General features: G+C 39.2%; 3 protein-coding genes across 5 annotated transcripts; all 3 read left to right on the forward strand.

The window, feature by feature from the left end:
• Positions 1-13,091: 13,091 nt before the first annotated feature.
• LOC115761345 (calcyphosin-like protein) lies at positions 13,092-15,878 on the forward strand. Its single transcript, XM_030703086.1, has 6 exons — positions 13,092-13,216; positions 14,821-14,969; positions 15,037-15,156; positions 15,217-15,274; positions 15,355-15,567; positions 15,626-15,878. Exons 1-6 carry the CDS (start codon positions 13,211-13,213, stop codon positions 15,725-15,727), a joined length of 648 nt encoding a protein of 215 aa, XP_030558946.1. The 5' UTR covers positions 13,092-13,210; the 3' UTR covers positions 15,728-15,878.
• A 9,984-nt stretch (positions 15,879-25,862) lies between these two features.
• On the forward strand, positions 25,863-31,626 carry LOC115761484. The gene is made up of 6 exons (XM_030703250.1): positions 25,863-25,898; positions 29,602-29,755; positions 29,815-30,023; positions 30,101-30,234; positions 30,329-30,581; positions 31,178-31,626. Exons 2-6 carry the CDS (start codon positions 29,604-29,606, stop codon positions 31,282-31,284), a joined length of 855 nt encoding a protein of 284 aa, XP_030559110.1. The 5' UTR covers positions 25,863-25,898; positions 29,602-29,603; the 3' UTR covers positions 31,285-31,626.
• A 28,993-nt stretch (positions 31,627-60,619) lies between these two features.
• Positions 60,620-68,009, forward strand: LOC115761689 (calcyphosin-like protein). 3 transcript variants are annotated; one of them, XM_030703547.1, is made up of 6 exons: positions 60,620-60,738; positions 64,754-64,890; positions 65,094-65,242; positions 67,095-67,214; positions 67,259-67,328; positions 67,422-68,009. In XM_030703547.1, exons 2-6 carry the CDS (start codon positions 64,819-64,821, stop codon positions 67,734-67,736), a joined length of 726 nt encoding a protein of 241 aa, XP_030559407.1. In that variant the 5' UTR covers positions 60,620-60,738; positions 64,754-64,818; the 3' UTR covers positions 67,737-68,009. The 3 variants fall into 3 exon arrangements, with proteins under 3 accessions (XP_030559407.1, XP_030559408.1, XP_030559409.1); XM_030703548.1 differs by having other exon boundaries at positions 60,625-60,738; positions 67,271-67,328; positions 67,422-68,006; XM_030703549.1 differs by lacking the exons at positions 60,620-60,738; positions 64,754-64,890 and adding an exon at positions 64,906-65,033 and having other exon boundaries at positions 67,422-68,007.
• Positions 68,010-72,089: the final 4,080 nt, after the last annotated feature.

Genomic DNA, 72,089 nt, shown 5'->3' on the forward strand with positions numbered 1-72,089 from the left:
TCCATAGTTTGCCAACATTTGCTAATTGTTCAAATACGTAAATATTTATTTATATATATAGAAGCTGCATAGAAATTGCCTTTAAGGAAATTACATTCAAAAATGTCTACAGTGTAGGCGAAAAAGCCAAGGCGATTCCTGGCCGTTACCAGTGTATTTGCCACGCCCCCTAAGCCCTGCACACGCCAGCCCGCTTTTATGGGCAAGCATAAGCCGCGCATTTTATTCGCTCGCAATGTTTATTAATGAAACAGTTTGTGATTTGCATATTAATTTATGCAAAACACACACAAACATACATACATATAAAATTATATATATATATATATATATATATATATATTTATATATATATATATATATATATTACATTTTATACAAGTACAAGCTGTGGAGCTGCAGCCGCCCACATCCGTACACAGGACTAGCCCGCCAATAGCACCCGCTGCGCACAGCTTCAATTGAAATTCAAAAGCAGCAAACAATTTTTTAATGTTCTCAACGCTGGCATTTTATGAGGATGACAACGATGCCAACGGCAGACAAACTGAATTGATAATTAACAAGGCAAATGCGCGTGTAATTAGCATTCATTGGAGCAACGATTCGAAGAAGACTCTAAAGGACTGCACACGAGATTCCTTTAGCGATTCTTTTTGCTGCAGCTTCAAAAGGGACTCTGCTCTGACAGCGATAAATCCATGACTGAGGATACCGGATTCAGGCTGTGATCCGGCTCACAATATGTATTTATTTGCATTTATGTCCTGACTTGCATTCAAGCAGCTGCTTTGGCCGCTTTGGTCGCTTTGGACGCTTCTCTTGTCCCATTGTCTAGCTGTAAGCTAGCAACAATGTCTGGCTGTCAGTCAGGCAGCCAGCCAGTCAGTCAGTTTTAAATTCATTCACCCACTGGATGCGTCTGAGCGTAAATTTCATGCGCTCGAATGCATTGCACATTGGCTAAACAGACCTTCACTGCCCTATGCCCTATCCACTCGCCTTCCACATCAGCTGTGACCCCAACTTTTCTAACGAATCTCGCATCAAGAGCCAATCCCACAACAACAATAATAACAACAACAGCTGCTTCAACCCTGACTCCAACTTCATTTGTAATTGCAATTGCAGCTGGCATTCAATGTCGAGCTTATTGCAAACGCATCCACTCTATTGTGATTCTTAATAATTTGAGCTTTTGTTGAAAAAAACAAACAACTGAGTCCAGCCTGTTGGTAGTTAGTGACTGCGAAATACTCTGTTCCCAATGCGAGAACAGGTTCAGACTGCAGTATACACTATGTTGAATCAACAATAGCTCCAGACTAAAAAGTGGCGTTTTTTTTTCAAGATTCAGTACTGCACGAACATGAACATATAGTTGAAAAAAACGCTTTCTTTTCATTATTTATATAGATGGTTCGAAATGGGAGTGATTTGCATTTATGAACTGCGATTTTCAGATACGGATATTTAACGTAACTCTTTCTCTGGCTTTATCATGCGTTTTCGCACTTTTTCAAGCCTTTCTTTTGTTGTTCTTTTGGGGACTGGCCCGGAGGAAAACACTTTTCGAGGCCCAAGCCCGTCGTAAGTGACTGCGTCCATCTCTACCAATGTATTTTGTCTCAGCATTTTAATATATTTCACCATGTCACAAACCTATATAAATTCTGGAAAAATAGAAAAAGAAAACATTGGTTAGCTTACCATCTGATTGACTTATAAAGAAACATGAAATGGGCGTCTAACATGGTGTTCTTTTCAAACCTTTCCATATAATCTTTACCATAGCAATAAAAATATATATTTTTGCCATTTCTTAATTGAAGTCCGTGTGATATATAGTGGCAACATTATTGTGGCAATATTTATAAATTTATACACAAAGACAAAAATAAATATACGTTACACATTTGGTTGCAAAAAAGTATAAAACAAGTCCAATATACCCTGTTTTCTTTTGGCAAACAGCTCATACAATTTTGTGCTGCTGTAAAGCTGGCTCTTTAAGCTGACAATCCCTTTGATTTGTATTTTTTTCCACTTAGATGATTGACAGTTGCCAATCAAATCCCACGCAGCATGCTGCCAGCTTTGCCAGCTGCTGCTTCTGCTTTTGCTGCTGCTCGCTGCGATCGTCTAAAAGTTAATTAAATCGACTCGTGTGCGCCAGGCAAACACGCATCGAGCCTTTTGTACTTACCCATGATCTAATAGTCAAACATCAACACACGCCCACACACACATGCAGAGAGTGCACTAAGCTCTGTGTTCGCGCCACGTACGCCAATGTAAACTGGGGGCAACTTGTATGGCTGCTTGAAGGGAGGGGTCGCAGGGCGAGCTGCTGCAAATGCAAATGGGCGAATGGCTGCTGTTTGACTGCAAAACCCATTAACTATTCAATTTGAAGCAAATGCATAAGTACTCACACTTAAATATCTTGTGTGTGTGTGTGTGTGTGTGTGTGTGTGTGTGTGTGTGAGTGCAAGTGCGTGTGTGCGTGAATGCATTCCATGCATGGCTCTCAGTAAGTAAGTACAATCAAGACATGGCCTTCAACTATATATCAAACATGGTTACAAGATGGCGGTTCCTAATACCCTGTAGGCACAGAAATATTTAATTCGTGTAAGTACAGCTAGCTGCGGGTGTCGCAACATCTTTGGGGTGTTATGGGAGATTGGCAGTTAATTTTATACTTCGGTTCATCGTTAAATTAACTGCCCAGGTTTTTGGATGAAATTAAAATGGGTAAAAAGGGTTTTGTGCACATTATGTAAGAGGCCAGAAGGATCTCCGCAACCCTTACAAATTTGCAAAATGGAAAATTATTTTAGATACTTTTCTATAGATATTCTTGTTTGCCAAATTTAAGCTCTGAATTTTAAAACGATCGGAATCTAAACACCGAAGCTATTTAAAAACAAATATTGAGGAGCTAAGATAAGAATAGGGCACTCTTACTTGCTTGTATTGTTCTACTCATTACAAAGTGAAGTAGTGTGCAGTCGGCTAGACCCGACTGCAACATTCTTACTTGCTATGTAATTTATCTTGTCAATATCAAAGTAAATGGAAACTGTGTATCAAAGATATTTTGTTGCAGAGAAATGCCTGCCGTGCCTAGCTTAAAAGCCTACCAAGTCCATTTATTGTCTTTGACACAACAGAAATACGATGCATTTCAAATGAACAAAAATCAGGATAAAAATGTTAAGCAAATGCACAGAATTTGAGGCCTTTTGGTCAACCAACAAATTGTCAAGAGGGCCAAAAATGCACTGGACATAAGCCAACGCCCACTCGATAATAACTGGATCCTGGCATACTCTACAGTAAGGACCCGAAGCGACCGCAAGAATTTGCACAGTTAAATGTGGGCAGTGCCTATATAAAAGTACATTTTTGGGCATATGTTGACTGATTTGGAAGTGCATCTGAGGCCGGGCACAAAATGTGGACACAGCCTGCAGCTGCAGCCAGATGACAATAGAAATTGGCTTGGGGCATCAACTGTGAGTGAGCCATTGCCAATAGCCAAAGTGCTTGCGTTCTGTGTCCTGTGCTGATGCCCCTTCTCCAGTGGCCCAGGCTTGACAGTGTGCTCAACATGATGCTAGACTAACTGTAAAATACACACACACACACGCAGGCCACTCACGTACGTTCACATATAGGGATCACTGTATGATGCACGCGGGAATTGCTGCTGTGCGAAAAGTTGCAAAAATAACGTTAACAACTTTTCTGTGGTGCGCCTTTCGCTAACAACCACTAGGCGTGGCCGCGTGTGGGTGTGTGTGGGTGTGCGAATGTGTTGGCTGCGGTTATTTATGGCAATTAAAGGACTAATGATGTCCCAGCGCTTCTGTCCGGTACATGACGCCAACGACTATGCTGCGCACCAATATAACCATGGCAACCAATTTATGTGGTCGTCAGAGTGCAACCATTTGATCACCCTACCCATAGGACAACTCATACTTATCTGTTATCGCTTGAAACGGCAAATAAAATATGCCAAAGAAGGGAATATTATATATATAAAAATACATACAGAAATCTTTCATTAAATATTTTTATTTAATTTATAATAATTAATAACATATAACTAACATTTTCCTTATTTATTATTTTATTCAATTATAATATACCATTAAGCCCTTGGTGCAATTGTTATTTTTTAAAGTTTGCATATGACAGCTTTTTATATAGAGTATTCAACATTTTCTAAGCCCTTGGCAAATTAAATTTTGAGTTTCATTTAGTTTTATTTTTCGTAATGTTGCCAGAGATGAGGCAACAAAATGTCATTTTATCTGTCGGTTTTGTCTGTAAATTTTCGTGCTTTGTGCCCTAGCTAAGGGTATTTCAATCTTAGTGACAGCTATGCAACATACATATGTCAATAGAGTCAGGTCTCTTTTGTCGAATGCCAGCACTTGTATACATTTTTAAAACAAATATAAAAATTATTGTTTTTTTTTTTTTAAGTTTTGCAAACTAAGTACATATTTATTATTAAATCTGCTAAGATCCGATTGAAGCAGTAGCTAGGGTATCTGACTTTTGTGATTGAGCAGTTGGGTTGTATTTCATGTTATTATAAGAATTCAGCAACTATTTGTGTTGCCCAGGCTGAAGTTGCTTAAAATTCAATTAATTTGTATGTTGCAACTCAAAAATGCTTCAACTTTAGAGCGTGCAGGGGGTGCAGCCTAGAACAGGATGTTGGCAGCGATAACATCAACGACAATGTGCAGAATATAACTTGTGAGCGTGTTGGGGCAGAGACATATGATGGAGGGAGGGGAGAGAGTGGGGAGGGTTGTTATCCGAACACAGAGGCACTTCAATGGCCAACAAAAAGTTTGTCAGCTACCTCAGCAGGCGGCAGCTTTTCAGCTAATTTTGACAGTTTTGTGGCAGCGACAGTTGCAGTTGCATTTGTAGATACCCAGGGCAACCAAAGAAAAGTTGCCACTGCAAGTGTGAGAAATAGTGTTGGGGGTGCGAGATATAGAGAGAAACAGCACAGTTGACAGCAAGAGACAGAGGAGCGGACGGAGTGCGGAATGTGCGACATTTCATTGTGTGGCCAGTAATTAGATTCACATTTCAGTCAGGCACACCACATTGATAGCAGAAGCTACTCTGGGGAGTTGAAGTTCCAACTGCAGTCAAATTAGTGGGCAAGATCAATTAAGCAAGTCGAAATTAGATATTGCCAAGGGCTGGCGCTTGAGAGCGGTCCAAAGCCGATTAAATTAGCAGTGTTCATAAAGCCAACTGGCCAACTGTTAAATCATGAAGCAAGCCACAACCATCCATAACAACAATAACGATAAGTTTCACAACATGCCGACGGTGGATGGTAAGAGGATTGGGAGTTGCAACTGCTGCACGAGGAGCCGCATTCGAGCTGTGCATCTCATGACTGCACGCTCGGCTGCTCATTTTAAATTGACTTCAAACGTTGCTGCGTGACGGTCTGCCTGGACATGGACATGGAGTCGGCAGTCAGCCAGTCAGCCAGCCAGCCAGCCATCCAGGCTGCGACCACCAGTCAGCAGTTGGGACACTGCAGGCACGCACGCATTTTGATGCCATGACGAACGTGGACAGGCTGCTGGCAGCTGGCTGCCACCATTGCCATTGGCCACACCAGCATCCGCACCCGCATCAGCCAACAATATGGTTAACACTTGGCAGCTCCACACGGACGTGTTGCCAATGGCTTTAATTGTGCCACATCAGTTATGAATAAGTGCGAGTGTGTGAGTCTGCCTGTGAATTCAAAAGTCCTCTGACTTTGGCTACCAACTGGTTGTTCTATGAGTTGCTTCGATCTCACTTCGATAAGCAGCTGGCTATCAGCTGAGGCCGCAATTAAGTCCCTAACTCTTCATATGATTTGAACGGGAGCGTGTGCCGTGTTCCACAATTCGTAAACGCGTTAAAATCTCCAAGCCTTTAATTAGGTGGTTTAAGAAAAACCATCCATAATGAATGTAATAAGCTAATTTAAAATATGTTATATTTAGTGAAATACTCATAAATTAAGCTAAGCAGCTGGAGGTGAACTTTAGCTATTGCACCCTTCTACACATGTAGATCGGACCCCTATATTGTGCTGTCACACGAATGAACGGTACAATTTTAAGTTAATGAGTGTAAAAGTATTGTGAATGATTTTCTTACGTTTCATATAAATCTGGAAACTAACTTAGCATTTCGTGCTCTTATTTATTGGTTTTTGTATAGACAAGTAGTCTATCTTTAAAGATCTGAACAACTTCAAGCTTCACAAACCTTATATCAGCAATACCGCAAACTAAATGTCCGCAAGCGTATTAAATCTTTTGGTTGAAGATAGTCAAACTTTTCTGATTTTCGTTATAATGATAGCGAGCAAGTACCCCATTTCGAGCCCTTAACTTGTTGACAATGGCAAGCGTTAAGCTATGAAAAAAGTAGCAAAACCATCATCAGCATTCTGTGCGTTTTTTTATTTTATTTACATATGTGTTTTTCTCTACAGACAGTTTTTATGTAAAAGGTGTTTTAAAATAAAATTAATGTGGGCTGCCCAATTAGCTGGCGAATTGCCAGCGATATTCGCTTGTGGAACACAGTAATCGTCTTCAAGGCCAATGTGCAGCTTCTTGCGCGAGCATCAAATAAAAAAGTTCAAGTAACACTCACCTACAAAAAAAAAAAGAATAAGGAAACTGGCAAGGCAGCGACAGCAACATGCAGGATGACTGAGTGGCAAAGAGGCAGGAAGGCGAATAGGCGGGGCAACATACAGCAGCAAAGTGTTCAAGAAATGGCAAACTTTTTGATGCGCCCGAAAAACTCATTAAAAAGGATTTGACACGTGGAGTGCGAAAAACTTTTTATTTTTATATTATTTCCCTTTTACATTTTTATGGCAACGTGTGTTGAACTGTGTGAGTGTGTGCGATAGAGTGCGTTTGATGTGTGTGTTGATTGGCATTGCCAAAAAGCACAACTCACATCAAAATCAAAATCAAACTCGAACTCAGATTCCGGGCTACACGACTCGAACTCGAACTCATGAGTGTCGCATCGTGCGCATTTCTGGATTGACTTTCAATGGCGACTGATGTGTCTGCGTATGTGTGTGTAGTGCTGTAAAGGTGTACAGGTGTATCAACACAAATGTGGCCGACAAAACGACGGCTGCGACTAAAGCTTCGTTGGCTTTTTGACTCGTTTTATGATAATGCTCAAACCTGGCGTTAATGAGCTCTTAAGCTTAAATAGGAAACGTGATTTAGTTACTAAGTAAACTGCGAAATAGAGCAAGTGAGCCAAGAAACGGCATAGCAGCAGGGCAGGGGGATTGGCAGCAGTTGCCAGGTGAGGGGCCTGTAAGTTTTTCGCTAAAATCTGCGCTTAATTTGAAAAGTTCGACTACGCTCGAAGTGGCAAACCTTTTGCCAATGCCCAGCAGGTGTAATAACGCGCACACATACACCACATACACATAGAAGTATATAAATATATATATTTATATATTTACAAATACAACTGACAGCAACTTTTTGCATACAACTTTGGCCACTTAATTGCCAAATCAGTCGAACGGCGAACTAATGAAAAAACTTTCAGATTTATTTGCCCAACATATTCCTTGGCTTACAATTGTTGTGTTTGTTGCTGTTGTTGTTGTTTTTGTGGGTGTGCGTGTGGTAAGTTGCCCGCACCCGTAGCCATCATTCAGGCAGATGTCAGTTTTGATAATTTTTTTTAGTTGCCGCCAACGTTATCAAAAGGCCAAACTAATCAGAATCACAATCAGCGACAGAGACAGCAGCTGTCAGTGAGAGAGAGGGAGAGAGAAGATGTCCAAAAAACGGAAAACCCTTTTCATGAATAACTCTCGCCACTAGATAGACACATACACACACACACACACACAAACAAATACAATTTATGCAAATCTGCTCGAAATTGAAATATGCAGATATTTCGTTTGAAAATGTATTTCACATTTTATGAAATTTGCAACATAATAAATTCTTTTTTAAGGGTTGCGCAGGGTTGGGTGGGCGTAACTTAAATTAAGTAATAACTTTTATGCGTCTTGACCTGCGGGCGACACACACACACACATTAACATACACTTAGACTTTGTATTAGCTCGTTGACATTTTCTTGGCGGAATGTTGCCTTTGTGCTTAAAAGGTTATGTGCGTGTGTGCGAGTGTGTGTGACGCACAAGCAGATTTTCTTGTTTAACTTATATAACAACAGCACTAATGTTGCCAAGAGGCTGGGTCAAGGGTTGTGGCATTTTAGGGTTAATATTCGCAGCTCATTCGCTGTGAGTCCAAAGGTTAATGTGATTAATGTTTACTCTAATGAAATGAAGTTCTCAAGTTGATTTTATCAATTTATGCCTCAGACAAAAGAACCACTCTCCCATTTTCTCTCCCTCTCTAATGCTCTTGGGCGTGACGAAGGTGCCATCTGGGTGCGAATTGACTAGCCAAAATAACTCCAAATGCAAATAGCCAAGTGGTTTTGGGCCTGAATTGATTTGGTTATATGTTGTTGCCTTGATGGGCATATTAGTTAAACGAGTTAGACAAGAGGTCTCCGTTCGAGTGTGGCCCAAGTAAATATTTGTAGTATTTTAAAGCGTGAATGCTAACCAAGACGAGCTGCTTTTGGCCACTTGTTTTTGCTGCTGTGGTTTCTGCAATCAGACGCCCGGGCAAAGGAATTTAATAAAAAGCAGTTCAATTAAACGTTCTTCAGTTGGCTCTTCTTTCGTCCTTTCGTTAATCAATGCGTTTAACGTTTTCAATCAGCCAACTGCCAAAAGGCTGCAGACAGCGGCGGGCGCTGCTTGGGCAAATTGCGGGCCAGGGGAGGCGGTTGGGATTTGGGTGCTCTGGTTGCGAGGCAGCTTGAAATTCAGTTAAGCATTTCACTTATTTGCATATAAATTGATTAAAAAGAAAATACATGCAAGGCATTCACATACAAACAAGCACATACATACTACACACGCACACACACAGGCACACATATTCGAGCATTCGCATGTGTCAACGCAGCAGCAAAGGACGAAAGGGTCCTCTTGGCAGTTTCACTGTCTTTGCCTCTGCATCTCTCTCTCTCTCTCTCTCGCCCTCGCTCCGTCTCTCTCTTCTTTAGCCACGCTGCGTCTTTGTCTGTCTTTCTGTTGTCGTTGCCTCGTTTTCGGCAATTTCTGACACTTCAAATGCGTATGATTATTTCCTTTTGATCAGCGAATTGTGAATTGATTCACTGATTGAGTTCAGGTTCAGTTGATGCGACGACAATGTCAACACGCTCAAAAGGACACGTCACATTTGCCTGCCGGACTAAAAGCTTTTCACATGGACTAAGGGCTTACACTTACACAGAGACACACCTATGCAGCTTACCGAGAGCTGGGATTGAATGCTTTACAGATTCTCAGTAATCCTGCTGCCCTCAGAGTTCCAAATGATCCGCTTTTTGTTTTAAGTTTTGGGTATTTAAATTTGGCGTTTTGGAAAACTTGAAACTACCTTTAAATATGCATGTGCAGGCAACCTATTAGCAAAATATGAAAATAAAAGAAATTGGACAAACTGGACTCTTTGTACATATTCTGGATATTTTAAGTGGCTAGACAAAGTCACTTCTTCCACTATGTGTTAACTATAAATACTTGTTGGAAGCATTATATCATTTATTATTGTTCCTGATACTGGTATAGAAAATAGTTAGACAATTTTAAAGACACACAAGACTGGGATTCAAAGCTGTTTTGCGATTCTTTACCTGCCAGAAGTCTAAGTCCCTTAAAATTGCCCATTTTTACTTGTTTTAAATAAGTTTATTCTTGAGGTTATAAGAGTGTCTGAATCTGACTGAATATTTTTTATACGAATTGTCTTTTGTTATACGTATTAATAAACGTTTGCTATCATATTCATATCATCTATAGAGTCTTATATTTGATCAACAATCAGAAGAAAACAAATAGGCTAAAGCCCGATTTCTAAATTTAAAAAAATATATACTTCTATTTATAAGAGTGCATAACTATAGGGAATTTAAGAACTGATTACTGAAATTCTTTTACTAAAACTATCTTAAAATCTTTATTAATATTTATATCTTAACTAAAAGAACAAATATTTGTGATTTATAATTGTATTTAACGCTAACATGCGAGATGTTTCATAATAATAAGACAATGGAAGGAAAATTTGCTAAAAGGGTATCCCTTAGCCAAGAGACTACTAGACTAGACCATTCTTGCAATACAAACATTTAGAAGAGATTTTCTGTATTTAATTTTATTGATTGTCGTAATTAAATAGTTGTGACAATATTTCGAGTCGGTCATTGGCCGCATTTTGTGTTGTGGCCTGTTGCCTGGTTGCTTCAACCTGCTCCAAATATGAGCCAAGGGCCAATTGCCAAGGTTTTGGGCTCAGTTTGCTTTCAAATTGCGGTCAGTCATGTTCTTTGAGGCCGTGCGCAAGTCGAGCTGGCGACGCAGACACAAGGTGAAACTAATTGGCCAGCTAAATAATTTATTAACAGTGTGCTATTATAATACACACACTCGCGTGTCTCATAGTCCAACGGATAATCATTATGGACGTTTTATTTTAGCAGATTGTTATCAGCGAAACCTACTTTTCAGTTCAGTCTCTAAACATTAATTAGAGCAACTACATGACATTGCACTAGACTCACCTGCAGCACTGCACCATTGCACCTCTGCTCCATTGTCAGCTTAATGGTCAAAGGACATGCCAGTGCACTCCAATCCGCCATTCAATTAACCAGTTGCACGCACACACCCCGCACACACACACAGACACATACACACACAAAGCACCCTAGAGGACCTGCAATGGCATGTAATTTGGCAAATGACTTTGCGCTCTGATATTTGATTAGACGCACAAAATATAATAACACCGTCAGTCCAATAAAAACGACGGTCAAATGCAATAACAATTACATGTTTTTATATTGCTAAAATACATTAAAAAACATCATTGGTTTTATTTTCTAAAAAAAATTGGAAGCTGCAAAAAGATTTCAGTGAAGTGAATTCCAAGAAAAGCACTTCGATGAGATCCAAAAGTAATATTAAACAAGTAAGAGGTTTTAGTCGGGAGCTCCCGACTAAGCGATATCCTGAACCCTGGCCTGCCAACATCAAATGCATATATATATTCTATTTTAGAAGCTATATGTCAAGTTTGGTGACTTTAGCTCTTATTATTTACCAAAATTGCTCAAAAACAGGATATCGATATGGATATTTATCGATTGCTTGGAAATTGAGTAAGTTATCGATAATCGGAAAAAAACTCGATCTGTGCAGGCACTAGGAGCACTTACATCTAGCTCTTATAGGTTCTTGCGTTCATACATACGAACGGACGGACGGACAGACGGACAGACGGACATGGCTAGATCGACTCGGCTATTGATGCTGATCGAGAATATATATACTTTATGGGGTCGGGGTCGGAGATGCTTCCTTCTGCCTGTTACATACATTTGGATTTTGCACAAATACAATATACCCTTATACCCATTTTTAATGGGTTCAGGGTATAAAAAGTTCTGTGCTATCATTTCGCTTAATTCCGCGAAATTTGTTATACCAGTTTCTTATCCAAGTCAAACATAATTGTGGACCAGCATTTGATATTCCTATCTTATCATGTCGCGATATGCGATTGTGACTAGATAAAATCAATCTGGGAAACAGCAAACAGCTGCGTGCAGCCGAACAGTGAATGCCCTATAGACAAAGTTTCCATATAACATTTACTTAAACGCAATTTTATAAGAACTGTGGGCTTAAAGTTAAATTAAACAAACCTGTTTGGCTACATATGTTATATAGAACTTGCTAAATATAAATAAAGCACTTAACAAATAACCCATATATAATGGGATAACTTAGCTTTATTCTCTATTTTGACCTATCGATTTTTTTGCATTAAATATTACATAAAATTGCCGAATTTCTGAATAAAATTACTTTTAAATGGCATAAAATATCAAGTATTTGATGAGATTGGTTAAAATTTATTTAAAGCTTAAAAACTTGAAGATACTTTGAACAACTTTTTCAAATAGCTTACAAAAGTTTTAAAATAGTTTACAAAATAATTCTATTAAATATTATTATTTGTCTTATGATATTTTTAGCAGGCTTTTGCTTTTTTTATAAATTTGCCTGCTTGTGAAAAAGGTTTTATTAAAACTTCCCATTTTTATTGAATGCAAAGAGTTAGACATAGTAATAGATCAGTTTGAGTAGCAGTATTATATATATAAACCTAAACTTTTAGTTCTTTATAAAATCCCAAACATTGCCTGCCCGACTAATGATAGCCTATGCGAGTGCTTAAAAACTTATTGCAGCCTTTTTGAAATCGCGTTTTGGCTGCATATGTGATTGCATACACTTAGGTGTTGTTCTTTATACCCTGTTATTTTTTCACTGTTTGCTTGTTTCGGTTATCTACAACAATTTATCAGCTGAGGGAGGTGTTGTATTCATTTGTGTTTCTCTTGTTCAGCCTCGTCACATGTTTGTCCCGGGCAAACATTTGCCAGAGCAGGGCACAATATTAACTACCTGACGAGGCGAAGCCCGCAACTTTAATTGAAATAAAATGTTTTCCAGAACAGGTATCCACAGCAAGAGCGAGTGAGAGGGAGCGAGTGTGTTAGGGGGCCAGGCGTGTGAGCGAGAGAGTGCATGCAATTGGCCAAATGTATGAATCAGTCAGACTGGGCCACTGTCTATTGCGGCCCACTGTCTGCTCTACATGACTATAAATGTTTGTAAGCAAGTAACTAGTTCTGAGCCCCACAGTCCACATTTCATTCATTCCACTCGCTCGCCCGCTCGCTCTTCTCACTTTCAGAGTCTCTCTCTCACCTTTTGTCTCTCTCTGCTCGCTACGGGCGCTTAGCTGCTTATTCATTGCCGCCGCTTTAGTTTTTTATTTATTTTTTTGTTTCGCATTCAGTTTGCATTTCAAAGCCGCTAAAGTAACAAGTATCTTGGAGCTATCCATTCGCTTGAAGAAAAACTTGCTGGGAAAAGGCAAATTTTTGTAAACACTCGCTGAAAATAAGTGAAAACAGCTATAGAAAACTTGCGGCTGCAATGGATGTAAGTTGCTTTTCATTTTATTTGTGAATTTTTCCATCTTCCCTTTATTTTTATTTTTTCCTATTTTGTGTGTGGGCTGCATTTGTGTGGCTAAGCTCAGCCGCACGACCTTCACCTTGGGCTTCAATTAAACAAATTGCACTGCAAGTGCTTTCACAGAAATGAAAACAATTTTGTTGAAAGCAGCAGCAAGAGTTAAATCCGACGAACAGCACCAGATCAGCTGAGGCTGTTCGATGATTCATGCGAGAGTGCGTCACGTTTTTCGCCCTTATTCCAGACCACACTTCCCACTTCTAAGTCCCTACTCCCCACTCCTGATAAACCGCACTTTACTCCTGTTGATCTTTGTTAAAAAATTGTATTTATACATTCACTTTAATTATGAAAACGCGTTGGATTTCCGATTAGTCATTTACTTATTGGGCTGAAAACGCTGAAATATTATACGGGCTTCACGAGTGAGATTTATTTATGATTTGGCGCAAAAAATATAAACAGTAAACTCTTGATGGGGCTGTTAATTACCCAAACTTAGCAACACCTAACCAAGGTAACTTTTAAGCCATTAAGTGTTACACAAAAAAAACTATATAAAAGCTGCTACGAGACATTAAAAGCTGGTAAACTGTAAGATATCTTTCTAAAATATATTAACAATATTTTTTTCTAATTGTTTTTATTTATGTAAATTATATGTGTAACGCACACAAAGAGAAATCTTTGTTCCCGTCTTTCTGTGTCTATATAGACTAGTCTTTCATTTGTGTTTTCTCTGCAGTAAGTACACATGTAAGAAGTGACCCGATCGGATCACTATTTCATATAACTGTCATATGCCCGTCGTAAGGAAATTCAGTTTCTTCAAGAAAAACTTATTTATTTTACAATATCCTACTATAGATCCCATCATCGATCTTTCCTACAGCAGTCATATGATATTGTGTTCCGCTGTTGATAAGATTCTGCATACATGAAGAGGGTAATAGTAAGTATGTTAGTATGGTATAGTAAGACTTAAACCTGCCGAGTTTGGGTAAGATGTATTGATAAACATAGAAAACTCTACTTATGGACCGATCGTTCTTATGGCAGCTATAAGATATAATGGTCACATCCAGTCGGTTCCGACATATGCACTTCCGAAAACATAAAGTCTGACTTATACAAGGTTTTAAGAGATAGCGTATAGAAAAAGACAGATGAACAAATGGACAGATGGATGGATTCATTATAGTATAAGCTTGTATAGTTAAAGCTTGTCAAATACGAGTTTTATCATGTTTCTTACATGAGAGTAGAGTCGATCCAAATCTTTTCTTTCTTTAACAATATCATAACCAAAAACAATTATTATTAGTTTTACATTTCTCCTCTTCAAGGCTATTTTCGGTGTGTCGAATAATGCGAAATTTGTTGAATTTATTACATTTACATTATTGTAAATTATCAACCCTTATTATCATAATTAATAATCGAACTCGGTCGCCTGTTTTAAATTTTTAATTCAAGCACAATAAATCAAAGGCGACTCAATTTTGTTGCACAGTGCTATTGCAAATATGTGAATGGTTAAAATATTGATTGGTCTACTTTGCTTACAGCCCTCAAATGGAGACCTGTACACGCTGGAAGCCAATTTAGCTAACAAATCGCTAAGGGAACTGACAGATGGCGCCGACAAGGATCCCATTACCAAGTTGCGTTTGCTATGCTTCAGCCGCGGCGCAACAGGCATTTTGGGCCTGGGCAGGTGAGTTTTTATTGAGGAGCTTGGAGAATTATACAACCACCTGCTTAATGTTCAATTATTTAATTAGGGCATTTCGCGCCATGGACGATGATGGCAGCAAGGCGCTGAACGAGGAGGAGTTCATCACGGGCATTCGGGACATTGGCCTGGATGTGACAGATGATGAGATCAGGCAGATGTTTAATACGTAAGTTCCAGCCAATCAGCTGAAATGGGCTGCCAAACTTATGTCTTCATTTAAAATTAGCTTCGACGAAGATGGCAGCGGTTCCATAAACATGACGGAGTTTTTGCTTAAGTTGCGAGTAAGTTTTCACCTATCAAATCAAAAGAAATAAATAAATCGTTGAAGTTGAAAAGTTAAAAGCAAACACTTTGTTGACAGCCGCCGATGTCGCAGTGTCGCATATCCATAATCGATCAGGCATTCGATAAAATGGACAAGGACGATGATGGTGTTATAACCATAGCCGATCTGAAGAATGTCTATTCGGTAAAAGAGCATCCCAAGTACCAAAGCGGCGAGATGAGCGAGGATGAGATTTTAACCCAGTTCTTGCACAACTTTGAGGGTGGACGTGGCAATCTGGATGGCAAGGTGGGTGTTCGAATATCTATTCAAACTCTTTCAGTCTTTAACTATATAACACTTACAGATTACACGCGAGGAGTTTATCAACTATTATGCCACAATCAGCGCCTCGATTGACAACGATATGTACTTCGATCTGATGATGAGACGCGCCTATGCCATGTAAAGGAGTCCTCCGAGTACGGGTTCAATATATAATTCTCAACCTCGAGTATCTAACTATTAAAACAAACTAGTCTTTAGTCCTATTCATGTCTAATTTATACACACACCACGCATGTTTCATTCCAATAAAAAAAAGTGTTTTTCCTTGCAGCCCACAACTGATACCCGGCAGAGTCAAAACTCTTTGTTAGATATGTAAAGTAACAAGTGAAAAGTTTTGTCTAAACATTTGTTGCTAGTTCTACAAGCATTTAAGCACGGGCTGTGTCTGGGGTTGGATCTAGGCTGGGTCTCAGTCTGGGTCTGGGTCGGAGCCATAATCAAGCGGCTGCTGCCGGAGCCAAATCCAAGACGGCAATCATTGCAACAAGCATGGAATGCTCTGAAAATTGTTGGTGAACTGTCAGCAGTTTTGTATGTGTGTGTGCGTATGGTGTGGTGTCGTATGGTGCGGTGTAGTGTGTGTGCTTGCTGGTGTGCCAGGCATTTATCACACAGTTGTTACAGCAGGCGCTGAGGATGGTTTGAGCAGTCTAGCGATGGCAGCCTAAATGTATGCCTTAAATTATGCAGACACCAGCTGAGATTGTCGTGTATGTGTGCGCATGTGTAAGTGTTTGTGTGTGAGTGCGTGTGAGTGCGTGTGTGTGTGTGTGTACGTGGTGCTGGGAACTTGTGCACTGATTGCAAGCAACTCATACGAAATTTTAATTGCCAATGTTGAAATTACGCAGCCACTGAAGAAGGCCATCCCAGCCCAACGCGCTTAGCCGCCTCCTCTAGCCAACCATAAAAACTCTCGTCTGAGACAAACTGAGATACTTGGCTAACAAGCTCGCTGCAATCGTCTTCACTGTAAATCAGAAAGTTACAAGTTTATTGCCTGATTTCATTAAATTTTATTTACAGCCTGCAACATTTGCATACAGTGCCACATTTGGGGCCTTTTCCTTTGCTTGTTCAACTACTTTTTTATTTAACTTTAACTTTAACTGCAAGTTAAAATTTATCAGCTTGTTTGCCATGTAAATTATGCTGCTTATGTTTGGGCAAAGTAAAAAGAAAATGCAAAAGAAAGAAAATGTTGCATCTGGCATTTATTCGGCATGATGTTGTTATTGTTGCTGTTGAAGCTGTCCACATAAAACCAATTTCAATTAATTGCCTGCCACATGAGGCTCGTCGCTTGCGTCGAGTTGTTTTATGCACTTAAAACTCTTGAAAATGCCTTTTATTGGCTTTCAGTTTTCACACTTGGCTGAGTGAAGTGCCTGCCAAAATTTGTGTATTTGCCAAGGCAAAAACATTTCCTGTATCACTCACACACACACACACACACAACTGATGTGCATTGTTGCACTGAAATATTTGTGTAATTTATGTATTGGAAGAAAATTTTATATTTGCCCGAACTGTCATTATCTAAGCTAAGCCTTTTAGATTTGATTGCAATTTGATTTTCACAAAAAATGGGAAAAATAAAATGAAACATAACTCTTTTCATTAGGTCAACAAATTGCTATTTGACGACTTGATTTGTTTTTGCTCAAATCTCTTTGTCTTTTTGGTATGTTTCTATGTGCTTGCAAGGACTAGACAGACTATATTTCAAGCACATATTGTATATAAATGATGGCAGCAGAGTATAATTTTTGGTGTCTTTCTGCTAGTTTATATCATGAAATATATATACGGTTCGACCCGCAATACCACCTGAAATTTTATATAAAATATATATATATATTATATATATTTTATATAAAATTTCAGGTGGTATTACGGGTCGAACCTGGTTATATTATAGCATTTATTAATTCAAGGCTTAAGCCTGATTTTCCAATAGGACTTTATGGCTTGAAGCATGTCCTTGTAGAGGGGTTTATAAAGTGGTCATAAGATGTGTAGCACATATAAGGAGAAATCTCTGATTCCACAAATAATATACACTCTATATAAGCATCAACAACCGAGTTGCCAAGCCCGCCTGTTTCTATCTATGCGAACTAGTCTCTCTCTTATAAAACGACTTGAAACTGGACATAGGTCTCTCTTTCTTATGCAGGAAATTCATTTGTCCGAACCGGCCATATCCGTCCACTGTATAATATAACTACGAAAGGTATAATTGGTAAATCACGTTCTAGTATGAAAACTTTTTTTGTTTCTCAATTTATCTTACTCAAACTTGGCATTTATGAACATATATTTATGACATTTATTAACAATAGCCTCTACATGCATGCAAAATCTAATGAACATTGTATCACTATATCATATAGATGGTATAGTAAAGATGGGGCCAATAGTAGGCTCTTAAATGGCAAAATATTCTGTTTTCAAAAATATTTTCATCAAACTCAGCCATATCGAGCGTTTCTACTCTCACTGCAAAAATCATGACCGCTTGCAAAAATTTGAAGTGTATATAATAGATTAATATTATTATATCAATTAATATTGATTGATAACAAATTATTGGATTTCTTATTAGTTATTTATTTTGAAATTATTAACTGTGAAAATTTTGATTTGTGCTTCTTTTCGGCCCCACTGTGCGTGGTGTGGCCACCATGACAACCTGCTCCAAGACCTATAGTTTTTAGTTTTGTAAGAGAAAATTATCTGACGAGCAGCAATTCGTTCCAGGCTTTATATTAGCTACTATAAATAATACCTGTCACGCTTAAAGCCCTCTTCCACTTCGACTTTTGCACAATTGTATTAAGCGAAGAATGCATCTTTGGCAAGAACAATTGCTATAGGCTCTGCTGGCTGAACTATTTTCATGTCTGCTAAATCAGGGTACATATCAGACATTTGGATGGCATTAATATACAAATTGGCTGCTAATTAATTGTGCATTAAAATATCCATAAATGGAATATAAATTTCATGCATAAATTAAGTGCAAAGTGCAGCTGCAGTTGCAGTTGCAGTTGCAGTTGCAGTTGCAGTGTTGTCCCTTCCAGCTGCCCATTGAATTTCAGGAGTTGTCTGAAATATTTAAACGCCCTTACTGAGAATGTTGTCGCACATATTGGGGACACACTGTGCTGGCTAATGCATTATTTAAATCTAGTTAACACTTGCTATTTGTTATTGATTGAAAAAGAAAAAAGGTAGCGGATGGCGCAGTAGCGGGAGCTCGAACAAAAGTGGAAGAACAGCACATAAAAATAATAATAATAAAAGGCGGCCACACTCGACTGACTCGGCTTGGCCACAGGGCACATCATTGAAGCAGTATTGAATAAATTCCATTGCAAGTGGCGGGCCCCAAAAATGATGCCCGGCTTGCCGAGTAGGCATTAAGTCTGACGAGAGGCTGCAAAATATTTCAGTCACGTTTTAAATGTAAAAATCTCAATCACGTGATCGAAATGCGCTCATTCAAAATATGCAGAAGCGAGAGCCAAACAGCCAGACAATACGACAGAGATGGTGCTAGAGAGAGAGTGAGAGAGAGCGAGCGAGAGAGAGAGAGGGGGGGAGAGAGAGAGACTGAATGATGAACACAAGTGCTGAGCTCTTGGCTCAACCTGGTTCTGGGCATTTGGCCAGCTGTAAATCGAAATGTAGCCCGAAAATAAAATGCGGCTGTGGCTCTTAACAGGTACTTGCTGAATCAATGATTCAATGTCGCCAGCATGGCGGAGACACGCCTCATCTAATGATGATGTTGTTATTGTTGTTGTTGTTGTTGCTGCTCTTGTTGCTGCTGTTGTGCCTGTGGCCAGCTGCTCGCAGCCCGTTCACTCAAATTGCATAAAATATGCAAAAAGCTCAACAAACTGCGCGCATCGTTGATTGAAATATCGAAATCAAGAGCAATTTACAACAGCATCGAGTGCACCTGCAATGTACACCAGAAACACACATTTACACACACACACACAAACTCATATACGCAACTGCACCAGAACGCGCTACAATTTCCGTTTCCTCTGCGCACAGCTCGAATAATTTGCACACCTCTGTTTGATTGAAATGTGCGTCAGGTTCTTCGTTTGATTTTCATTTTTTATTCTTTTATTTCACGCAATAATATGTAAATACGAGTGCTTGTTAAATTTGGTTGCCGTCCACCTGATTGCCGGCCCGAGTTTAATTGTCAGTTATTAATCTGCAGCTTAATTGTGGGTGGCTTCATTTGAGCCCGATGTCATCTGGGCCTCGTTTTAAACTCTTTACAATTACCCATAACATATGCGCTTTTGGCAAAGTAATTTGTATTTAATAGCAAGCCGGGGAATACAGTCTAACTAGCCCGCTAACAAACGCGAAGGGTATCGAAGAAAGGCTTATTATTGAGAAAATAGTGAGTGCAAACACATTTTACATTTAAAAGCTGACTACAATCTGAATAAACAAACTTATTTTGAAATCTTAAACTACATTTGAAAAAAGCTTTGAAGTTTTCTTCGAAACGTTTGTTATGTATAGTTGTAAGTAAAAAATGATTTATTTTCAAAAAAAATTAATAAATGTAAAATTATTAAACAATATTTTCACTATATAGAAAATTTGTAAATAATTTTGTTAAAAATATTTAATTCTGAGTGAGTGTTGCTTGTGCATTATATGGAAGTCGGACTGTAGTCTACAAATATATATGGAGTTGCTTTAAAAATTGTACATTTTAGCTGCCACGCCCATAAGGCAGTTGAGCCCTCCCATTAATTTCAGCATAAATGTTGTGGTATTGCGTATACGCAGCGTTGGCAGCCAAAATAAAAATTGTCAATGCATTAAAACACGATTTTAGGGTGTTGGTCAACTAAGCAACGAATGTTAAATGTTAAATGTTAATTTCCCCACAGCAAAGACTGCAACAACAACAACAACAACTTGCCGTGACACTGCAATTTTTAGTTGCATTTATTTGCGCTTCTGTCGGGCTGGCTAAAATGAACATGCAAATGGCCATTTTATTATGGGCATTATATTATTGTGCCCCGAAAAATGTGCTATTGAATGCATTAGTTGTGTGTGTCTGACAGTCTGTCTGCCTGTGTGTGTGTGTGTGTGTCTGTGCGATTGGCAATCAGGTCCCGTTGCGGTTTTGCGCGCCATTCATATGCAAAAACATATATTTTTAGCCAGCAACTGCGACCGGCAACAAAAAATCAATTTGTAAATGTTTTTAGTGCCATTTTGCAACTTTGACATTTCACACGGTTCGCAGCTGTTCTTGTTGTTGTTGCTGTTGTTGTTGTTGTTATTGTTGATGTTGTCTTTCTTTTTTTATTTGATTCCATGTTGCATTGGTCTACAGACAACTGCCAACTGACCCCATTGGCAGCGATGTCCGTTTGTAATTAGCGCTGGCCCGCCCCTTCTGCCACTTGCTACTGCTGCTGCTGCTGCCACTGGTGCCTCTGCCGCTGCTACTGCAGCTATTCGGGGAGTTTTTGACCTCAATTGCTTTGTCACCATTTCAATTTGCAATTTCAGCCATTAACTAGTTACTCGCCAATGCAATTAAACTTGCACTTTTGCAGCCAGATCCTCGCTGAATGGGGCAAGGTGAGAGCAACGCCATGTTGCAAGAAGCGCGACTGTAACTTGGCCGGTCCGCAGCTTGCAACTCGCTCGATTTGTTCGTCTGTCCCCAGTCAGCAGCAGCAGCAGCTCTCATTGGGCTGCCCCGCCCCTCGTCAGACCTTTAGCTGTTTCTGTCATGTTTTCAGCGGTCTGTACAACCGCAAAGTGGTTCTGTTGTTGTTGTGGCGTAGAGTGAAAGTGTGCAGCACTCAACACACCGACACCACCGACACACTCAGTTGTAAGTGCGTTCCATTGGAATAATTTGAAAATGAAAATAAAAAAAAAATTCACTAAAAATTGTATCTTCTCATTGAGTTAATTGCAAATTGGATGAAATTGTAATTTTGCACTTCATTTCATTCAATTCACGGCTGATTGACAATTTAGTTTTTCATTAAGGTGGCCCCAGCGACAGGCGAATTGCTACCACCACTTAGCTCGTGGCAAAGATAACCTGATTGTCGCTCCTTGTGGCATGCAACGTGCAGCTGAAGAATTGGGGGTCTTAAATTTAATATGCCGCGTATACCTTCTATTTGTGTCAGTGGCACGGGCTTGACGATTAAATGATATATATTTCTCTCAATAAATATATGTGTTAATGTTATATGAATCTTGAGTCTGAGCGATCAAGTCGCCGGATAATTAACTATATTGGAACTTTTTATTGCACTATATTTGATGTATTTTATTTTTGAAGGAACTAAATACGGAAAATTAAAAAGAGAAAAATATTATAAAACCCTTTAACAATGCTTCACTTAGTGAATAACATTCTAGGAACTTGTGCCAACTTCTTTTAAAATCAAAAATAAATTATTATTTATAAGAAAAGAAATATGGGAAGAATGAGTGTATAATAAAAATGTTTCAGAAAGGCTCAATTGTTTAATGCTGCCCATTATCCTATTTTACAAAACTTAAAAAAAAAACTTATTTAGGTAAGTTTTTCAAATTTGATATGTTCATATTTAAGTTCTGAGATTCTTTATATTTTATGCGAATCCTTGGCTTTCTTATATTTACTTTCTAAATTATGGTTGCTTTCAAAAGGTAAGCTTATTTGTAGTGTGTTTATCAAATTCAAATATAGCTTTTAGTTCTAATTTATTTTTGAATGTCGGGCGACTCACGCAAGACAGAATCCAAATGTTTTAGCAAGCATCAGAGCTCTTAGCAGCCAACTACATCACATATATACACAAACTATTTATGTATCAATTTTATAAAGTACTATAGTACTGGACGGATCCAAGGGCTTATTATTTTACCAATGAGTGTCACAATATATCAATTAAAAATAAACATACGAATACAATATAATGGATAAATTTGGAAATGTTTAGGCCAGGTCCTCAAACAAGCTAGCTATTAAAGGCCTTGGCTTTGGATTAAAGAGGTCCTTACACTCTCCCTTTGAAACCGATTGCTTGTTTTTATTTACTTAAATTATTCTGCCACATGGCCAACTCATTCACTAAGTACAGCATTTTTTTCAATATATTTTTGAAATACTTTCAATAAAACCTTTAGCTGAATTTAGCGTTTTTTTCTCGTAAATTTATGAGTAGCTTTTATGTTGAAGTGGCTTGTGTCCTGCCGGGCATCAATAATTGACATGTTGCAACCGCGAAAACTTTGGTGCATGTGAATTGCAAATGTTGCGCATACGCCGCGTTGTAATGCACTTGGTTTATGGCGTATGCACAAACAGGAGTCATGAAGCAAACTTAAAGTTATGAATTCTTAAAATATGTGATTTATTTGTAGCGAAACTTTCACACACACACACGTTTGAAGCTGCAACATTTTTTGCTGGTTTTTAGCTGTTGCACCTTTTTTTATGGCGAAAAGTTTGCGTTGTCACGTGACTGGCGTCGAAAATGGGAATATTTATAATAAAAAAGTAGAGAGAGAAGAAGAGAAGAAGAAGTAAATAAGTAGCTGAGCCTGTGAACAGGTAGCTGCAGTGTCTTCACACAGACACGTGTGTCGAAATGTGCCGGAAATGCCATTTACAACAGACTTACTTCCGCTCAAAAGAAGCGCTGTGCATGGAAAGCAGCGTGAAAGAGAAAGAGAGAGCGAGTACTGTAGCATATGCACAAGCGCTAGCTTTTGTTTTAATATTCATATTTTAGCATCAGAAATTATTCGTTGAAATTAAGTTGCTTTATGCACGCACAGCAACGGTGGGGGGCGGGGAGTGCTAGTGGGGGTGCGGCAGGCGGTGTCCTGGTAGAGCAGAGGCGAGCAAAGAAGTGAGCTTAAAAGCGACTACGACGAAAATGCTTTGAATTTAAAATCTGCAATTTTCTGTTGATTGCCGCAGCCAAACCAGGAATACGGCTAGAGTAAAGAGGAGCGGTGAGTGGTGGAGGGGTGGCTAGCAAACGTGCAGTTATAGTGTAACAAACAACAACAAGTATAGTGTTAGCCTGCGTGTCGGTTGGCGGTTGGTAGCATCAGCATCAGCAGCAGTAGCATCAGCATCAGCATCAGCATCATCACAACTTTTGCGTAAAATTCCAGTCATGTGTCCCTAACAAATCCCTGCATTATTCATGAAATGATAAGATGACTTTGTGCTGGCTTCGTTGCCGTCAACGCTGCTGCTGCTGCTGTTTTATTTTTTTCAGTATCTTTTGCAACTGCACGTTATATTTTCACAGCCAGCTGCAGCTGCAGTCGGGGCCGTATTTAACTGGCAACTATCGTTGCCTTAACAACCCGCACTGAAAACAAGCGTAAAACTTACATAAACTAAATTAAATGCAATTTCGTTGACAAAATGTCACTGTTTAAAATGCTGTCAAGTTGTTGTCAAAAGTTGCCTAGCCATAAATATGCTAATAGCCATAAACAGGTAACTGCAAACTATAAACTAATTGACTATTAGCTTATTAACAACAAAAGACTTATCAGTGCAAATAGGGTCCTTTACAGCGCCGGCTGCTGTTCATTTAAATCTGATGCTGCCTAACAGTGCTAGCAGCTGTTAATGTTAACAGCGGCAGCAGGCGCTAACAGTCAGCCACAAAGCTACAAATGAGTGCCTGTTGCTCTCTTGGCGCTCTGTTAAGAGCTCTTTTCTGTTAACCTCTTGCTGTAATGGGCCAACGCGTGGACGAGCGTGCCAGATGCTGAGCATCGCAGCAGCCGCAGCATTACAATTACACGAGCAGGACGCTATCGTCGCTGCTGCAGCATTAACGACAGCTACGAGTACGACGACGTCGATGACGACGATGCCAACTTCGACGACGCCAACTCCGACGACGCCAACGATGAGGCCGACGAGAAGACATGATTCTCGCGCTGCTGCTGCTGCTGCAGCTTCAGTCAGTTCGTAAACTCGAAGCCGTGCGGAGATGCCTTAGAGAGCGCTGCGTCCAGCCTAAATAAAAAAACATTCAAACTGCCAATTAAAAAACAAACCAAAAAACTAATAAATAATTATGATAAATTTACCATAAAAGTTGCATTTATATATAACAGAAATATTGTGAGTGACACTTTAAATAAATGCAAATATAAACTGAAAAAAAACTCACAGCTATAATGAAGTTAAATAGAGGCTAAGCAAATGTGCAGGACAAACTGACTAATTGAGTGCGGCACGGCCGTTTCCGTCGTGCTTCCTAAAAGCGTAAGGGCGTGTGCATTACAGTTAGATTGCCTTGCGGCAGCGGGGGCGTGGCAGACATTCTCAAATATTAAGCACATGACTTCGCTTGAATTCGACATTTAAATTATTTAAGTTGACAAGCGCACACACACGCACACAGACACACCACGCCCAGCTAGCGCCCTTGTTTCCTGTTTTGTTGTCCTCGTTGTTGTGCTTTCACTCGTTTTCCACTTCCCAACTGCCTCGATGCCCTTTGTGCCTTTCCCTTTTCATACAGATGCCACTTACTTATTTTTGCTGCTGCTCGTGTTTTTCTTTATTTGTATTTTTATTTTCCAAATGTTTGTTATTTATTTATAAAACGACAAACACAGCCAAACGGCGAGCACATCCTTTGAACTTTTCTGCATGAGTTTGCAATTGTGTTGATGTCATATACACATATCCATGTTATATATATATACATAAATATATATATGCATATAGATATATGTATTGGTTTAGTAGTGTGTGTTTTTATTTCTCTACAGCTACAGCTGCAGACTCGCCTTTGACACTGCATTCAATTAATTTCATTTTCCATTCAACTCGCCCTCTCTTTCTCTCCCTCGCTTCAGATTCCCTGTCCGTCCCTCTGCACCTCTGCCAGACGTTCCATTATCATTTAACTTGGCTTGAAGCTACTCTGTATTTCCATTTGGCCTTTGTGCCATCGATTGCTATTGAAATATTAAACAATTCAATCGACGGGCAGATACAAAATAATAATAAATAACTAACGCTGACTATGTCACTACGACTTCTGTATATATATATATATAAATATATTTTCTGTACAGTGTGGCCAAGCATAAAGCATAAAATAACAACAAGAACAACAATCGACTGCCGCCCGCAACGCCATATCAATTAATTTTATTCAAACAATTTTCCGAGCAAATACAAAAAATGGATTACGCCTGGCTGCTGTTTATCTTCAGCTGCACTTTAATTGGTAAGTGAATGTTGACTGTTTATTGAATTTAACTCTTTTTTCTCTGTTCTGATTGCAACTTTCACATATTGTAATAAGGGCGGGCGTGCGAGTTAGTGAGCTGCTTAAATCATTTGCTGGCCACGCGGCGTATGCGTAATGCGCCTTGCTGCGTTTGATTGTTTTCATCTCCGCTTGCAATCAGATTATATTAATTTTGTTTTTGTTTACTTTTCTCGTTTTATTTTATTTTTGTTTTGCCTTCAGCTGAACCGCAAATCAATATTGACAAAGTTTTTGCTTCGGGCTCTGCGACTGCTACTGCTACTGCGACTGCGACTGCTACTGCTACTGCTGGCCATCAGGCTTCGTGGCTGGCTGCTCTTTTAATGACTTTTGCCATAATTTCAACTGCTGCGAGTGCAGTTGCACTGCAGTTGCATTTTCCGTTCATTCATTTTCGTTCGCAGTTTTCCTTTGCTTTTTGATGCTGCTGACGCTGCCTTTTGGCACTTGGTAAGTTGTGCAGCCGCAACTTTTGCTTTACTGCAGCAGCAGCTTGAGTGCAGTTTAAACTTAATATTTCGGAAATGTTCGCAATTAGGCAGCTTGCCAAAGGCATCTCCTCCATCGCCTTCTGGCATATAAATTGCCAATGGCAATGGGGCAATTAATTTGCAGCGCATTAAATGAGCTGCCATTTGCCCCAGTGGCAAACCGACACTGCAATTTTCAGACATTCGCGCTGCTGACGCTTCAATACATTTTTTAAATTCGATTTTATTTAGCTGTCGAAAAGATGACGTATCCTAGACATTTATTTTCATGCAATGGATCAGCTATGTTTGTTATGTGGGGAGCTTGCTTATGCGAGATGTAAATAAGTAAATAATTAAGAAACGATATGAGTTTCAGTTGCATTTAACAGAAAATAACACAACACATTCTGCACTGGACATTAAATTAAATGCAAATATTACGCATACGCTGTGTGCTGCATACAAATAGAGAAAAAAACTCAACAGCTTAAATTAAGTCAAATAACGGCTGAACTTTTATTATTTATTTTATTTTTACCTCTATTTTATTAAGATTTTTACTAAGATTATTATAATTATTTAATATGTATAATTATTATTTAATAATTATTATATTTTAGTTTTGATTTCATTCAAATTAGTGGCTTTTCACAATTCTAACAGAAAACCCATGTTAAAAGCTTTTAACTAAGCCATGTTTTTTAAGCTCTTAACTAAGCTTAGCATTAGGATCTAGGGTTTCTTAAATCTTTATTAAGAAAACTAAAGCGACAACATTTTGGCAGAGCATACGAAAACTTTGGTCCTGTGCAAAATGCAGCTGACATATTTCACTTGAAACCGCGCTCGAAGCACATTCGGGGCCATTCATTCAAACGTTTAACAAGGAACGCACATTGCCAGGGACTTTATAAATCGTTTGCCACACACACTCATACAATTTCACGCACACACATGTTGAATTGACACGTTTTCATACCCTGAACCCATTAAAAATGGGTATAAGGGTATATTGTATTTGTGCAAAATCCAAATGTATGTAACAGGCAGAAGGAAGCATCTCCGACCCCATAAAGTATATATATATTCTTGATCAGCGCCAATAGACGAGTCGATCTAGCCATGTCCGTCTGTCTGTCCGTCCGTGCGTCCGTATGTATGAACGCAAGGATCTCAAAACCTATAAGAGCTAGAGAAATTTAAGAAATTTTAGATGTAGATGCTCCTAGTTCCCGCGCAGATCGAGTTTGTTTCCGATAATCGATAACTTACTCCGTTTCCAAGCAATCGATACAAATAGATATCGATATCCTGTTTTTTGGGCAATTTTGGTAAATAATAAGAGCTAGAGTCACCAAACTTGACATATAGCTTATAAAATAGAATATATATACATATGCATTTGATGTTGGAAGAACAGGTTCCCCTAGTCGGGAGCTCCCGACTAGAACCTCTTACTTGTTTAATATATTACACCTAGTTTACAAACGCGCGTTGCGGGCTGTTTTAACTTGGCTAATGGAATTAAATATTTTCCATTCAACTTTAATCTGCATTCAGTTCTCTCGCTCTCTCTCCCCTTCTCGCACTTTATCCCACTCTCCCTCATAAAACATACAATTTACTTGATATATGCATAGCTGCATTATCTCTTGATTTTATTATATGGTAGACTATGCAAATACTATTATTTTTGTTGCATACAAATCGGGAATCTTAACAGTAGAACCGCCTGAATGGGTGCCCATACAAATAACCACATATATATATATATATATATATTTATGTATATATATGTGTGTATTTATATACCTACAGTATATATATGCATATATTTATATTTGCATAAATGTCTCGAGCATCTTTAAATGAATTTATTACCAAACTTGTGCCGGCGCGTCCTTTGCCAAATTCATATGTAAATTTATCTAGCCACACACAGAACTCGCTTGCCTTGAGTTTATGTGTGTGTGTGTGTGTGTGTGTGTGTGTGTGTGTGTGTGTGTGTGTGTGTGTGTGTGTGTGTGTGTGTGTGTGTGTGTGTGTGTGTGTGTGTGTGTGTGTGTGTGTGTGTGTGTGTGTGTGTGTGTGTGTGTAAAGGTAGTAAATGTGCTAGCCAGCATCAAATAAAAAGTGTGGCTTAATTAGCAGCGTATTTGCATATGGTATATTAACATTTGAAGCAGCAGAAAGCACAAGTTTTTGTCTTTTGCTAACATTTTAAATCTACATACATAATTGGCAGTTTTGATAAACGTGGCAAATATTAGAAATGGATAGTAAAATGTATATAAATAAACCAATAGTATCCAGAAAAAGGTTGACAGGCAGCTTCGAACAGTCAGAAAATAATTATAGTTTATTTTTTTACCAATTGGATATCTTTGTAATTAACTGTGCTGCGCTTGGGCCACATAACATATATGTGTAACCAACACACACACTATCACACACACATGCACACACACATAAGTCGAGCTGCTTGACAGTTTTTGGTTCGCATTTCTTATCAATTTTTGCTGCCGCACAGCAACCAGATGTTGCATATGTTGCCGCTTCGCTTATCGCTGGCAGCCCCAGCCCAGCCGCCACATGCCACAAACCGAGACCTATACATATGCTTGTTGCAATGTGGCGCAGTTTGTTGTGCCTATTTTGCATATGCATTGCATGAAATTTTCAAATTTATTCGATGCAACTAGCTAACCTGCCTCCCTTGGTGGCAGCTGCACCTGGTTGGTGGCAACAAAAAATGTTGTGCAGCCCATTGCAATGCAGACACGAAACTTAAATGTTGCTTTGTGGCTGCAGCGCCTGTCCAAATGTTGTTACTTAAAACCAGGGGGGCCGTTAGTCCGGTTCATGGTTCATGGTTCCCTACTCCTTGGTTTCAATCATGAACCTGTCCTTCTAGATTCTAGATTTGGTTAGGCATATTTGCAAGTTTTTTATGCTGCGGGACTATCTCAAATGCTTTTAAGAGTTAACCAAAATATTTTTCGAAAAAAAAAAAGTACTGAAATCTTGGACTCTAACCAGCTTGGTTAGCAATCTTTTCAATATAAATTACAGTCTTAAAGTAAATTAAATTTGATTGTTAATCATAGATTAGAATTAAAAACTCGAAAAACGAATTTTTTAGCTTGATTGAAACTTACATTTCACGCTTCTTTCAAATTCGACAGACATGCAGAAGATTTCAGCGCTTTTCGTTACGGATATCAGCGTGCCGGAGATAGTGGACTTTCGGGACAATGTAACGCTGTCCTGCAGCTACGATATGAGCGGCCACACCTTGAACTCGGTGAAGTGGTACAAGGACCGCCTTGAGTTCTTCAGGTAGACAAGTCGATTATTGTTTCTATGGTGTCAGCTTGGAGCTTATATAATTTCCTTAGATATACGCCGCTGATGCGTCCGGTTTACTTAACATTTCCCGTGGCCGGCATTCAAGTGCTCGATGGCAAGTACTTTTGCAACGAGTCCACGTGCCGCGTGGATCTTAGCCTGCTGGGCGCAAAGTCCACGGGCAACTTCAAGTGCGAGGTGAGCGGGGATGCGCCGCACTTTAAGCTGGCCGCCAAGGAGGACAACATGACGGTCGCAGGTGAGGCAGAAGCACAAACCGTAAACCACTTAACTCATTTGTGGCTAATTTGTCTATCATTTGTTGCATCTACGCAGCCTTGCCGCAAAGTGACCCCCTCATAGAGGGCTTCAACTCGATGTATCGCATGGAGGAGTTTCTCAGTGCCACCTGCTCCTCGGACTACTCCAGTTTGCCCACAAAGCTCACTTGGTATATCAATGGAGAGCAGGTAAGCACATATCCCCCCACAATCACACACGCACACACATACACACAGCGAGTATTAACCCACTGGAATTCTCCTCAATCACAACTCTTTGCAGCCAATGCTGGGGGAGTTGCAGCCAAGCATCGACACGAGCATACCCGCCCACGACTATATACTGCGCCGACAGCGACTCCAAGTGCACTTTTATCTGCAGGGACACCGCTTCTATCTGGTCAGTAAGATACTCGAGCTTAAGTGCGTTGCGGAAATCGAAAACTATCCGGAGCTGCGCCGCGAGACCACGCTCAGTGCATCCGTCACGGAATTTGATAATTTGAACAATCAAATGCTGAGACACGCAATCACAAGTGAGTACATCAATTTATAAACCCACTTATGGCTCAGCTTCTCTTTATATAGTAAGCCCAAATTGTGTTACGCATCTTTTTTATTTCTATAAAAAATGATTAAATCTAAGCATGGGTTGCAAACGAGTCTCTTATGAGGCTTACATCATAATGAAACTTCCACAAAGTGGGATTGTCAGTATTTCCTAATCACAGTTTGAAAGTCACTGGCTTAAAGTTTCAGTTTCAGAATCTCCAGTGGATTAATCAATAAATTATAAAGATTGTGAATACATTTAACAGATTACAAAAAAGAAAGCCATTACAGAACGATATTGAAAATAAATACAATCGTGAATATGTATTAGAATAATATATATCTATTAATGCTAAATGACAATTGATTTTTCTTAAAGATTCGGCTAGGTGTGGCTTTATATCAGAATACTTTATAATACTGAATACAGTTTATTGTAATTAATACAATATATCCTTTCGATTGGTCCTATATATTACTGCAATTTATCATATCTTTTCTGTTTCATCTTGGATGCACTTAGCTTATAACTTATAGATCCGTTCCCATTTCTCTGCATTTATTTACCTTTGTTTCACAGATTCATCTGCTGCAGACTCCAGAAGCTGCCACTGGCAAAGGACTTTCTTAGTTTCGAGTCTTTGTGTGTTAATTCTAGCCACAAAATATTCACAACGCGAATCATGAGCATTCACATCGGTTACGGAATTGCTTCAGGCTTGGTCTCAGGCGACGGAAACTTTGGCAACTATATCAACAAATTAGTTAGGTAGTAAGTAGAGATGTCTAATAAGGATGACCAGCCGAAATGGACTCAAGGTAATGGGCAATTCATATGGCAAGAGCCGGCTATGTGGGCAAACTTATGTTTGTTTGTGCCACTTGTACATAATAAGGGCGGGTCAGTTGTAGGAGGCGTGGAAAGTCAGCATACTAAACACATACACCCTATATATATATTAAAAACAAATATATTAAGTGTGTATTAGAGACAAAATCAGAACAGGAAATGAAGTCATTTAATGCATTAAGGTTGAAGCGCAACTCAAATGAATTCAATTCAATTTGTAAAATTGTTTAATAAATCCAATTTTATTTCAACATTTATTATACATTTTCTATTTGAATAATAGTTATATTTTACTTAAGGCTTCCATTACAAATAATAATCCATATCCCCATATATATATTATTGCCTAACATAAGTTTATATTTAATGCAAGGGCTATGTTCTATTTTTAATGGGTTATTGCTGTTGTTATTTAAGCAAATTGTTGTTTTTTTTACTTATGATGGCATTTATACATATTGACATTTTGGGATCTCCTCGCCGGGTAGCCAAATGTGTTCACTGTCTTTTTTCAAAATCAATTACAAATTACAAATAAGCCTACAACATAATAATATATTAAATAAAAAAACTGCACTCAACAGAAACAACTGAATTATTAAGGTGTTCAATTTGCTTGATAAGGTCACAAAGTTGAGCAAACACGAATTTTTAATGTACATGTAAACATTTTTTAAATCTAATTATAATCAACACAAACCTACACACATTTTTATGCACATGAAACACTTTTCACAAAAACGATTAAATGCAAATTAAAAAAAAATATTAATAATAAAAAAAAAAAAGAATGCAAAACTCCGCATGTAATGTTTTCTGTGGATTATGCATGTGTTGTAAAAATGATTATGAACATAGCGATATGTATAGGCTAGTTAACATAAAAGCTGTAAATACAATTTTAAAACGTTTAAAAAAAAAAACAAAAACAAAAAACCGAGGCAAACGGACTAAAAGTTATAATAATCATGCTGCCATAGCCCCTACAAAATATAGACATAAAAGGACTTAAAGTTTGTGCATGGAATGTACGCACTTTAATAATGCTCGAATAAAAGTATATACATGCAAAAACTCACACAGAAATAAGCGAAACTAACTTCAAAAAAATGTTCATATTAATAAGCTACTAGAAATAGAACTATAAGCCAACCACTATTAATGTACAAGAACAATCCACGTGAAACCAAAAAACTTGTACTGACTGCCAAACTAAAGCGAAAAAAAGTGAACAGCATTGAAATTATTTCAGATCAGATCAAATAGTTTTAACAAAGCATTTACCCGATGGAAGCTAAAAAAAAACTAAATTTAATTTAATTAAATTAAAGACATAAAGAAATGCTTAAATAAAAAAAGAACATTGTAACTAGATATATTAAATTGAAGAGTCAAACAAAATACAAAGTCGGGCACTTGTTAATCACTTTTTGTTATCCAGCAAGCAATTAAAATAAAGCCGAGTGCAAACAAAAAGCGAATAAAAAATTATATACAATATGAGTATTACAATGTGTATAAATTGATTCGCCTATTCATTTGCACATCTTTTGGTTGTGAACTTGTTTTATTTTATTCAAATACAAAATAATAACAAACAAAAAAATAAATAAAAAATAAAAACAAGAAAACTCAATAAAAAATTAAAAATACATTTGTGTGTTGTTTTAATTTTTTTTTTTCGAATATTTCCAGTCACTGACGAAGCCAAACAATTTTGTTAAGGTTTTTTGCCTTTTATTTGTTGCACACAATTAAAATAAATATTTTTTTTAATTTATGTGGTAGCAAAAAAAAGGTACGACTGCTGCGTAACAGTATGGCATATATATTGCGCTAATCTGTGACATTACTGACAGATTAACGAACTTTAATTGCTGCGGTATACAATGCGCTTCTTAATTAGAATTTATGAACTGTGTGTGACTAGTCAGGGTCCGTAACTAGCCAGTAACTAACGTAGTTGGCTCTTTTATTTAAAACAACGATTGCAGCTGTGCCAAGAAAGGCATTAAATTTATATAAATAAAGGGTAAGTAATCGATTAAAAGGGTAAGTAATCGAGAAAGATTAAAAGAAAGAGAAAACTTCTTTTATTGGATAATAATCCTAATTTATTTCTATGGAGTACGCTTTGTAATTATTTTATTTGCGTATCTAAAAGCTGCTGTGGTCAATAATAATTTCAAAGAAAATTCAAATGAAAATGAAAATAAAATAAATATTTCCCCTAACTAAGTATTTATTTGTAATCCGTCTTAGGAAAATAAAAAAATTGCTTAAAAAATAAATGTTATAAAACTTACAGGATTGTTGAACTCTAATGAGCTCATTAATATAAAATTAAAATTTTCAACTAGAAAACTTACGATAGTAAAGAAAAATCAACGATAACTGCCAAACACGGACAGTTGGCACTTGCTTTCGACTTATCATTATTATTGAATGAACTATATTTTTAAAAATTACAGTAATTATTTTTATAGTACAAGCTTACGTATATATGCAGCTAAAAATAATCTGCATTAGTTTTTAAATAGCTCTGACTACTTCTAGTCACACACTAGCCGGGGACTCAAACCCAGAACCTCGTTGTTCTGCTGGGTCCATTATGAAATCCTGGCATTTAGTCTATTGTACATTCAATCTGTCATTGAGTCATAGCCCATTGTCCAGTCTTAACACTTGTAAAGCCCCTGGCTTAAGAGCCCTCCATTAATATTTAAAATGATCTAGAAAAAAACCAAATTGGTTTACTTATTAACTAAATCGCTTTGATAAACTGTTATTAAATTAACCAAATCGTTGTATTGATCTTTTATCCTAGTAGAGAGTCCTTCAGACGTCCGTACAGTTCTCCAGAATGTACTCTGGTTCCTGGATGCTCACAATGAATGTTGTAATTAAGATCGTTTTTAATATAATCAAACTGTTCTGTTCACATCTTAGCCACCTAATTAATGTTGGCTCTGTCTAGCTTCTTTAGTTGCTTCCGAGACAGCTTCACTTCACTTAGACATCTATTATCTACTCCTTGTCCATTTGACAGAAATAGTTTTAGAATAGAATCTGCCAAATACTCAAATGAATGCCACTTTCTAGATGCTGCAAGACTCGTAAGAATTTAATGGCAATTTGACTTCCCCTTTTGGCATTCACCACAGAAAGTCAAGTACTCGGCTAAACTGTGTGCACTTGCACACCTGCTCATGTCCTGCTGATGCTCAGGAGACTTCAGCGAACTCGTTGGTTGGCCATGATGATGAAATGTACTTGGCTAATTTAAAATAATAACTTGTTTAAGTACGTAAATTTGCACAATTAATTATGCTAATAAGGCCGGGGCACCAGCGAGACCGAAGGCCAGACCAAAAAGGCAATGGGCAAAAGCTTAAACAATAAAAAGGGTTAAATAATTAATTTCAATGCCGTTGCAATTAGTTTCCACTACATTTTTCATGAGTTCTGTCCAGCTCGCTTACAAGCCAAGGCAGGATAGGCCAATCCATACAAAAAAACAGAAAGAGGAGCCCAAAAAAGGCGCAGCCCCAAACAAAAAATAAAGTCTATTGAAGAACAAAATGAAGGCGAACAAAGGCCACTTCTGATGGCCACTTAATGAGCCTGAGCCTTGACGCCTAATCAAATTAGCTGGACTTTTGATCAAATATGCGAACATGAAGGAACCTTTGTAAATTACGCATCATTTCGCTGAAGTGTTGTCATATGGTGTGCGCGTAATTTATGTGATTTTAATTAGCAGTATGTCGTCCTGCCACCACCCACCGCACACCGCCCACTCGTGAAGCATAGCTGTCACATTCATGTTGTTCTGCAAGTAATTGAAATTAATTTTGCATTATTATAATTTATTTTACTTTCTTCTTTTTGATTTGGTGTGTGTGTGTGCTTGCCTGCAATTTGTCATGGAATTTTAAACATTTTCAATTAAGTACCGCCCGGATGGTGCACATCAGCTTGAGTTGCGCCGCAGTTGAGAGTCGCCTCTAAGTTGCTAAAAAAAATGCGCCCAAAATAAAGTGAAGTGAATTTTTCGCGCTTTGGCATTTGTCAAAGTTTTGCCAGAGATGCTCCTCAAGTGTCCTTTCGGCAAAGTTCTGGAGCTGCTTCTGCTGCTGCTGCAGCCATTTTCGCCTGTTTGCGTTTCATTAAAATCCATTAAAATGCTGCAAATCAAATTAAAAGTTTCTACTTTTTTCTCAATTCTGTCTGCCAAGCAGTTGGCATCATTGTCAGTGGAGCCTTCATCAACTGCTTTGCTGTGACTTTGTTCCTGGCCCTGGCCAAAGACCGGGTCTCAGTTTGGTTTTCGTTTCTGGTTTAGTTCTGGGTCTTGGTCTTCGTGTTGAGCCTTGGACTCGGCTTGATTTGCATGCGCAACATTTTCAAATGACAATTACAAATCTTTTGCTCACACTTTTTCCACTTATATTCCCCTTGCCAGAAATTACTTTTTAATTTCTTTGCTAATTTGTGGAATTTTTCGTGTTTTCTGATTCAAATAAACTTCTAGTAAATGCACTGCAGTTGGAGCTTCATTAATTGCGGCCTACTGTCAACTACTATCCTGCATAAAGCTCTGATTTGCTGATGACCCATTGACCCATTGACAGCCATGCGGCTACGTGCCCCACAATGACTCATTTGTATGTGGCATACGCAACGGCCTCGATGGCAGACATGTCACGAATCTTAAACAGCAAATCGTTGGCAACTCGCTTGAGCCTTGATGTTGGGCCAGTTTGGTATGCAAACAGTAACAGCCTCCCTTCGACAGATGGAGCACAGTCTTTTACCTCAGTGTCCTTGTGGCAGCAGAGATTTCAATTTTAAGTCCCAGCCTGCTTACCACTTATGTTTCCCAGCCGTTCTCAATATTTATTTCGAGTTACACTCTCTGCGATTGCATTTGTTAAAGAGTATTAGAAGCTAATCACGTTTATCAATGCTAAAACTAAACATGATTTGATATCTAAACTTTTGTTCCATTTACATATTTTTCATTTGCTAAAATAAATTTAGAAGAAAATTAGTTTCCACACTATTTGAAAACTTTTTCAACTTTACCATACCTTAATTTTATTGTATAATCGAAAGTAACTGTTGGCCTTAGCAAGAATACTTACATCTGAAGCGATTCTGAATAACTAATATTTCTAAATGGTTCCTTTAAGTCTAGAGTTATGTAATTTGTTTCATGAAGAGATGAGAAAGAGATGAGAAAAGTGTTTGTTTTTTAAAGCCTTACTTTTCAATTGAGAGACTTACATCTTAAGGTGTTTTCTTTTATAAAAAATATCTTGCACTCTAATAAAAAGAAAATGGCACTGTTTATTATAATCTATACTTTATGTTATCAATAGTATAAGAACAGTAAATTGATAAATGGGATCAGCATTCACAAAGTCAACTAATCCCTGTTTTCATGTTTGAGAGTATTTAGAATTAAAATTAAAATTATGCTAACACAGTTTTGATTATTCTTCTACTCATAATTTTATTTATGAGGACCTATTAAGATCCAGGTCCACTTTTGGTTATTCTTCTTACGCGATATAGGCACTGAGTTCGATATTTTAGGAATCGAGCTCACATAAAGATCAAAGACAAAACAACAAATAAAAATGTTTTTATTATTCCAAAACTGTATCAAGTCGGAACTGCTTGCTCCTGTCGCTACATACCTCAAGCCGATTCAAAACAAAAATACCCTCTGCAAGTCAATAGTAATCGGTTTAGGGTATAAAACAACGGAAAATGGCATGTAAAGCACTTTGTGCAGAATCAATTGAAAAGAATTACCTAAAACCCACAGACGAAAGCGAAATGAGCGACTGACAAAGGCGCTAACAAACACATGTGCAAAAATGTTTTTGGCAACACAAAGCTCACAGGGTCTACTTGCCACATATGAAATGTTCGAGTTGGGGCATGGAGCAGGAGCTTGGCAGAGGCAAAGGAAAAGTGGCGGACGGTGGCAAACAGGAGGCGCAGACAGCAAACGTAAACTCTTCAATAATTGAACGTGAAGTCATGAGGAAGCGATAAAATCAAATTGTTTCCTTAATGTGTGAAATTGATACAGGAAACAATTTTCCACATTGTTATGAGGCGCACATGGTCTCAACATTGGCATCAGCATAGGCATCGACATCGATATAGGGTGCAGACCTCTCATATCTAGGCTCTCGATACCGCCATTTGCTACAAGTATTTCGATTACAAACGTAATCCGGAATGTTTGGGAATCGCGTGCGCGCGCTTCCAATTTCGAGTGATTTCGCCAGAGGCCAGCAACAAAGGCTGCGGCTAGAGTGGGTACGGGGCAAAATCATTTAGCGCCTGCTAACAGACTTCCAGTTAGGTTCAATATTATATTTCAAGCCGTGGCAATACGATACAAGCGCCTAACCGAGCCTTGGCCCCAAATGCGGCGCAGGGTCAATCAGCGCATGCAAATATGCTTTTCAATTGGTTTACGGCCATTGATGCGTGCACTTTGCCCTGCCGGAGACGAGGTCGGAGTTGGCGTTGGAGACGGAGCTGGAGTCGGTGTCATGGTTGGAATTGAAGCCGGAGTTGAGGGTGCCGGGGCAGAGTCCAGCAACGGTTCAGTTTCAGGTTGGGCTTGCTGCCGTTTCTGGCTGAATGGCATGAGCACGTTTGTTGTTTGGTAGAGTTCTTGGCCAGCTTTTGCTAATGGCGTGCCTAACACGATTTGTGGCAGACCGCGAGTCGATACGGCTCTTAATTCCGTTTCCGTTGCCTCGTTTGGCTCGAGCTGGTCAGGATGATGAGCAAACGCAATGCCTGATCAAACATTCCAATTTGCTGGCCGCTGAAACGCAGCCCCAAAGCGACTGCTGCCCGTGATCCCATCTGGTCTCACCTGGCTTCAATTTCAGGCGGCGGCTCGTAGAGAATATTAACAATGACCAACAAATACAACAAGCAGCAGAACAATTTCAACTATGCCGTGTGCAGTTTATGTAGCAGCAGCTGCTGAAGAGCTGGCAACCAGGGAGCCGGCCTGAGCACCAACCGAGCAAGGCTGGGATGCGAACCTGAGCGACAAGCGCCGTTGTGTCAATGGGGAAGATGACGTTACGCGACAATTTTCCGCTTGAATTACGCTCCCAGTTCATGCTTCGTTTGCACAGCCCAAGAACACAGAGAGGGGAGAGAAAAAAAATAAATAAACGTTAGCAAATTTCCATTTTACAGCAAAGCCAGGCAACGACAAGCAACAGAGAGACGCGACTCCAGCATCCGCATCCGCATCCAAAACGGGGCACGCACCTGTGCGACAGACGCTGCGACAATCGATGGTTGCTTTTGTTGTTGTTGTTGTTGCTTTTGTTGCTCTTGCGAGCTGCGTTGACTTTTGCCCCTTGCAGCACGATGCCGCCGCCTTTGACTGCGCGAGCTCTCCCAGGAGATATTTAAGCGCTACGCAAATAATGATAAACTATAAAATCGCATGTAGCGACCAGCGGGGGCAACAGAGCTCACAGAGCGTACGGTTGGGGAGCGGGGCTAGAACCATGGAAATAATATCGGGGAAATAAAAATGTGCAAAAAGGCGGAAAATAATTCAACTAAACAATGTACACGTATTACATAAATGGGATATAGCCCGTGATATTCAATTACCATGCTAACGGACAATGGACCCAATTTGCCAGCTCAAGTGCTTTTCCTCCTGCCATAGCTGCGCTTGGGATTGCAAAATAAATGCATAGAGTTCGGATTAATGGTTAAAGCAATTTGTGTACACGAAAGGCAAATATTTGCCTAAGTTTGTCATCTTGAATAGCTGAAGGTAAAGCAAATTGTTAGCACAAAAAAGTGAGATATGATTTATTAAATATACTTTTATGAAGTTCATTTTAAAAAAGAACTCTGTAAAAGGATCATACTTAAAAGGTTCCTTAAGGGAGGTGAACTTATATATGTACACATTTATTGTAGGTGGTGTTAGAATATGTTTAGGGGACCTTTTACAGATTATTACCCCAAAGCTCGATTCGCGTCCTCTCCAATTATAATACAACGTGTTTTTTTCTCAACTCTCTTCTTTGCCATGATCAATAAATGTATTGCGGGAAGGGCTGTGAATTCTTAGCTCTACATCTCTGGCCTCATTACTCTCTATTTATATTACCTTAAATCATTACAGTGTTCATTTTTGGAGCTTGGCTTGGTTAATATGTGTTCCTTATTTTTGATCCTTATATTATGTTCCTTATATTATATTCTCGACTTCATATATTTATCTTTCCCCATTTAATTTCTTAAATCTTTAAAATAACTTTTCTCTCCCTTTTCAAGACAGAGAGGAGACACGGGTAAGTCGAAAAATATCCAGAAAACTCTTAATTGAACTGGAAGCTGCAACGCCTGACAGATCCTTGGAAGATATTATTTGGATGCAAATGTGAAAGCACGAAAGAGACGAAAGATAGGCTGAAAACTGTATAAGTGTTATTCACTTGACACGAGCAAAGACAGGTAACAAAAGCTGTTGTCTAACAAATATTAAATGAAAATAATTGTTATCATTTCTGAGACCCAAATGTAATTCCTAATAGGCATTCAAAAGCATCTGCAGGTCGGCTTGTGAACTCTGAACGGCAGAGCCAGCAAACTTGCTTATTTGGATGTGTCTACACATAAGCACTCACACACATGTGTTGATTGGAAACATTTACAAATGTATTGGGACTATAAGCATTTTACATGAAACAAAGAAACAAATTCAAAATCGAAATCTAATAAAAATGTCCATTTTTCTATGCGCAGTTAACTTTATGCGACATTTATGCGTGTACAAAGTGTTAAGTGCGTTGAAACATATACACACATACAGGAGAGCAATATTTGCTGCTGCTTGGCTGCCTCGGCACCCTGCCACATAAAGGCGGCGCTTGAGGCACGCTGCTACGCAGCAGCCGCAGCAGTAAAATGCTTATGAGTATGTAAGTACGTAATATATATGCGAATACACTCACAAACACACACCCATACACATTTATATACATATGCATATCTTTTATCTTTGGCAAACTTTTAAACTTTTTAAAATCGGCAAGGCAAGGCTAAAATGAAAGAAAATCAGACGAACTTCAGAGGCTTTTTGTTTTAGAATAGAAAAACCCCATGCTCATGGTCGGAGTTCGGTCTGAGAGGGAGGTTAGGGCTGCTGTTGAAAGCCATTTTGCCAGCACGGCTGGCGAGCATTATTTGGTAAAGAATATGGCCACATTGCATTTGTTGGGAAGGGGTGGGTCTAGGTGGGAGGGATGTGCTGCATTGGTCTCTGTGTGTGAAAAAGTATGCGCAAACTTTCGTAATTTATGTCATACGAAGTGTTAACCGCATGATGGCTGCACGCCGGATTGGATTTACATTGCTAAAAACTCCGGCAAGCGAAACTTCACCGGCGCCGTTTGCCCTGCCCGCTGGCCCTGCCCGCCGCTGCCGCTGCCGTTGCCGTTGCCCAGACCCAACTTTTGCTGCCTTTGCAACTACTTTTTATTGGTGTTAAGTTAGGGTTCCAGGGCTTCTTAATTGTTTTTCGCTTTATGGCCAGTCCGAATATCAAATTAAATCTGCCTTGTATAGCTTCTGGTCAGGCTTTTAGCTGAACCCCAACTGTAAACCTCTCGCCCTTCACAGTTGAATGACTAATGAAAGTTATTTAAATAAGTAAATGTTCATTTGAAGTGCGCCTTTTCAATGTTCATTTCGATTTATATTTAACTTTTGCCGCATGCGAATTCCTAACTCCAATTTTTTACTTTTTTTCTGTTTTGTTTTTGAGCTCCTTTTCTTCTCTGAAAGTCATTTACTGCGCCATGGGCGGCGCGCTTACAAATTTGTATCTCATTTGTGATTAATTGCCCTTCAATTTTTTAAATTATTTCTATACCATGCCCAAAAAAAAAAAAAAAATTTAAAAAGAAGAAGGTTCTTCCAAATGTAGCTGGCAGTATCTGTTACATTTGTCTGGACGAACTTTTTACATGTAGCTCTAATTTTCTTTTCTTTTTCTTTTATTTATTTTTTAGCTGGCGCATTAAAAAAACAAAAAGGGACTTTATGCCAAATTTAATTAGGCGCAAAGAGCGTCGAGTTTGAGTTTGGTTGAACGCAAGACAAACGAGCGCCCGAGTCTGACTTGAAATGTTGCCAAAAGCGGCCAAATGATTTTGGGCCCGCGCCTTGAAAAGGGTTTGCTGTCGACTTTTGCTGGCAGTCCCCAAAAAAACAAAGAGGAAAAATTGCATAAAGCACACATTAATCAAACGTTCAGCTAATTTCGAATAGCTACCCAAGTAGCTTCCGACCGATTATTGGGGCTACAAAGCGCATTACTCATACGTCATGTGGGCTCACGTGAGTCGAACAACTTGCGTTAATAAAATCGCAGCTGATGAAATATGGCACATGAATGGTGACGCTTGACTTTGACATATGCAGCGAGCGGCATCGACTCGCTTCCACATATGCATATGTATGTGTGAATTTTCTGCTTCCCGCTCGCACACTCTCGCCCTGCCTATTGTGTTGCAGGGCGCCCCTTCTATGGCAACTATAACAACTGTATTAAATTGCCAGCAATTACGTTTTTTTTGTGCTAAAATGCACCTGTGCATATTCCTGATGGCGCAATTTCGAACAAAAATAAACGACATCAGAAAGAACAACATTGCATACCAGCCCCCTCTACCGCTACTATCTCCTCTGCCTGTCACCGGGTCTCCCTGTTGCAAGAAAACCAACAACTGCGGTAACTGTAGAATAACATTTGTAGACTGACCTGACCGACAGCCTTCCCTTCCTGCCCACCCTAAAGAATTAACAGCTCACATGGTTGTGCAAGGATGTGCGTGCGTGTGTGCACAGGTAAATGTTGAAAATTAACATTGAACTTTGTCCGAATGGATGCGGCAGACAATCGAGTCTGCTGCACGACCATTACAGCGTCAGCGTCGACGTGTCACAATGTTATTGCAATTTTCCGGGGCCCTGCTTCAGCTGCATTGGTGCTTAACCTAATGCCAAGGCAGACATATGAAGCATAGATAACACAGAACTGAATCCAACCGAGCAACCACAACATCCATGGCGCTGGCGCAATGTCAGGCAACCGGTGGGAGGGACCCACACCCCCGCCATCCGTTCGCCACTCCTCACCTATCCTTAGTCACCCGCATCCATAGCAGAGACCCAGACTGACCCCGGCATGCATCGTTGGTTGAGCCAACATTGGCCGGAATGAACACCTCTGCCATGTCACTCAGCGCTCTGCAATGCTAATAACCGGAAAGGCCTACGCACAGTGATCAGCATTAGTTAATTAAGTGGAAATTAAAAGTTAATCAGCACAAGAAAGATTATAAAATACGCTCGAACACACACAGCTTATATGATATACTAGTTATCGTTTAAAGCTTTATAAAATATTTCGATGCATGTACAATTTAAAAAAAAATGTTTGGGGTCGATTATTCTTATGAGAGCTTTGTAGTAGAGTTGCTCAATCCGATCGGACTGAAATACTTGTTTGCATAGAAACAGACAGATAGCCATGGCTTTATCGACTCTGCTTTTGATACTGATCAAGAATATATACTTTTTATATTTTATGAGGTTATCAGGTTACAATTCATGGTAGTTTTGTTAAACAATGGATTATGTATTCGCTTGAAACGATATTTATCGGAAAGAGCAGATTTAGCTGTTCCAAAAAATAAAATATTCACTGAATTATAAGGCAATACCATTGGAACTCCAAAGTCCCAATCGATAATTATCGGAGCTGCTCGCCGTATCTTCCGATAACATTACTAAATATTGCCGTAAGCTTTTACTTATACAAAGATATATATTGTTTTACTTCTGATTATATTTCTGGTTATTTATTACAATAGGCTGATATCCAGTACAAACTACAGTAATGGATAAGACATTATTCGACATCCTATCGATGCTAACGATTATTTAAGCTACCGATATTGCCATTCTTAGAATCTTTATATATAAATGGAATTACAACATCAGCCAAATATTAATATGTTTTCTGTCCGCTGTTCATTAACTAATTGTATTTAATTTTGCGTTTGCAATGACAACCACTGTAATTTATACGCCCAGCGATTGACTTGCTGCTGTTTGATATAGCTTCTGTTGTCGTTGTCACTGACGCGGCAGCCGCAGTTGCAACAGCTGAGCCAACAACAAAATGCAAATGCTCTTTGAACTTTATTAAGAAGCTGACAGCTGGTCAACTGGGCAACTGGAGAAGTGGACAAATTGCAGCTGACAGAGGCAACAGCTGTTGATTTGATTTTGATTTGCGGTGGCGAATCAAACGCAAAACACAAAACAGCGTATTATTATATCATAGTAAGCACACACACGCACACACACGTACATACAAGCACGCACAAAAAGGTCAACGCCGGGTCTACATTCAACTGTTGCAGAGAGAACCACAAAATTAGTTGGCAACTGCGGTGGCCTGCGTGGGGTTAAGTAAACAACTAATGCTTGAGTTTCACGTTAGCGTGAACGTTAAAGTTGGCAATAGCTTGACAACCTTTTGTGGTTTGTCAATTGCAGCCAACGTGGTTTGGGCGTGTGTGTGGTTTTTAGTCCATTCATGAAATGTTTGTCACTCCGTTTGCTGTCCAAGACATTCAATCTTACAACTCTAGCATTTAGTTAGTCACCGGCCACAAGAGAATTGGTTACACTCCTAATTAAAGATATTGCTATCAGTTGATTGTCATTCTAAAGGCAAGACATGCAGCTATGAATGGCGCTCACTTGTGTTCACCGGCGGTAGTTGGCAGCTCTGTCCACAAAGCTTGACTTCCTCATAGTTATGCGTATTGTTTTCAATTTCAAATTTGCTTCTTAATTTCAAATTGATTAAAAGACGTTTAACTGTAATTAGGTTTGAAGTGATGGCTTACATTATTGTGGGATATTAAGACTTAAATTATCAATGTAATGATAACTTTTGCAAGATATACCATAATAAGTCGTACAGTCACATACCCTTATGTTTTAAAGAATAGTATGAATAACTGATTTATTGAAATCATAAGATGTGGGAAGTCAAATTTTTTGTTGCAGGAAATTCCTTTCACATTTGTTTAATTAATTTTCTAATGTATATAGAAAACATTTATTAAGATGTGAGGATACAAGTTTAGTTAAGTAAATAGCAAACGGGCAACGCCGACAAGCTAATCATTTGTTGCGTTGCTTAATTAACCCAGATAAGAACGAAAATGCGGTCTCGCAACCCAATCTAATGCTTGGATATAGTGAAATCTAAGCGCAAGGTCAAAGCCAATGCTATTTTGAATTTATATAGATAATTTTCACCTCAATAATAGAGTAATGATAAAAGTTAGACGAACTGCCAGTTGGCAGCTAATAGTTTACAGATTAATCAAATACTAACAATAAAATATAGGCAAGCAGGCAATTAAATTTTGACAGATAGATCAGATATACGGAATGATCTGACCTTAGCAGGACAACAATATAATAAACTGATTGTTAACAGTGACAGCAACTTTACATTAGGGAGGATTATTATTGTTTATTATAACAAATATTGTTTTAATAATATTATTGATTATTACTAATATTATTATTATTACTACCGGCTTTCGGCTAATACAAGACCACATTCAAACCCCGTTCTGGAATTCGAGCCTGAATTCTTGTACCTTGTTATTCAGTTCATCTAGCACGGACTGGAGACAAGTTAAGGCTTAAATAACATTGTAGTCAGCGATTATTATTTCCGTGCTCGGTGTGTAAAAACCGAGCAGGTCTTGAATTAAGTGATTCCTTGCAGCGACATAACATTATTTGCCATTAAGACACGCTCGTTACGGCCAGATGGCAAACAGGTGAAACAGGCAGTGACAGTTAGCCGAGTTAACGACAACCGAGTGCAGTTTAATTAGCTTCAAAATAAAATGAAATTTGAGCGAGTGATTGAGAGAAAGTTGGGAAGAGTAGGAGAATGTGCGCTCATTAAAGCGGGCAATGGTCAGCAGATGGACAGAGCTAACCTTACATTTTATATTTATTAACCTTTACGCTGAAGCAAGTAACGTTCTCGTTTCACTGGGCCTCGACTTGCTTCGCCCCGCCGCTCGTCCTGCTTGGCCACAACAATAACTGTAATTTCACTTTATGACTGCAAATCACAACAGCAGCATAAAGGCAGCCGAAGGACAATAAGGACGTACTGTGGCTGACCACGCACTCAGTTGTGTGTGCGTGCGTGGCTGTGTGTGTGTGTGTGTATATTGTGCGCTGAATGGGCATGGACATTATGAGCCGATCTCATCCCATCTTGCTTTTCAGCCCGCCCTAAAACCTGCTGCGCCCTCCCTTGCACCAACTGCTTGTTTCTATCAGAGAACGGACAATGGTGCGTATACGCAACCTTTTCTTATGGACAGTTGATGTCTCTGTTGACTGAAGCAGCAGCTACTGCTGTTGTTACTGCTACTGCTGCTGCTGCTGCTACTTCTGATGCTTCAGATTCAGTTAGCAGTTACCGACTGTCGTTGTTTGCCCGCCGGTCGCTGGGTCGTTTGAAATGTTGTTGTTAAGTCCGGAACATGACATTAGCCATTAACTCGGTGCATGCACTCGCCTTTGGTTTACATTCGCAAATAAAACACACGCAGGACGAGGGCACAAAACAGAATCACTGTTGAAATAAAAATGTATAAAAAAGGACATTTGAATTGGACTTATGGGACCACAACAAGCGCCTCACACCCGCACACACACACAGTTACATTTTATACGTATTATTACAAGGAGCAACGGGGCTGCGCTCGGGCTTAGCTGCAGATATTCCTACAACAGTTAACAACAGCAGTAGCTACAACAACGACAGCAACAGCAACAACAACATGTCCTATTGTTGTCTACATCTAGTTGGCAGTGGTTTTACAGGAAGGGTTTCGCATGACTACTGGAGCTGTCAGTCCCTCATCTGCTCAACAATGTTGTGTGCACACAAACTGAGGATACATTGTGATTCGCTGATAAGTGGAACGGTCTTAGTTAGTGCTCTCTTAGCCGTTGTGATCTAAGAGTTGTACCCCATTGATTGGAACTAAATGCCAGAGATTTTGGGCAAGATATCTTTAAGCATTAAGCCTTACGACGAACCTAATTAAATTTTTTTATATTTGCTTTAATTTATTTTTATTTGTATAAAAAAAATCAAAGTAAAATCTGTGTCCATTTGCTGGACTTTACCTTGATCAATTTGTGCTTATGTTCAGTAGCGGGCTATTTAAAAAATATGTATTATTTTTGCTTTCAATAATAAATGAAAAACTAAACAAAATTCTAAAGCATAACATCTTTTTTTAAATATCATTTTAAATTAAAAGAGAGTTTCCACTAAAGATAAGCGGTTGAAGCTGTCATAAAAAATAATCACATTTATTTGATTTAATCAGATCATGAAATCACTGCAGGTCACAGTTCGGGGGTCAACGAGTCGCAGTCGCAGTCGCAGTCGCATCACAGTTGAAAGTTGTTTGTTGCAGCCCAAAAACAAAGGACGTGTGTCCTTAATGTAATAACGACTTTACAAATAAAATAAAAAGTACAGAAAAAGAAGCAGCAGTAGCGGTAGCAGTAGCAGTAACAGTAGCAGCGGCAGCAGCAGTAACAACAAAGTGCCCAAGACCAAAATGCGTGGGCTGGGCCTCAATGCCAGATTTGTAGATGGGAGCAGAGGTGTCGGGTGTGATGAAAATGGGTGAGCCTGGACAAACACTCACTCACTCGTACACACACGCAAACGAACTGTGTGTTATAGTTAAGCAGACCAAGATCCAAGTCGTCGTGTCGACTGAGCTGGAGTTGATTTCTTTTGCGTTTAGCTGGGGGACATTGCTAGATGCCCCATGCCGAAGTCGAAGTCGATGCCGAAGCCATCTCTGCTGGGCACTGGCTGGCTTGTTTTATAACCTTTTCACTTTATTTCCCTGGGGGCAGATAAAAAATGAAGAAATCCTTATCACAGCGTGTCAAGGATTTGCTTTTGTCCATACCATAGGACAAGCGGCTCCATAATACGCTTATTTGTAACGCGTTGTGGGCGTGGCATGTACGTGGAGCCGGGCGATGGCGGGTTCATCTGGCCGCGGGGCAATAATGCGACTAGCAGCAAAAAAAGAAGAAAAAAAGAAAGAGCAACAAATAAAAAGTTAACGATGAGTTTGTTATGTTTATATAGCCAGGCGAGCAAGCAAATGAAACACATGGGTAGCGGAAGAGAGAGAGAGAGAGAGACAGGCAGCACATGGTAACAAGAACCCAAAGAACTGGCTAACAACAATCAACGCACATTTCATGACAAAACGTAAAACTGCGTAAAAACATTTGACGTAACCGTTGGCCGAGAAGAGTTGCCCTTTATGGCCCGCAGGCTCTAATACTTATGTATATGGGTTACGCAGGATGCAGGCATGTTTATTGTTGTTATACCCTGAGAATGGCTACAAAGGGTATCATGATTTTCACACATACATGTAACAGGCAAAGAAAAGCTTTGATGACCGCATAATCAATATATACTCGGGATGGTACAACCATTTGCGTTCATTTATCCAAGGCTTTTCAAATGCTTGTGACGCCAACTCGACGCTGCGTTCAGAGTATCTTCTCGTCGGTCACTTCCACCTACAGCACTCTTACTGGCTGCTGTTGGTGTAGCTGCTGAAACATTTAAATAAATAATGCAGCCACTTGAGCAAGTCAACTGGAAGGATCTTAGGCATAGCAATCAAACTCATGCGTGGCACATTAAAAGGCTGCGCCACAATTTAAATTAATTTACTTGCCACAGTAAATGCGGAGCTGAGCTGTGCTGTGTGCGTAGTTTCACTTTCGCTTTCAATTTCAGTTGCACTTTCACCTTTCAAATGCGACTCAATGCACAGATGCCTAATTAAGCTTAAAATTTGCATACTGCTGACAGGGAAAAGAGCTGCTGTGAGACTTAACAGAATCAGCTCCGAGTTGTGGCTCAGGGATAATCAGTGTGGAGACACTGGACTAGCTAAACATCATCAAGCTTCAACGTAGAGGCGAGCGACAGCTGAGACAATTTGCATGACCAGCAGGGCGGGGAGGGAATGGTAAGCGAGGGGGTCTCAAAGTTTCAGCTCCAACTATGAAGGCTGAGGTGTGACATTTTCCAGCTGCGTGTATGCGAGAGTCCAGCTCTGGGGGCCACGGCAAAGTTTGCCATGCCGCAAAGTATGCTAAGTTATGCGGCGGAGAATGCATGCAAGCGGCTGAGATATTATGTGCGTGCATGTGTCTGTGTCTGTCTATGTGTGTGAGTGTGTGTGTCAGCCTGCCTAAGTATGTGTGGCATTCCTAGCGCCGTTGACAGCTAACGCCGACGCTGACGCTTCCGTCGCTGGCTCTGATTATGCTGCGGCTGCGAACAATAAAGCCAATGAGGCAGCCCAGCTGATAAAGATGTCCTTCCGTTTTGAGCTAGGCGCCTAAAAGTATGCAGTGCGTGTCGCCCTTGGTTACTTTCGCTAGCCGGCAAACTTTCACAGTCGAGCAGGCACACACCCGCCCACCCACACACACACACACATACTCGTTAGACCTGCAGCGGCACATCACGTAGACATCATTACGCAAGCAACAGCCGCTGCGTGTGCGAACTGAAAATTGTTGCCCGCCCAGCAAAAGTGTGGCAGCTGGTGGCAGCCGTTCCAGCTGGCCAGCGCCGAATGTTGCAAATAAAAACATGCCCCACACACTCACGCACACCCGGACACACACACTCGCCAACTGGCTTTGATGTCGCCATTGCTGATGACTTCATTAGCGCGCACTATCAGTGTAAATGGGCAGCATCATCATCAGCAGGACATGAGCCTGAGCCAGGAGGGAGTAAGTGCGTCCGGCCTCTGGCATTGACCGCAAAAGTCGTCAACCAAACGCCACACACACACACAAAGACATATTTATACACACGTTAACCCATTGGCGTAGTGCATTAGACGGTCAGTTCATTAGCTGTGAATCATTATAACATTTAAATGAACTCCTGTTCTGGCCAGGATTCAAATGCATGTGCATATATATGCGGCGCTGGGCAATCGTAATTCACTTAGCAGTCGCACACAGAAATAAAGGATTACTGCAGAGTTGTTGCAACATGCAAATTGATTGACTACGCATCATTGGCTAACAGTTCAGACCACCTTACTCCCCAACACACATCACCTCTCAGGACCTTGCCACGTGCGTCTAATACGTCAAATATGCTTACGCCCATAAGCCGTCATCCTTTTGCACATCCTTCTGCTGCTGCTGCTGTTGTATATTGCCGAAATCTTACTGCCAGGCCTTGACTGAAACGAGACAGCAAACAGACAGCCAGACAGACATACAGACAGACAGCGGGTTGCGAGAGGTGGAGCGTGAAGTGGCTGGCGGAACCTGCAACATTGAAAGCAATTCCATTGATGTGGATGTAGCCTCTGGCAACGAGCGGTGGCTGCGGACCGTCGTGCACCACTTTTCGATAACTTCTTTATGCAACTCTCTTTTTTTATCTATTTTTGCAGGTGCACAGGGTTAAGCCATTTTTCTGAATACCCCGCAAAACAGAGCTCAACAGAGAGGTGTGCTAAAAATGGGATACAGAGTTGACATGAGACATATAATAATGTAGACATTTAATAATGTATATATATATTTGTTATGAAAATGCTATATAAAGAAAATATATATATATTGAAAAATCGTATGGTACATGCCACAATCTGGACAACTTATTTCTTGAACATTTTTAGATATATTTTAGAACAATAGCTTTTGAACCAAACTCTATATTTCTTTTTATTCATTGTAAACGTCAAACAGAAGGAATTGAGATAAAATAAACTCAATTAAAATATATAAATTCAGCTTGATATATGTAATTAAAATAAGCTAGCAATCAGGGATAACCAGATTTTCGAATTTAGTTTAATGCAACATAAGGCCCGAACCTCTGGGAATTTATTTGGACTTTCAGGTTAGCAACCAGTTATATAAAGGTGGACTTGATATAATTCAAGCAACTCTTTAGATAGTGCAGTAAGGAAATTCTACACATCAACCCAATTTTCCAAATTCAGAAAGAGAGGGCAACTCCAAGTCAAGCACACTCTGAACCTTTCTTCTTTGCGATATTCGGCGTGCACCTTTCTTTTATATTTTTTCTTTCTCTTTTATTTTTTTTTAAACCTGCTGAATTTAGCTGAGGAATCAAACGCATTACGTACAAAGCGTTGAGGAGGCTCTTTCAATGATTTTATTTTTGTGCATCTGCAAGTTTGGGGTAATGAAGGATATTGAAAGAGCTTTGGCTATTCGGCATGGTTGGGGACTTGCAGTGGATTTCTGATAGCATATTAAGGAGCGAAGAGAAGGAAAAAGGAAAACTTATCTCCAGGCCAAAGCGTATGTGAGTATCATTACTATCGGGAGATCTCTGGGCGAACTTTGTGAAAGTTATGCCACTAAAAGCCACAGTCTTTCGATTGGACAATCGAAGGGGATTTTCCAAAAGCTGAGCCAGGCGAAATAGCTGTGAGAAACTGGCTTAAAATCTTAAAGTGAGTTGGGTCTTAAATTAATACTCTGCATTCGTATATTCTTGTTTTTTATGAAGCTTAAACCAAGCAGAGCTGCAGTCGGTCCCTAAATATTCACCTTAACGTGGTTTCACTGTACCCCATGCCACGTCTGCTTGGCTTTAGTTCATGTTGCGGTTGTTGACGTAATGCAATCTGCAAATGTTGCAATTTTGTTGCCTTTAGCTGGGCTGCAGAGCGAGCCATGCAAGGGCAATGCCAAGAGGATATGAGTGTGTAGCATGCAGCATGTAGCATGCAGCATGTATTACTTAGCCAAAGGAATTGATGAAATGCTGCAACAATTATGCTGCTGCAGCACTCGGGCGCGCATCGATAGCTCGCTCAACGGCACAAGCAAACTTTAGCCTTCGAATCCAAAAACAAGCTTTTCTTTTTTGGGCAATTTCCTTTGCTTATTTGGTCGTATATACTCTGAACTTACCCTTTCAAAAAAATTTTGTTAGTGGCATGAACTAGCTCGTAAAAATGTATTTTTTAATCTTATGTTTTGTATACTTATTTATGAAAAGCGGACTCTTAATTGAAATTCAGTTTATGGCAGAGCATCTCTGGATCGCATAAGCCCGATGGTTATTTCTTTTATTTCTTTTTAGCTGATGAATTGAAGCGCATAATTAAAATTTAATTCCACGACGAATTTGGCAGACGTCTGTAGACTTTGCCACTTAAATGTGCAACATATATATCAATTATATCCTGTGGTGAATACGATATTTAAGCAAAGAACAACTTAATCCAGCAATAAAAAACAAGTGTGTTCGAGTTGAAAGTGCTCGACTAGCAGATATCCTACGCAGCTTAAACTACTTCTTCCCTTGGCAAATTTTAAATTAATTTCCGTGCTTATAGTTCGATCATTGTGGGTATATCCAAAGCTCAAGATTCCACTTTCATACATGAGTTTTTATACCCTTGCAGAGGGTATTATAATTTTGTCGTAAAATGTGTAACGCATAGAAGAAGACATCTCCGATCCCATAAAGTATATATATTCTTGATCAGCATCAACAGCCGAGTCGATATACCCATGTCCGTCTGTCCGTCTGTCTGTTTCTATGCGAACTTGTCTCTCAGTTTTAAAGCTATCTTAATGAAACTTTGTAGAAGTCCCTCTTTCTGTTGCACGCAGCACGTATGTCAAAACCAGCTGGATCGGACCACTAAATCATATAGCTGCCATAGGAACGATCGGCCGAAAATTAAGTTTTTGTATGAAAAAACATTTTGTTTATCAAGATATCTTGTCCAAATTCGGCATTAACTATTTTCCCTGTGCTTCTCTGATACGGGCAAAGCACTATAAGCATTATGAAAAGGTTGGGTCAGCAAGGGTATTAGATCTTCGGCGTGCCGAAGATAGCCTTTCCTTTTCGTTTTGGTTGTTATGAAAAAAGTGAAATATTTTTAATCGATGTATCCCGAACTTAAAGACGCTGTTTTAAAATCAACTCCTCTCAATGGACTTGGCAAGATCGATTCAGCTTTTCGTCCTAATTCAGAATATATATATAATTTTTGGCATCGACAGGATCTAGAAAAACTACCCCTTTTCATAATTATTGGATTGGGTTTTGATATAAAAATGCAGGGAAAATTTATTAACAAAATATGCAACACTTTCAGAAACTAAAGAGACCATTCGAACCAGCTCAGCGGGCACCAATGGTTGGCATATACCAAACGGAGATCGAGATTAACTTGAATTGGCTTTATGTAAATACCCAATAAATCTGTGGACATATGTAAGTTATCTATGGAAAATCTTAAAATATAACTGTACAAATATGTCAGTTATTTTTTTGTAATATCATTTACATTTTTTAGAAAATGAAAATATAGCTACGTGTTTTATGGGGGCCATGCAGAACTAATTATTACGCATTGTTTTTATTACAATTGACTAATTGTTTAAATTTTCGCGGAACAGTTGACAAGGCCAAAATTTAGAGCAATGCGTTAATGCAAATAGCGTTCTAATTAATTTACAATGTGCAAATTTAAAGGCAGTTGTAACAATGGGACAGTGACTGGAGAGACGGCGGCGGGCAAGAGACTGGTCGAGTGGGCACGAAGCTTGACGAGTGGGATGTTAATTAATTCAATGAAAGCCAAACATTATTAATTATTCATAATCAAATATGCAATTGTGGCATTTGTCGCTGCCTGATGACATACCAAAACAGCAGGGAATTGTTTAGAGAGTGTGGGCTGTGAGGCGTGTGAGGGGTGCAGCTACCAGGCTCACCGAGAACACATAAGCATTGATAGTATTTAAACAACTTTATCGGCCAACTAACAAAGCTGCAATGAAGGTGAGATCTAACCAAAAACCGATCCGAACAAAACCTAAGCTGAGCACTTTCTGGCACCTGGCCAAGCCATGCGAGCGACTGGTGAAAATGCCGCAAATGAATCCATTGGAGCTGCCCATTGCCGAAATATATCTCATACTGTTGCACCTGCTGATAGGCAGCTATTTATGCAAATTGCGTTCAATTTGGCTCGTCTAGGGCTCAATGCGTTTTTGGGCAGCCGTCAAATTGCGCATACGCCCGGTCGTACGCCAGCCATCAATTGCTGGTTTCTCTTTTTAACAGGCACCTAGGCATATTTGTTATCCACAAAATGATTTCAGATTAGATGCAATCGGGACTGGGCCAATGCTCGGTGCATGAGCAGCAGCAGCGATTATGGCATCAGGCATTTGCGCTTCATCAAATATTTTGCTGTTGATTAAATGAAATTCGACTAGACGTGAAGTTGAATTTTAAACATTTTTGGTTCGTCCCTGCCTGTTTGCTTGTTATAATTTGTGGCATGTTGTCTGCTTGCATTGCAATTGCATATTGCAATTTCGAAATGCTGTTCCCTTGAATTATGCTCTCACGCTGTGCAAAAGGAAATTTGATTTTTTCGATTCAAAGGCACAAATTCTTGCCACAATGTCAGTAGTATGTGAAAATGCCTACAAAAGCCAACTGAGCTCGGTCACAAACTCAAAACTGTCCAGGAAGATTTCAACGGCAATGTGCGTGCGTGCGTTTGCGCGTGTGTGTGTGCGCGTGTGTGTGTGCAATCACTTTGGTTACAAGTCAAAATTCCTGCACACTCTACTGGCCACGCCCACTGACAACACACTGCCAGCAGCTGTTGTGTTGCATCTGAAAACAAGCTGTTCCCTTATATTCGGTTCTTTTCAGTTTAGCTCCGTTCTGTCCGAGACATATTCTGTAATATACTAATACATGCAGAATATCACCTGGACAGAATATGTGGCTGCTTTAATAAAGCCTTCAGCATCAGACCAGAGACAAGATAACCAACTGCAGGAGCCACTGTACACCCCAGTCCAGTGCTCGCCATGTGATTACAACAATGGCCGCTGAGCTGACATATACTCACTTCCAAAAGTATGCAGCTATATATTGTCACAGGCACAGTGGACACGAACTGCCTAAAAACTGAACCACAGGAGATTTTAATCATTTTTAATCCTACAAAGATCACGGTCGGCCGCAACGGATTATTATCTTTATACATTTATAGAACATTTGGTATTACTTATTGGTTGATTAAGTGACTGACCGACTGATGATTAGCCTACAGCCCAAAGAACAACAACTAACTGTATTTATTATTATTTTCAGATGTGTCTGCTGATCTCTTTATACCGGTCTCTTAAGTTCCCAGAATAAGTTCCTATGAACTTCGGTTAAAAATTGATTTTTTTTTAGAAAACCTTTTGATTTAAATAAATTAATTTCACTGAGAATTTTCAAATATTTAGTTAATTATTTATTTACTTTCAAGCAAACTTTACAATCTTTGGTCATCGCAAGTAATAGGCTATTTTCTCTTTCTCTTTCTTGCAATTATAAGGACATGATTATTATTATAAAATTGTGAGTTATAAAAATAAATAATTCATTTCTTGAAACATTAACAAGGTGTGATTAAAATCAAACGAAAAATGCGCACTCTTTTCTTCAAATACCGGCAATAAACTAAGTACAAGTGCTGCAGTAAAAATCCAGCAACTAAGCCGGAATGAACTGACAGCTTTTGGCCAGCCAACCAAACGAAGTATTTAAGCCACAGTGGCAACTGCAACAACTGTGTAAGTATTTTGTATCTGAGAGACTGCTGGCCTTTGATGAGCACTGTCTTTAATATCCCAATGGCTGGCTAACAGCTAGAGCAGCAACAGCAGCAGCAGGCAAAACAAGCTAAAAGAAGCGGAAGCATCCACCGAGGAACGTGCATTGGGCTGGCTCATTCCGGCCAGGAAAGAAGCTGGTTTACTCCTTGCGCACAACGGAGCTAACACATGGCAGTTGCCTTTGTCAGACCCCATAGAGATTTAGCAGTGGCAGCCCTTGGCATATTAACGAACTAACACATCGCAGGACAGCACAGCTACAGCTACAGCTGCGGGCACAGATACAAATACAGATACAGCTACAGATAGAAAGATACGGCTGCAGATATGGCTAAATGGACGCGTTGTGGGTTACCCCAGTGCTATGATTAATAAAACCTCAAACAGGCATCTGCATAGACAGCAGTTGTGAATGGCTGTGTGTGTGTGTGTGTGTGTGTGTGTGTGTGTGTGTGTGTGTGTGTGTGTGTGTGTGTGTTGGGTGTGTGTGTGCACTTTTATTTGTATCTAGTGCTCACAGCTCGCCTGCCACTGTGCGGATGTGCACGCGAGTGCCATTCAATTTTCCGACTCGCCCCATAATTTATTGTTGTACGCGTACACGTCGTCGTTGTCCTGGCTCTCACTTGTTAGCAGGTCGTACCGATTCTTCTATTGAAATATTTGCAAATTACTAAAGTGCCCCATACCCATAACCCTTTCCCCCACCCCTACATACTGCCTTTAGCGCCAGGCAACTTTGATGTGATCCTGCAGCCAGCTGAAAGGACAATTTCAGCTACGGAATCAGGTATTTAAAATGAAATGTGCTCTAAATGGCGCTCTGCCAGGATACTGTGTATTGTTTAGCAGCACTGCAGCTGTCCGTGCACATAATTTATTACACATGGTAGTTATTTTAAGGCGGTGCAGGATGTGGACACACACACGTGTACATGCGACTACATGACAACCAATTTTTCTCCATTTTACAACGTTTTCTGCAATCTGTGGCATTCATTAAATAAAATAACTCTGGTTTGCCCGTAATTGTCAAAGACAGCTTTGATGCTTTTGTGAAATATTGCCAGTAAATTGTTTTGCCGTTGCCATTGTTGTTGTTCTTCTTGTTATTGTTGTTGTTTTCATTTTGCCATCGAACCCTTGGGTAACATGCAGATTTTGTACAAATTATTGGCTCTTGTATGTGTTGCAATTTGCCAAAGTTGAGCATTTCATGCATATCAAATGTGCCCAGACCCATATGATGTATGGATCCGTGTGGCCCTGGCCATGATTAATGATGAACGAGCTGATTGTAGCTAGAAGAAGGTGACGGGTTGGCTGGGGCAAGTTGAATTACTTACGTGGCAGGGTCAAAAATCGTAACAAACTCAATTAATATAAGCGTCAAGCAAACAATCAACACAGCCAAATTCCACGCCCCGCTCCCCGTGCTGCACGCCCCAAGCCACATTCCACAAAACAGGCACAGCCAGCGGCGTCTAGCCCAGCTTTTAAACTGTTTCTGACGCGCTGAATGTCCTTGTTCGTGTTTGCATGCGGCGACAATGGTGACGCGGGCTCCTGCTGCGGTCCGTCATTTCACTAATTAAGCAAATATTTACTAGGTGCTTCGCCACCCCCATCGAGCGCGTGCCCCTGGCACTAGTTGTGGTCGCAAGTTATCTGAAAATTTGCACACTAGACGCCGCAGCATTTCTAGAAGTGTCCTAAGCCCTCCAAACTCCCTCCTAAGTCCCTTTCTTTCACAGTGTTGCCATAATAAAGACTAAGAATAATTCCATGCCAACACACTCATAAATAATGAACTGGACGGCAATGCCTTTGTCGCTGCCATCCTTACACATACACTTAAGGACTCAGGTACAGACAAAGAGCAAAGCCAGCAAAGTATTTATCATTTACAATAACAATAGTCGCACGCCACTTTAGAGCCGAGTAGCAGATACTCTTAATTATCTGCGAAATATTATAAAATTTTTTTTTTAATTATTAATTGATGTCAATATCATAATAAGTTTTTAAGCGTTATTTTAGAAAACAAAATCAGGACTAATTAAATAATATTCTCTTAAGTTTTTTAATTAAAAAATTATGACAAGTTTGTTTTTTTTTTATTTTTGCACTTAAAGGCAAGAATAATTTGATTTAAATTATGTTGTATTTTTTTTTTTTTATATTTTTTTAACTATACATTTTTAAAAACCTTGAATGTGTTTTTTTTTATACCTAATTTTTATGATAAACTAGGATTAAATATTATAAGTATAATATTTGAGGCTTACATAACATTGAAAGACACGAAGCCCTGCTTTGCAGGGTACTTGAAATTTGTGAAGCATTTTTGGAGTCGACAAATTTATCAGTGCCACAAGATGAGTTTCCCGCGGTGTAGTTGGGTTGGCCCTCTACCTGGCGACGATTTGTCATATTTTAAATAGAACAGCAACAACGATAACTACAACAACAAAAGACAAGGCAATAATGCGTCGCAGCATAAATTTTATTTATTTTATAAGCGCTGCGAGCACTTGACGTGGCTCTGGCAAAGAGGTATTCAGATTGCGAGCTCCGACTGGCCCCGCTGTGTGGAATCAGCGAGGCGACAAGCAAGTCAGTTTGATGGCGGGAAACATTGTTGTCTAATGGCCAGGATGCCCAGGATGCGCTGGATGGCGGGCTGCCATTCTGCCCGGGCCAACAACAAACACTCCTTTGCTACCACTCAAATAGGTTTTTAGTAGACCTCCTTGACAGCGTCCGTTATGAATGAGAGCTGGCCAAAGCCACGGCTCTGACTGTGTGTGATATCAGTGTCCTGGCTGCCACTTCATGTCAGGCTTTGAGCGTAATTTTTCTCAAAAAAAAAAAAGAAAAGACAACAAAAAATAGAAAAACTCGCAGGAACAGCAGCAGCAGCAGCCGCGACACTAAACGAGATTTTTGCGTGGCAAGGACGCGCTTGTAAAAGTTGAAAGATTTGCATAAGTAATTTGACAAAATGTAGTTGACAGTAAAGGACGCTCAAAAGTACTGGTGAATCGCACACACAACACTCTCGCACACATACACACACACCCACTCACACACACATGAAAATAAAAGCGACAAAATGATATAGGGACAAAGGCAGACGAACATAAAGTAAATGCATGAAGCTAGAAAAATGTTATATGATGAAGCAATTTCTCTTACTTAGGCCCAAACACAGACCGACAATGAGCATATATATCGTTGTGTGAGTGTCCAACACTACTTCAACTTACATAAAATATATTACTAAATGACAAAAATGCATTCTTCTTCCTAAAAAACAACAACTTTTTAGAACACCTTACGGATGATGCACAAAACTGCGCCAAGAAATGTTTTGGCCTTTAATTTTCGTGACACATATATATATATATATATGGATATAAAGATATATAAATATTAAAAAAAAAACACACGTGTTTTAAAGTATATCTCAGTTTATTTAAATAACAAATTCTTCAAAACTTAATAATAATCATACATCGAATCATTAGTTTAAAGCTTGAACCTTACGAAAATATTTATATAAAGATGTAAACAAAAACACTAATTTAAACTAGATCATAATCATATAATAAAATCATGAATCAGGAACTATTTTTAAGAAACATTTGTACTTTAGAAATGTATTTATTCAAATTAACTAAAAGCAGATACCAGAAAAGCTTATGAGGAGCCCTTGAATCGAGAAAAGCTTATGAAAAACTCTTGAAACTAAAGAATGTATAAAGAACTCTTTAAAAATATTACGAAAAACGTGCTTAAGCCTATAAAGGTAAAGTAGATACCAGAAAGCGCTGTAGAAATCTAAAATAATTTTAATACATCTTTGTTTAAGTTTCTAAATTTTATTCACCTTAAAAACTAAATTCCTAAATAGCTATGAAATAGTAAATGCAACTCTTTGTTGTAAAGTGCTAAAGCATGCCCAAAAGCCAAATAAAGAAAAGAAAAAAGAAAAACTACTTGAAAAGCTAATTAGGCTAAAAGCTATATTGTAAATGTAAATAAGACAAAATAATTATCGCCGCGCAACCAGCTAATGCAGAAATAAGAATATTTTGTTTGTGGCCACTCTTTAAAATAGCATTCAATCTATTGACACACAAAAAACTAAACAACAATCCCCATTTATTTCTGTTAATACGACAATTTTGTTTTAAATTAAGGCAAACAGAGCTGTTATATAATAAACCTCGACTCCGGACATTGTGAGCAATCAAATTATCTGCCGCAAATAATGTCAAAGAACACAACTCATAAAGCGCACATCAATTTGACAAAGCGGGGCCATGATATGATACGGGCATATAAATTTTATGCACTTCGACACCACAAAACGGTAATGATAATGCCGTGTCGCGCCATAAAAAACAAATCCTCCATAACGGCAGAAAGAATCCCCTCCTGTCAGCAAGAAGGTGGTGAAAAGGTGCGCAGCAAATGTAGCTAAACAAAAATTGTGAGAAAGGCTCAAAAGCTTTTGCCGCAGAATGTAGCTATGCATTTTTACAATTGGCAGCCAAATGGTGCAACTAAGCTTTTTATACCCTCTAATCAGTATAGCGAACTAAGGAGGGTATGATATGCTTGTGCATGTGCATAAAATGTTTACAATGCTATATTTATTTTTAATTAATTTTCAATTTATTTTACAAAATATTAAGACATAAACATAATTTTTTTCATTTAAGAAATATATATAAACTTTACATACATGTTACGTCCCTTGTAAGGTACCAGCCTTGCGGAATGAATATAAAATAATGCTTTCTAAAAATCAGCTGCAAGGCAATTTATTTATTTATTTCGCAGAGGGAACAAGTTTGGAAATTCGTACTTTTATATAAGCTTAATATTAAATTCGATATATGTAGGTGCAAAAGATAGTTAAAGTACTCTAAGCCTCGTTACAGGGTATCTCACCGTCAAGCAATTCTGGCTTGAGCTTTCTTATTTGTTATGCTCAGCTGTTTTTGGTGCTTCCATTATAGCTTTGGCTGGCCTTAGTTTCCAAGGACGCCGCCTTTGGCGCTCGCCGGGCCAACAACAACTACTACAACAGCAAACACTTCAACAACAACAACAAACAGATAGCAATATTGGGTGTAGTTGTCGCTGCAACGGCTGACTGGCTGACTGGCCGGGTGGCGTTGTGAGCTGCCGCAATCGGTGCCGCATTCGTATCCAAAGCTCAGAACAAACGACACGTGCGAGGTGCGTGCAAAGTTAAATTGTCAGCGGCAAAAGTTGAAACATTTCTAGAACAATAAAATAAAACACAACCAGCTGCCAAAGGCACCAACATACAACACACACTCGTGACAAAAAAGGTAAAATGTGAGCAAAGAAATAATCGACATGTCTGTTAATTATTGTGAAAGTTTTGTGACACACACGCGGCATTGTCAGCCCTTGTGCTGTTCCTAAGGGCGACTGTACCTGCTCCAGCTGCTGCGTTGGCGTTTCTATTCCAGTTGACAGCTGGTGGTGTTAGTGACAGGCACACAACCCCCTCAATTGTTGGGGTTGTTAGTGAAGCAGCTGCAGCTGTCGTATATGTATCTGGAGCTGTACCAGAATATTTATATATAGCTGTATCTGTATCTCAATCTGTATCTATATATGTGTAACTGTGTCCTGTGTTATTCGCGCATTTGGGGAGTGTGTTCCATGTCATAAAGACACGCACAAATCATGCTTAAACTGGGCCAGGCGTCGCCTGCTTCGCGCTGTGTCCTGTTATTTGTGTCCTGCGTCCTGGCGTTCGGTGCTTTTTGCTTAACTCGCAATTTATGGTTAATCGATGTTGTCTTTGAACGTGACCTATTTGCTTTATTTCGTCGCTCTGTATCCTTTATCGCCATGTCCGTGTCCATGTCACCATTATATATGGCTTTTCAGCTCCCACTCCCATTCCCACATGCACTCAGAGTCCTGCTGACGTGTTAAATTGTCGTTTTGTTTACCCTCAATAAAGCAATAATTTATTTTTTCATGCCCTACTGTACGTCTTCCATAACCTCACGCCCACTCCCTAATTCCACCCCCCGTTAGCGTTTGCATAACGGCATTGCATATGGCCTTGGCCGTGTATATATATTTTTTCTAGTATATCTGAGCAACATAGCCAAAATCGATATGTGGCTGACCTTGACATTCAAAAAGAGCTTTGCCGGTTTTCTCAGATGCTGCAACTGCATTTGTTGTCAGCCACAACCGGAAAGCTTTACAGTTTTGCAAACTCTACATACCGTTGCCTTTCACTAACCTAGCCCAACTTTCTAGGCATGATATATCTAGTATAGCTGACGTGTCCACATGTGGCTGGCCTTGACATTCAACTAGAGCTTTGCCCCTTTTCTCAGGTGCTGCAACTGCATTTGTTGTCGGCCATATATGTTGTCTATAAGCGAAAAGCTTCGTAGTTTTAAGTCCATACAAACTGTTACCCTTTACTAACCTAACCCAACTTTTCAGGTATGATACATCGAGTATATCTGAGGAAATCAATATGTGGCTGGCCTTTCCATTCAGTCAAAGCTTTACCACTTTTCTCAGAAGCTGTAAGTGCATTTATTGTCGGCCACAATTGTTTTCCATAAGCGAAAAGCTTTATAGTTGTCAGTCTCTACACGCTGTGGCGTTTAACTAACCTAACCCAACTTTTTGTTAGGATATATATAGTATATCTGAGAAATCTATATGTGGCAGGGCTTGACACTCACCCAAAGCTTCGTCACTTTTCCTCATATGCTGCAACTGCATTTGTTATCAGCCACATTTGCTGTATACAAGCGAAAAGCTTTACAGACTTACAGTCTCTACATGTCGTTTCGTTTTACTAACCTTACCCAACTTTCTAGGTATGATATATCTAGTATAGCTGAGGAATCGATATGTGGCTGGTCTTGACATTCAACTAGAGCTTTGCCACACTTTTCTGAGATGCTGCAACTGCATTTGCTGCCTGCCACATTTGTTGGCTACAAGCGAAAAGCTTTACAGTTTTGCAGTCCCTACAAACTGTTTCCTTAACTAACCTAACCCAACTTAGGTATAATATATGTAGTATTTCTGAGAAAATCGATATGTGGCTGGCCTTGAAATGCCGAAACTGCATTTGTTGTCAGCCACATTTGTTGTTTACAACTGAACTTAATAGTTTTGCAGTCCCGGAAAGCTGTTGCCCTTAACTAACCTAACCTAACTTTATTGGTATGACGCATCACCATAAGCTACATTTTGGCATGGGAATTTTAATTTGGAGTAATGCTCGTGACAGCAGTTGACTGTTGTTGACTAACTGGGTCATCAACGGGCAATCAGCATGTAACAACGGACATAGCAAATGAGCTCATCAGTTTATTGATTTAATAGGTCACAGAATAGTTGGCATATCGATTTTTCTCAAAGAGGATATTTGCCCTTGCAAATATTATAAATATGCAATATACACATTCTGTTGAAAATTTAACATGTATGTTAAGTTCCTTGCAACAATTAAAAATAGTCGAAAAGCAGAAATTATGGGAATCGAATAGGTATATTAAGTACAAATATTACCTCCTGCTACTAAAACTATGGTAGACCACATCGGACCTATTTTTATTTGAGTGGTAATAGTATGCTAGGATTAGGTAGTAAATTGACACAGTTATTTACGTTTGCGGGTCTGTCTTTGTTTTTATATGATTGCCATCTAATCAAGCAACAGGAAAACAAAGCTAAGTTCCGTTAAAGAAATTACAGTTAACGATTTGTTGTTCCATACTATTTCTTGCTCCCTCCCCCTCTCTCTCTCTCACACTCTCTCACTATCTCTCTCTCTCTCTCTCTCTCTCTCTCTCTCTCTCTCTCTCTCTCGCTTTTTCATACACACTCTGTTGCGTGCTGTTCTAGTTAAATCTTTCATAATATTATGTATCGATGCATAAATATAAAGTACAAGACCATGTTTATTGCTTATAAAAAGATCTAGCTTAGTTATAGAATTCATTTACGTAAAGCACTTTCCCGGCCAAGGGGTTAGAATGTAATTGAATTGTACTTAAGAAATAACCAAAGAGTTGCCAGACAATTGCTATGTTAGGGCTGCCATACTTCCTGATGCAACTCAGCCGTCTGTCGCAATTGTGTTGTGATGTCATGCATGAAATATCGAGCTGAACGGGCACACTTATCCGTACGACTGCAACACTAATCAACTAGTTAAAGTTCAAGTGGTTCCGGTTCATTGAGCACAGCTGCAGTTCTATTGATAGGTGTGTGTTTGCAGTAAATATTATTAAAAATATACATAAACAAGGCGAACAGCTGGTAAGTGTTGGAGATTCCGATTTATGAATGTAATGCATATATAGTTAACAACAATTTGAATCATAACAATAGTTCTAAGTAAACTGATACGGTAGTTATCTAGATGACTTTGAAAAACTAACCCATCTAAAGCTATTGATTGTCAACTTATTTTTCGATGTGTAATTACGATAATGGTCTCACAACCTTATAAGCTAGATCAAAATAAGTCGACTGTGCGCAATGGGGCGTAGAATAAAGCGACATAAAATTCGCTAAATTCATATTTGGACATCTATAGAGAAAACGTAAACAAACAAGGAAACGTGCTTCAAATGGAAATGCCGGACTAGAAAATACCCTGCTGTCACAAACATTCAACTATTTTCTACACACAGCTCACACACACATAGACACGTGCACATGCACATACGTCGGCTGTGTTTTTTTTGTCCATTCTATAGAAAATGCGTTATTGAATAGCCTCGGCGTTTATAGTCCGATGTGAATAAAATTCTCAGGGCATAAACATGGCATTTGAATGAGAATGGGGGGAACAACTATAAAACTAGAATATATTGACACGTTCGTACATACTGGTTTAAACCCCCTATGGTGTAAAAAAAACTTTCCTTTTGCGTGTTATGTTCATTTCCTCAAACTAGTATACCCTTTTTTTACCATTTTCAATTGGTAGGGGGTATAAAACACGCACACAACTGCAGATACAGCTGCCTCTAACTCTTGCCGTAACTAAGCTCAATTCTTAATCATAATAGCCGGCGGCTATGGCTGTCATAATAGAAATAATTATGCGAGGTAAATAAGCAAAGTATTAGACGAAGTTTGGGTGCCTGCAAGCGAAATTTCGTCTTAGATATGTACACCAAGAAAATAAAATAAAAATAAAAATAAAAATAACGCAATTTAATTAATTCTCCCAGTAAGCAGATAAAAACAATTTTAGCTTACAGCTTAGCGAAATGGAACAAATATACATTCAAATTATAATTATATGGTTTCTCTGAAACATCTTTCTATTATTTGCAGACGAGAAAGTTTGATTTCATTCAAACAACATTTGAGTTTACAAAAGTCACAAAAACAAGCAAGCTATGGAAATGGATGCCGCTTTTTATGAAAATCAGTCGGCCTGGAATGTCTGCTCTACGGGCAGATATAAAGAGGTTAGTTAGATTTAAAGATTAAACATATTCAGTTTTGTTATGTTCATAATTTGTAAAAACGTTCAGATATTCCAAATTTATAACAATACGATTTTATTAAATTTAACTTTAAACCAATTCTTACAAGAAACATGGTAAAAAAGGTATGAACATATTGTTACTATTATTAAGCAAATGTTGTATTTCTTTTTGCGGTCTGACAGATGCATCGCGAAGACTTATTCTCGAAGGAAAATGCGCTGAAAAACCTGGCTAAGCGCGAGCTGGCCAATGGGCAAGAGAAGGATTCGATGCACAAGTTGCGCTTGCAGTGCTTCAGTCGTGGTGCCACCGGCATCTTGGGACTTGCCAGGTGAGTGTCGACAATGCAACAGACAAATTTCCCAAGCGCTAAGCACCGCTCGAGAATTTGCCTGGCTGTGCAACCAGAGGCATGTTGGCGTAACCTGGGCTACTGCGCTGTGTGGTTGTAAAAGATGCCCGCACAGGGTATTAAAGCTGTGTCCCAAAATGTGTAACGCATGGGAGAGCCCATTAAGGATATTAATTTTTTATCAGTATTCGCAGTCGAATTGATATAGTTCATGTCCATGTCTGTCTGTTTCTGTGCAAACTTATATGTAAGATTTAAAGCTAGTTTTGTTTTTTTCTGTGGCAGTTCATATCTACTGTCATAGAAATGATTGGTTGATTATCAACATCGGATAAGTATGTTATATATATCTCTTCCGACTTCCGATATACACTTCCGACCACAAGACATACAGATCTGCTCATAGAATCGGACAAATTTTAAATTTTAAAGATATATTCAGCAATTAGCTTAACAATTCTTACATTGTCAGCAATACAGCATACATCAAGGGTATTTAATTTTCGGCCTACCAAAGAGTCTTCCTAGCTGTTTTTCCCTGTTCTCTAGTGTTAACATCCTCTTACATACACTTTGGGCATATTTATTAACAAATGTAAGGCCTGAAGATACACACACTAGGGCATTATAAGTGCGAGGGGCCAGATTGCTGGACAGGCTGGGTGTATTAAAATGATGAAGTTGTTGAGTGTTAGGCAAGTAAAAAATGTAAAATAGGGAGCTGCCCTGAGAGAGATGCCTAAACTGAAGCATGTTTTTCATAAATTCGGCATGCCGCTGCAGCGTGCTGCCAATGTCGACGAGGACAATGATGGGCATGTTAAAGACGATAATGTTGATTGTGATGATGATGACGATGCTGATGAGGATTGTGCTGGAGATGCGTTTGGGTTGGAGCTCAGCACCGGCAAATATGTCGAGTGTATGTTGAACTAACATTTCGAAAGCTCTTCTAAGTGTGTGCCATGCGGCAAAAAACTATGCATGTCAGGCTGCCGCTGACGTTGGCCCGCGCATGAGGCGGCCAGTTTGCGGCAGGGGCTGAGTGATGGCAAAAATCGCTGACTGAATGCAAACAAACATAATTGGATTTCTCTGGTTTCAGTGCCACACAACACCCCCTCCGCACACCCGCAACCTAGCACAAAGAGCCCACCTCCATCTGCTCTTAGCTTTTTATTTCAATTTCAACTCGAATGTCCGACTGGGCGGCAAGTCTGTTAACAATTTTCCGTTTTGAACATATAGACATTTTTAACAAAATCGCAACTTCAATATATCCACATGTTGCAGTATGTGGATCTGCGCATCGACCATCTGCATGAGAGTGAATGTGTGTTTTTGTACAATTTTATTTGTACATATTTATGCAATTTGTTTGTCAGCTGGAAAATTCAATGCATTCAATACATTTTCTAGAAAATTCCGCACATTGCCTATCCTATTCAATATTCTCGCTCTCTCTTTCTTGCTTTTCCTTTAACATATTCATTTTTAGGCTTATTTTTTAGTATTGTGAAAGCTCTCAGAATTAGCAACATTATTATCCTATCCATGGCAACAAAAAGGAATAGAACCTTTAAAATAATATTTAACTTTTATTTCAATTTAATTATATATTTTTTTTTTTGGCTTAAATGGAGGCAAAAAGAAAGATATATTTTAGACTCCAAAAATGATATATCGTATAAATCGATAATATTTGAAATTTCCTCTTACTGCCTTCTGCTGCTGCTTTTTATAGGGTATATCTAAGCAAACATTTGTTTTACAAATTTTAACATTTTGCAATTTATGTTTACGGCTCATGTTGGAAATTTTTTCATTTTAGAGCTTTTCACGTGATGGATGATGACGGCAGTAAGACCCTTAATCTGACAGAATTCAAAAAGGGCATCAACGATTTGGGGCTCGATTCGAATGAGTCCGATATTGAGGACTTGTTCAGACGGTATGCAAAATTCATTTTATGAAAGCTTTTATGGCTTATGATAGTTTCGCTTACAGTTTCGATACCGATGATAATGGCCACATTAACATGACAGAATTTCTCATGAAGTTGCGCGTAAGTGTTGCACAATGCCCAAAGTTTTGAAAAGCTTGCGCTCCCTATAATAATAATATTTAATTCGATACATAATCTATTAAAATTTAACAGCCGCCCATGAGCGCATCTCGCCTGAGCATCATTGAAAAGGCCTTCCAAAAATTGGATTCCAATCACGATGGCCATTTCTCCATTGCCGATTTGAGGCATGTTTACTCGGTGCGCGATCACCCCATGTATCAGAGTGGCGAATTGACCGAGGCTGACATTTTGAAGAACTTTGTGAAGAACTTCGAAGCAGGTGCACCCAATCCAGATGGGATTGTGACCAAGGATGATTTCATCAACTATTATTCCTCAATCAGCGCCTCGATTGACAATGATGCCTACTTCGATTTGGTACTGCGACAGGCCTATAAGCTTTAATTTCGTTTCCTTTTAATTTGCTGGAAATATCGAAATGCGACTAATTTCCTGCGAATCCGACCTTATATGCTAATATATGAAAATCAAATTTTGACAAGTTAGGCACAATGTTTACTAAAAATCAAGAAATTCCTGTTGTCTAGTAAAATGGCTATATGCACAACTTAAACTATCTGCTTTCCCTTTTGGTTAACCTAAAAGCTTATACTTAATTGCTTGTATTTCCGGATTTATATTAAACATTGGCTATTTTACTCGCAAAATAACAAATATGCATAAATTAAAGGCATATATATATAAATATATATATACATAAATAAAATACTCAAGCTCGTTCGATAAACAAATTGACTTATGTGGATTCAATATTTCATATAACTGCATAAATATTTAAAGGAAGTCGGAGCCGGGAAGCAAGCTCTGGATTTTCAACCGTGTCCACAATACTATATATATATTTCTATTTATTATATATTAACTTTCAAGGCTGCAGTCTACATATACATACTCAAAGGATAATTTTGATAATGTGTACATTTTATTTATACGCTATGCATATGCTCTATATGTATTTTCTACAGACAAGTAAAATTGCTTGGCATTCCTAAGCAACACGATGGGCTGGTGGAGGGATTATCTCTAATCTGCTTGTTTTTGGCCAACAATTCGTACAATTTGGCTCAAATTGGCAACGTAGTCGTATTTGCATAGTAGTTGCGTAGTTGATTCCCTAGTTCCACGTAGTTTTGCGAATATAATGCGCTATAATAATTTATTAAATTAAATCCGCGTGCTAATTAGCATAAAACTAATTAGATTACTTGTACATGTGCAGCCACAAAGAGAGAGATGCACAGGTCGAGAGAGAGTAGAGATAAAGAGAGCGAGAAGGAGAGAGAGTGAGTGATAAAATAGTTGGTAGGGGCGGGGCAGGTCTACAGAGCTAAACATTTGTGCGTATGCGCAATAATTTGCCGTTGTCGCCTTTCATAAAATTCATGTTTGCCAAAAAGTCAAACGACCCACACTTGCACACACACACTCATACATACCACAGACGTGGAAACAAATAAGCCTGATTAGCTGATGTTTTTTATACCCTGTCACCACAGTTCGGCTGGGTAAAAGTGGATACGATAAATCTGTGCAGTAAGACAGAAGGCAACATGCATATAGTCTTGACGAATACTTATATCTCTATATATAAAACTGTTTGCCCGGACTGATGGACTGACTGACTGACTGATGGACTGAACAACTTATGTAATTTTTGTCAAAAATAAAACCTTTTTTGTTTTAATATTTATTTGAGACATGGTTCACACATTTCGAACTATCGAACCCTCCTGGGTGCCAAATGGGTTCAAAGTTTGCTGAGCGAATGATTCGTTTTCGGCTTTGAGCTCAGCCCACAGAAGTACAAATTTTGATTTTGATTTGGGGTCTCGTCTGGTTGACGTGAAACCTATTTCAAAATATATATTATATATTATACATTATATATTATATATTATATATTATATATTATATATTATATATTATATATTATATATTATATATTATATATTATATATTATATATTATATATTATATATTATATATTATATATTATTAGATATTACAGAGTATTTTCAAGTGCAGCACTTGCATTTGCTATACTGCTAAAATTCAACATTTGTCTTTTTCGAGGGGAGGGCGTGGTTATTAAGCTGACAACGTATAATGATATCATCGACACCTCTGCCCTTCGGCATACTGTCCGTCCCGTGGCTGTGGCCTTTCTTTAGACACCACTAATTGGAAGCTTATTAGAAGAAGCGGCAATTGGCAAAACTGTAATTACATTCATTTCGCATCAATGATAACAATGCGACGTTCCCAGCTATTGATGTGTGCCAGGCAATCGCGGAGCTGAGCCTCGTGTTAGTTAGACACACATGGCCAACAAATTTGTTGCTAGAGTAGCCTCTCTTGTAGGGTATAGCATATCCGGATGCGAGCTATATCCGAGTGACTTTCGCACTGGGGGCCATTGATTATGCAGCAAAGTTTTAGTATGCCAAGTAGACAATGTTAAAAGTTTGCGCAAGTAATTAAATCACTTCGATCTTGGCTAATTACAAGCGGCGAACATACAGCTAACAACATGTTGGCTAAAGGCTAAGTGTTGGTGTGTTGGTGTGTGTGTGCGACTCGTTGGATATATCCTGGCAGCGGCAGCAACATCCTCATCAGAACAACAAGAGGGCAACAACAAGAACGTTGACAAGTTACCTGCCAAATTAATGCAAACATGAAACGTGCGGCAGCCGGGAATATTAATTAACTGACATCACATACACACACATAGCATAACATAGCATATAGACATCATGGAGAGTGCAACCGTGTCGTGCCCTCTCCTCTGTAATGTTGGCAGTTGCTACTTGCCTTTGTCAGTACTCTGAGAGGGGAGCGAGAGACTGAAAAGAGCGAAAGAGACAGAGGGCAAGGTAGACCCTGCGCGAGATCTTCGCCACGAAGACGCCTCGACTCTAAGGCGTACACCGGTGCGTATGAGCAATTCGTTGCTGCTGCTTCTGCCACCGTCTCTATTATTGTTGTTCTTGTAATTGCTACTGTCGAGCGTCGTATGATTAATGAACGTTTCATTAGCGCAACTCGCATTACAATTTGTATGTGGCAACTGCCGCTCGACCCTACTGCCCAACCGGCTTTAACTTGTGCCATGTTCTCTATTTGCATTTCAGCAGGTTGCCGAACGTGATCACAATATTATCTCTTCATCTGCTACGCCCCACAGCAGGACATGCTGGCATTTGTTCCTCACTCACAGCGAAAGAGAGAGAAAGAGAGAGAGAGTGAATGAGTAAGAGGTATTCATATGCCTGTTGGCCACCCTGGCACCGATAGACCCCTCCTACCCGCAGTCACAATTGCTTCTGTAGCCCAGGTTGGCCAAGGCATGAGTCTTGCACAGATACCAGCTACGTATATAGCAGGGACTGGGGCGTGGACTGTGGCAGGGGCTACCTAACGAGTTACAATGATTTTCGTGCTAATTAAAACGGTTTTTGCATACAGTTTACCGCATTAGTATTTCGTTTAGCAGTTGTACAAACACCTTGGCGCTGTCTGGGCACGGGCAGCACAGGCATCCCCATGGAATGTTTGCTTACGGCATACCCACAACTCTCTCACTCTCACTCTCGGTCTCTCTCTCTCTCTCTTTCTCCCTCTCTCTCTCTCTCTCTCTGTGCGGCATAAATTACGCATACGCAGCATAGCCGGGTTCCAACTGGCAGCAACTGAAGCAAAAAGCCTTAGCTAAAAAGTATATTTTTCAACTGACGCAGCTGTGCCTAATGAACTCCCATTGCGGGCTGCCGCTGGCCCCATGTCACCCATCCATATCCATCTCCATTCTTATAACCATATCCATATCAGCACAATCCACGCCCACCAGCCACCACATGGCTCTATCTTTTTTGCGGATGTTCAACTTGTCAGTGCCTTCACTTAATTAGCTGTTTGATATTTTGACAGCTGAGCGTAGTAAAATTGAGCTCGTTAGTGGCTTTTCCTATTATTTACTTGGCAACATTTATCAACTGAATATGTGGCTCAAATTCTGACTGATTACAGCTCAGTTAGCATGCTTCTAGGTGTCTAAATGGAGTTAACAAAAAAACAAAAAATATTATTTTATGCAGAGTTAAAAAAAAACTTTTTTGGTATTTTACATATTAAATCAGCTACTTTGTGTGTGCTTGCATTCGCTGCATTTGAGCAGAGTATATGCAATTTGTTAATCTATTTTAATTGATCATAATAATATATAACTACTTAAAAACATTTTAATATATTAAACAAGTAAAAGGTTCATGTCGGGAGCTCCCGACTAGAGGATACCCTGAACACGCTTCTTCCAACATTAAATGCATATATATATTCTGCTTTAGAAGCTAAATGTCAACTTTGGTGACTCTAGCTCTTATTATTTACTAAAATTTTCCAAAAAACAGGATATCGATATCGATTTTTATTGATTGCTTGGAAACGGAGTAAGTTATCGATTATCGGAAGCAAACTCGATCTGCTCGGGAGCTAGGAGCATCTACATCTAAAATTTCAAGTCTCTAGCTCTTATAGGTTCTGAAAGCCTTGCGTTCATACATACGGACGGACGGACGGACGGACGGACGGACAGAAAGACGGACATGGCTAGATCGACTCGGCTATTGATGCTGATCAAGAATATATATACTTTATGGGGTCGGAGAAGCTTCCTTCTGCCTATTACATACATTTGGATTTTGCACAAATACAATATACCCTTATACCCATTTTTAA

This window comes from Drosophila novamexicana, unplaced genomic scaffold (genome assembly GCF_003285875.2).
Source record: "Drosophila novamexicana strain 15010-1031.04,08,12 unplaced genomic scaffold, DnovRS2.1 tig00000485-arrow-pilon, whole genome shotgun sequence".
Taxonomy (NCBI): Eukaryota; Metazoa; Arthropoda; class Insecta; order Diptera; family Drosophilidae; genus Drosophila; species Drosophila novamexicana.

Excerpts from the sequence above, each read along its gene's own strand:
- LOC115761484 (XM_030703250.1), top strand. The coding sequence starts at position 29,604 with ATGCAGAAGATTTCAGCGCTTTTCGTTACGGATATCAGCGTGCCGGAG. Across the intron at positions 30,024-30,100 it reads GGACAACATGACGGTCGCAG|CCTTGCCGCAAAGTGACCCC; the intron begins GTGAGGCAGAAG and ends GCATCTACGCAG. Across the intron at positions 30,582-31,177 it reads GCTGAGACACGCAATCACAA|ATTCATCTGCTGCAGACTCC; the intron begins GTGAGTACATCA and ends TTTGTTTCACAG.
- LOC115761345 (XM_030703086.1), top strand. Across the intron at positions 15,275-15,354 it reads AGTTTTTGCTTAAGTTGCGA|CCGCCGATGTCGCAGTGTCG; the intron begins GTAAGTTTTCAC and ends CTTTGTTGACAG. Across the intron at positions 15,568-15,625 it reads GTGGCAATCTGGATGGCAAG|ATTACACGCGAGGAGTTTAT; the intron begins GTGGGTGTTCGA and ends TAACACTTACAG.
- LOC115761689 (XM_030703547.1), top strand. The coding sequence starts at position 64,819 with ATGGAAATGGATGCCGCTTTTTATGAAAATCAGTCGGCCTGGAATGTC. Across the intron at positions 64,891-65,093 it reads CTACGGGCAGATATAAAGAG|ATGCATCGCGAAGACTTATT; the intron begins GTTAGTTAGATT and ends GCGGTCTGACAG. Across the intron at positions 67,329-67,421 it reads AATTTCTCATGAAGTTGCGC|CCGCCCATGAGCGCATCTCG; the intron begins GTAAGTGTTGCA and ends AAAATTTAACAG.